This window comes from Nomia melanderi, chromosome 4 (assembly GCF_051020985.1).
Source record: "Nomia melanderi isolate GNS246 chromosome 4, iyNomMela1, whole genome shotgun sequence".
NCBI lineage: Eukaryota > Metazoa > Arthropoda > Insecta > Hymenoptera > Halictidae > Nomia > Nomia melanderi.
The window spans coordinates 17,062,682-17,134,770 of record NC_135002.1 but is presented as its reverse complement, the minus strand read 5'-3'; the positions used below and the strand labels follow the sequence as shown (position 1 = coordinate 17,134,770).

At 34.9% G+C, this 72,089-nt stretch overlaps 2 long non-coding RNA genes across 6 annotated transcripts; one reads left to right on the top strand and one right to left on the bottom strand.

Annotated features, from left to right (window-relative positions):
* Positions 1–36,940: 36,940 nt before the first annotated feature.
* Positions 36,941–38,862, top strand: LOC143174415 (uncharacterized). Of its 2 annotated transcripts, XR_012998318.1 has the most exons (4): positions 36,941–37,313; positions 37,440–37,731; positions 38,458–38,625; positions 38,763–38,862. It is a non-coding gene; the product is annotated as an uncharacterized LOC143174415 (long non-coding RNA). The 2 variants fall into 2 exon arrangements; XR_012998317.1 differs by having other exon boundaries at positions 37,440–38,625.
* A 2,904-nt stretch (positions 38,863–41,766) lies between these two features.
* On the bottom strand, positions 41,767–46,903 carry LOC116425241 (uncharacterized). Of its 4 annotated transcripts, none has more exons than XR_012998312.1 (4): positions 46,799–46,903; positions 44,935–45,455; positions 43,999–44,294; positions 41,767–42,808 (listed from the first exon to the last, which is right to left on the bottom strand). It is a non-coding gene; the product is annotated as an uncharacterized LOC116425241 (long non-coding RNA). The 4 variants fall into 4 exon arrangements; XR_012998313.1 differs by having other exon boundaries at positions 44,935–45,447; positions 46,799–46,902; XR_012998311.1 differs by lacking the exon at positions 46,799–46,903 and having other exon boundaries at positions 44,935–45,786.
* Positions 46,904–72,089: the final 25,186 nt, after the last annotated feature.

Sequence of the window (72,089 nt, the reverse complement as noted above, 5' to 3'; positions counted from 1 at the left end):
CTAACCGCAATATTTTAACATTAGAACAATATTACGATCGAGAAGAAGGAAGGATGGAAAACCTCGAGGGTTGAAACGAGAGTTACCAAGGTAGATCTGAACCCTATCCAGTGGGTATTCGGAATTGACCGCTGGAATACACCATGGTAATATCAGTCTTCGGATTTTATGGGTTGTTTCGTTACTGACAGTGGCTCTCAATAGGTAGGAAGTATTACAGAATCTCTAATGAAGATTAAATATATAACGTACATGTTGCTCTGTAACGAGAAAATAATTATTTAGAATAAAATAATAAATAAAGTAAACTAGATTGAAATTCCTACAATTTAATATTACATACTTGTGTAAACATAACTATACTTTAAATTCACACGATTTTTCTCTAAAAACACTTCAATCAATTCTACTTTTATACAGTGTTGTAATCTTAATCTTCATTAACAAATATTGTTATCAACATTACGTTTAGTCTCTTTATGTAAAATTTGCCAATTATGTTATTTTTCATGAATTATATTCAACTTAATCTTTTAGTTCAATCTATTGAAATTTGTTTTTTATTGAAAAATCATAATTGTTTAAACAGATCATTCAAAACACTTTAGCATAATTTAATAAAGATAGAACCAATCGTTCCTTCGTCATGAGAAATTCTGGTAATCCCTTATAATTTTAGAGTGAAAACATTATCTCTTATAGTACAATTTAATTATTTTAGAACTATTACCTTTTCTACTAACATTGACAATTTCTGGAAACTCCGGCCGACATTTGTTCACCGGATTCCCGCGGTGAAGGAACGCTGGTGATTAAATCGAATAACCCTGCCGCGAAAAACAGGCGGCAATCATATGGTTCATGATTATGCAGGGTGGATAATTGAATTAGAATTTTCTAGGGATTTGGGAGTGCTCCTTCCCATAACTGCGGTGGAAGGAAATAGGGTAGTTTTCCTCCATTATAAAATCAACTAAAACCATACGTGACAAAAAGGAGAGAGTGCCGGCCGCTCTTCTCGGAATTAATTTAATCAGAATGAAACGAGCGCCGCTAGCTGTATCTTTAGCTTCGTAACAATAGCCTAGAATTGAGTGGACCTGAGATAGTATTATGCAAATTCGAGATTTTTCTTCCGACTGAATATTATTTACCCTCGAATCCGATTGTCTATTTATTATGTCAACAAAAGTACGACAATGTTTATTTAATTTTTGTACTAACTCATCAATGTTCAAACATTCAAATATTTATCCCAACAATTTTGTTCGTTTGCTTCCTTTTATTTATGCAGGATATTATTAAATATTTGTTCGTTAAATAATTTTCCTTAATTCTTGGAGATATAGTATTTTAATTCTTGTAGGATTTAAGCTGGAATTATTTATTTATCCGATTTTGTTTACTTATTTGTGGTCATTTCGTTAAAAATATTATAACTTCGTCAATTCTTCGTTTTTCTACACAGTTCCTATTTATTTCATAACATTTATAAAATATCAGTCTATGAAAATATATAAAGAAACCGACTTTCTTCCATTTTCAGGTATTTTACTTTTTAACACTGAAACTACCATGCCCGTCAGTTTTCTCATTTTACAATTACTGATATTTTAGAAGTATTAAATGTTTGAAATGATTTTGAAAATAAATAATGTCACTTGAATACTGCAACGAATGTCTGAAGAAATCGAAAGAAATGTACTGTCACAATCATTACAAAGATTATATATGTACACTTCTAAATCCTCGGCAGTTCTAGCGTTAAGTTTTCAGAGGTTGAAAGTTTGTGTGATTGTTTATGAATGCAAGCGACAGAAGAAATTTAAAGGGGGAATGTTTGTTTTTATATCAGGCACGCCATAAAACAACTGGATCCGATAAGTTTGCAATATCGCGTCCTTAATCTCCACAGATTATCGCGAAGCGCTTCGCGTGACATCGGTCGTTATCGGAGCTGTATGCTAAAATGAATCTCAGACGCGGGACGTGTCTCGAATCACATCTTATCGTGCATCGCTTTTAACCCCCGGACATTCACTTTCCTTGTAACATCGAATTTCTTAATGATAACATTTATTAATCAGAAACTAATTTATTTTGTCCCTTTCAAATTAATTTTCAGAAATAAATGTTTATCTTGCAAGAGCTATCTACCGTGTCTAAAATATGCGAAGGAGCAAACAGCACTTTCCAATAGTAAATCTACATTTCAGTAATTAAAGAGTACTTGTAGAAAAAGTAGTAAGCGCGAAACTTTAAATTTTTTAGAAAGAAGAGGAAAGTTACCTAACGTTACGTTGAATGTTTTATATCGTTATGTCATAATGAAGTCGTCTTTCAGTATTGTCAGTGTTACTGCTGACTACTTACAAAAAGGTATTTTCAAAAAATACTTTCCAATTCTGTTATTCCAGTGTTTTTGAAATTTGTTTGTAGGTGTTCTTTGAAATTAGTGCACACTTCTGAAGTAGTATTTTTTTTTGTTACTACATTCGCTGAAATAATCGCAATTCTCACAATGCATTTTAATTATAAGACGTAATTCATACTATGATCATTATTTTCCTTCGTTCCATTGCATCGTGATTTATTTCAATTATTTGTATGCAAAATTAAAATTTTCTAAACTAATAAGGAAATAAACGTTATCTAGAAACTGATTTCTTCCCATAAGAATTTTAATAATATGAGAACAAAATAAAACCACTTTTAAATTCTTATGTACCTTCCGATACTTTATATTCCATGCACTGATGCTTACCATAAATGCATAAAATCCATTGTTTAGTTATTATCGAGATTTTCAATAACAAAATTGATAACACATTCTTCAATATTGAATATATGAATATTGCGTAATGCTGTTGTTGTATTCAGAGCATGATTCATTGCTTGACGTACCGCAATTATCATGAAATTATATTTTCAATGCATTTCCGAGAAGATACTTCGAAATATAAGAGGGTTAAAGCAATAAGAAGAGAAGATTGTAGTCTATTGATCTCTCTATTTCTCCGTCCGTTCACGAAATAGTGAGAATAGGAGCCCTCTCGAAGTTATTTACGACTGCTGATTTATCAGATGAAAGGAAGCGGCAGCCGAGAGGCTCGTCCCCAGATCCTTAGCGACAATACAAGGAAAACCCTTCGGTCCTCCGCCCCTTTAGGACTGTATGTGTCATTCTTCTTCTTTAGACAAATTATTTTCGATACATTATAACCCTTTTTTGTTTTCTGTGTTCTAAATATCTAACTTAGCATGTTATTTTAATTCTTTAGTAATGTGTCCAGAGAATTTATCGCAATTCGAGGGCGTAGGAAAATGATATAACGAATTCATAACAGTGTGGAATACCTACTATCTCCGACACACATTTTAAATTTATGGTCCATGCAAATTCGATAATGATTTTTATTTTAAAACGGACAAATATGCGACAATTATATAAAAATATAAAAAAATAGAAAAATGAGTATGTATAAATTATCCATCAAAATAAATTTCCAACTATATAATTACATATTCTAATTATATAATTAGTTATGAAGTAAAAAAATTACGTGAGAAAAAGGGAAAGTAATAGAAAATAATGGATAAATTTTTACGTTAAATGTATCAATGCTTTTATCATTATTTTGTAGAATTAAATACTTGCTCCTTAAAAAGTTAATATACGTAATTCCCAAGCAGCATCTAAGTTTGTTTTTATCATTAGACACAATTGTGAAAGATATTTCTATTTCAAATGTCATTTTCCATCTTCCACAGAAACATATCGTTCCTGTTATAGTACATTACCAACGCAATACTATATCATAAGCTAATGTAAAATTGTATATTACACCAAAGAAATGCGTCTCATATAAGTGAACACTCTAAATTTATTCATGATTCATTCCACTAAATGCATAACATAATTTGCTGTGAATACCGAGCGAGCATTATCAGAATAAAATATTCGAATAAGAAGATATCATTCGGATAATTACCTCTCATAAATATTCGAAACAATTTGAATAATGCTCAATAAATTGACAAAAGGTATCTCTTAATTCCCTGAAAATATACGTACAGAGTTCGTTGTGTCATCAGTTACAAAATGCATAAAAATCGTTCACGAACGTGTGTCAGTGTCGTCCAACGATCCAGAGGGCAGATCCATCAACAAAAGTCTGCAGATTGCATAATTCAAGGCCGGTTCCTCGCGAGCGGCCACGCGCTCACACTGACGCGCACGCGCACCGTCGAGCGGGTCCGGCCTTTGACGGCAGGACATAAAAATAATTTCGAAACCGCACCGGCTGATATATGAGTAAGAAAAAAAGGAAAAGGCCCGGGAGATATGAGAGGCGCTCGTAAACTTTTCTGGCTGTGGCAGCCGCGGCCCTTACAACCGCGAACAAACCACCCAACGCGGGGCACCGGCTCTTTTCATTCATGCCTTAAACCTCGCTAATGTACTCCGCGGCTGACCTTAAGGGTTACACGCAAACTGAGTTCAACGTGGCCGAGGTCCCGCGCAGAGATAATAGCTGTCCTCCCGATAGACTCTTTCACGAGTCTTGGATTCACACGACACTTTTGTCGCTGATTCTTTGATTACGAAGAATGAATACACTTTCTCTTTAACACTAGAACTACCAGATGCGTCAAAATGACTCATTCCTAAATTCTTCTTTTACAATTATTGACAAAACAATAGATCCTTCTCTAAGAAATTTCGAAAGAAATGGTTTTAGCAATATGCAAACTAAGTTTTGAGTGATGGAAGTCTTGATAGATGCACTCCTGGTGTTTCTATAGAAAAATTTTGAAAAGTCAACTTGACTGCTTGATAGTTCTAGTGTTAACTTTCTCGAGTTTTAGGCTTGGAAGGATCAGGGACATTGTTGATGAATATTATTTCACGATGAAATATGATGTTAAAGGCAAATGAATTTTTATTGAAATCGAGAACCAAGGGTTGATTCATACAAAAAGGTACGTTTTAAGAAATTATTACAAATGCATGTACGTGGTTATAGTTATAAACAATTTAATAAGTCAATCAGAAAGTAAAATTAATTAGTGACGAGAATAGAGGAAAACAATTGAAAAACTTAATGTTGCAAAAGTGCACTGATAAGTTTCTATCTATTACACTACTAATAGTTTTTCGAAATGATTATGAAATATCAGTGAATAAACTGTAAATATTTATAAATCAATTTGCTGTTACTTTTACTAAAATATATCATTATTGAATATAATATAAAGATACCTTTCCGGTTACGTGGTTTCCGTTGCTTACATATCACTTCTAAAAGATAAATCACCACACTCTTTAAACGTGCGCGTATTTCTCTACAGAAAATTCTTACCAACAAAATTCAACATACAAATACTATTTCACCCAATGTTAACGAAACGTATGGATAATTTTTACAATCGAAAGAGAAGAATCCAGGATACGATCACCGATTCGAGACACATACGGGGTGTTAAAAACTCCAGGTCGCAGGAGATCGTGGCCAGCCCGTAAATTCCTTGATAATGTTTCACAGGCGTCGATCGATAGTCACTGGTCTTGTTGTTTTTCAATCTACCTCCCTTCCCCTCCCATCCTCCCCCTGCCCAACCCTTCCTTAGAGGACGCTCAACATTTCTTCGCGGTGTCGTTTCTACCCACTCGCGATAACTCGGCGCCGTGTTGCGACTCAATCGCGCGGTTCTTTCTTATAAATCTTACCGGTGGTATAAATCAACATGCCTCCAGCAGCGTGATACCCGAAGAGAGCTCGATATATACACGCTGAAGAACCCTTCGATCCGAGAACCGAGGAAGACACACGGCCTTCCCACTTATACCGTTCCTCTCCTCGTAGATCTCGGCAATGCGTCACGTGCACTTCCTCTGCTCTGCGGCGAGCCGTCGTGAGCGCGCTTCTACATCGATTATATTGCTCCCTTTTTCGACGATAGCGAATTAACATGCTCACTATCAGCGTTACGTGTGTATACGCGATGTTTCGATTTCTCATGACGAACCGCATTGACGGCGCACAGTGGGAAAATATCGATGCCTCTGTGGCTCAAAATCAATTTTTCGGAGTTTTAACCCAGTCTTTCTCACCCTTTTTTGTGCCATGCCCAACCTAAACCTTTTTAAAATTCTTATGTCACCCTATATAACATATATATAATTGTTAGTATTATATAATAATATTTTTATTATATTTATTATAATATTTTTGCTTTCTTGTCTACGTGCGAAAATATTGTAAAATATGTGAAGTGATATTTCAAATTTCTAATTGCACCCCTTAAAAGTCAAATTGCCCCCCTGTGTGGCGACGGCCCCACGTTGGGAAACACTGTCTTAACCCGTTGCACTCCAGAAGTTTTTAACCGGAAATACTGAATTTTTGCTAATGAGATGCAGATGACAGTTTCTGAAATTGACTTGACGAAAAATCGTACATACATTGAGGAAGATAACTGATTTCTTTCAAAATGTCATATATCGATGCATTATACAAAGTTGGATATTAAATATCGGATTTCACATTTTCGATGTGTCGAATCAATTGGCGACTGAGAAGCGCCTCTGGAATGTAAAGGGTTGACAGTAGATTTACGGAACGTGCCAAGTTGGCTCATATATTGAATTTTATAAAAATTGTTTGGTAAATGTTTGGGTCGATTTTGAGAGAGTTTTGCAGATACGCATTCTAATTGCGTAGCTTTAAACTTCTAATTTCTAAGATCGAAATGAACGAATATGAATTGTTTTAGGGACGATAGAACGAACTGTACAGTAAATGTCTGTAAATATAATGTTAAAGAAATGAAATGATCTGTTCAATTAAAAGGGAAGTATGTACTAATCATAAATACAATAAGTTTCTTAAAAAAGAATAAATAAATATGTGAACGCATTAATATAAATAATAATAAATATTAAGGGCAAATCGTGTATAATAATAATGTAATTAGAATAACGGGTAATGGTAGTACTTCTCAATTGTTGTGAGTAACCCTATATAAAATAATTATCATTTTTATTTGTAATTACTAAAGAACATTTCGTTATTACTCGAAAACCAGCTTATGTACATGTACTTAAACTTTTGAAAACTTTTCATCAATAAAGCTGTGAACTTGCCCACTGTGCAGTGTGTAACACAGCGTTGCAGTTTTGATTAAAAAATAGTTTCAAATGATGTAATCATTGTATCATATCATCATTGTATATGATGTAACGAACGTTTCTGCACAGTATTGTTTTTCAATTATTACTCTACACGTGAGAAATGACACATAAAAGAAGGTTGAACATTGATAACTGTATGAAACAATGCCCTGTGTTACAAATTTCAGTTGACTTCTTTAGTTAACTTCATGTCGTGTGAATTTCCCATTATTTTCCAATGCGAGTAATTAATAAAGATGTTATTAATAGAATGACAATTTTGTATTTGTACTTGTAAGAAGTAATAAATTACTTTTTAATTATTGTAAAGTGTAACATAAGCCCTCCTTTTAGATACTCTTTCAAATGTTGTACAGGGTTATAAAGGAAAGCTTTCATTTGAATTATGCAGGAGTTTTTGTAGGTAGTTTTAAAATCCAGAAAAAAGTGATTTTATTTTAAACAATTCGGTAATTGATTGAAGTTTATTCAAAAACAAATGTTATATTGAATTGAAATGGAAATGATTCAATTGAATACAGATGGTGTAATCAACAGAGAATTATTGTACATGAAAATACAGGTTAAAAGTGTAGAACAAAATTTTTCCATTTAAAAGCTCGTTTCCGAGAAAATTTAATTTGCAAGTTTGAAAGTTTATCGAGTGTACCTGTATTTGCTTAAATGTCGACTAAACTCTATGGAACTCGATTTTTAAAAAAATGAAATGAACAATTTTATTGTACATTTTTTTCCTTATTTTCGTCTGTAATATAAGCTATTGTTGATTGTACCACCTGCATTTAGTTAAGAGTTAGCCAAGTGCACGTGTGCTTGACAAATATTCATGTTTGGTTTTTTCGAAAACCAGGCTACTAATGAAAACATTTTCTTGTACGTTCTCGATTCCTTTTTTTTTTTATGTAAAATCATGCACTTCCCGATTGAACTAACAGTTACAGAATACTTCGCATTTGAAGGTAGTTAACATAAAAAAAGCAAAGTATAGAAAACTTTATTTTTTTAAATCTCACGGATCTTACTTAAGGTTATATTTCTTAATGCTTTTCCATAACCAATACTTAACAACTTTTATTTTCAAATTGCGCACAGTTATATGACATCACAATCCAGCTGTTAAAGAATGCCAACACTGTTTTACATTTTTTAATTAAATTTAAATTATGAATGATGTTTGACAAAAACATCTACTTCAAATAAACGAGTATGACTTATAATAAATACAATGTTACAAGTTTAACGACTTTAACTATTATTAATTAACTAAGAAACTTATACTAATATTTACAATAAATGTAATTATTTAACAACTAACAAATTAAAGGAGATTTATATCCATAAATTTTCATTATCTGTACACAGATAAATATTGATAATGTCAAAACTTTCTGTGAGAATAACACAAAGACGCTCTAGAAAATTGACTGTGAAATAATTAAAGAAATTAAAAGACTTTAATTTCTTGTTTTAGGATTTCTTTCACAACTATGCTCGATAAAACTACTTTATCGTAAATAATTTAATGAAAAAAGGAGAGAATTTGATCTTTAATCTGTACCTACGTTTACTCTCAATATGAAAGATTAATAATAGACAAGTAATATTTCATTCATATGAAAAATAAATAAATAACATTTGGAATTGTTGAATTCAGTTTAAAATTTTCGTCACGACTTGATATTATAGGAGAAAGGTTTGAGAAAGAGATTTAATAGAATATTTTTCAACGTTCGCTGCATCTGCATGCTTCCGTGGCATTAACAATGATCATGAAGACGCAGCCACAATTGCATCGCCGCGACGAAACGCGAGTAATGAACAGGATGGTCCCTCAGAACTTTGCGGTGCGTTTGCGTAACCGCAATGCGCGGGCCTAAAGACGCCGACAAAGTCTTTTATTAATTGCGATTAAACCGCCGCTCGATAATAAATATCAATTAATACGACGTGGCTGACTGATTTACAATCCGCTGAAGAGGCACGCAATCTGGGCCAGAAACCGTTTCAAAATACGAGATCCTCTCAGTTTCCGCGGGAGGAACGCAGTAACGCGGACTGACGGGATTACAGAAACGGTGGAAACCAGTTACGAACACTGAACGAAGGCACGCACGATCGTTATTACGTCCCTTGTCACGTAGTGCAAGATGAGGTACGATAACCTCGAAGAACAAATACAATACAAGGAGCATTGGTCCGCTGGTACTTACGTGGTTGTAGCGAGGTATACGCAACAAAACCACGTGGATTCGAGACTTGGCCTTCTACGGGGGACAAAAAGCTTAGTCTACAACTGAGTTTGCGTCTACGGTACCGAAACATCGCCATAATTGGTCATGCGCTTAACAAATGTTAACAAGTAAAGTATGTTTTCGGAATGATAACGAATTGTGTTTTATAATAGCCTTAAGTTGTTGGAGCACTATAATTGAGCTGAGTTCAAATCATTCTTAATCACTTGCTATACTATGTAGCTGCCAATTAGAATTACAGGTGTTACTTTTTTGCAAATTATTTGTTAACAAAAGAAAAAATTTCAGGTGAGATTCAGTTGTTTATGATATAGTAGATTCTCGGAAGAACATTTTGAACATTTTATGTAAGTACATTAATCAATGTGATTTCCTAGCTTGTATGTACACAAAATCTGTAGGTATTTAAGTGATAATTCAATTTGAAAATGTTTATATTTATCCTAATAGTGGTTTTGTCTAACTAATGTCAATTAAGAAATATTCCTGTTTATTACATTCAATAAAAATTCTTCACATAAGAGAAGAGATGAATTATTTAATTTGTTGTGAAAAATAACTACTGAAATTGTTATTATTCAGTTGTTATAGTAATAATTTATTCATAATATTTACAATAATGCAAAAAAATTCAATACATTTATGTCATTTCTAATCTTCCATGAACTTGGAAGCTATTTCATGAAAGATATTTTAACCTTGTATTGCATGAATTTTTACGAGTTATATCTGGCTGTTATTTTATTTAAATGTTGGTGTGGTAATGAAATAATTAAGAAAATATTACTAAACAATATTATTCACTGTACTTTATGGTTATTCCCATATGAGAACTTGATACATATACAGGTACGCACTCACAATTTACCTACAAAACATTTTAAATTAAGTTTCCGATCGGGAACGGACTGCAATAGAAGGTTAATTTATCACATTACACGCTTTCAAATGAAATATCACCCATTACTCTTTTTAAAAAGGTGAATATTCCCTGAATCTATCAAAAATTGTTCAAATTCCAAATATTTCCACGCATTATAAAAACAAAGCAGTAAAAATTTATTTTCTCACACATTTTCCGCTCACATACCACTCATTAAAAGAGAAAACGCTCGCTGATAACTTCGCGAGCACCCTGTACAACCGCGTAACATTTCGATGAAAGAAGAAATTGAAATGTCCGGTTGATAGACGTCTTCGATGGTAACAGCGTTCCAACGAGCATCGTTCGCGGGCCCGAGCGAAGGAAAGGGTCTTTTAAAAATTACGGGGCGCGATTAAACGCAAGCAGGTAGATTGCCGCGTGAAAACAAACGGTCTTTAAGCTTGGTCATAATTTTCCCCGTGGCGATTGGTCGCCAAAAATGGTATTAAAAAATTGGCGGTGAGGTCGTCGCGTTTGTCATCTGGGCCCGTGCGAGTCGCCAAGGGGCCCCGGGTGTAAAGTTGCCGTTTCACTTTCGAACGCGCGCGGAGTCGAAGGTGAGAACGGCAGTGCGATCGCGGGTCGGAGGAAAGACGAAGGGGAACATGAAACAGAAACGAAAGAAGGCCGGCCGCGCGGCACCGTGTTGTATTTTATCCTGATGTTCGAACCTGGTGTCCTGGGACACACTCTATAATGAGGAAACTCGGCTACGATGAAGTAATACGGGGTTAGGCGTTGTTTTTCTCCGGCCCGGTTGAAATATCGTCGCATTTAGTTCATCTTGTTGGTTCGTTAGTATCGCCGCGTGTCGACAAATGTCCTCGGTGACCAGCAGTTTCCGGACAGTACAAGCTTCGACCTTTTATGATTCTTTAGCTTGTTAACTACTCGAGCCGCGTAACGCTAAGTTATTTCTGAAATGTTGATCCGTGCGATTGATCTCGGCGGACAAGTCGTTCTATCATTTACAAATCGGAGTAAACTAGCCGTGAGTACTATTAAACGAAAGATATCGCGGCAATTTTTGTAGGATTGATTTCTTGATAGTTTGAATTTATTAATACCAGATTATTATATACCAATTATAGATATTATTTGGTAACTGTTTATGTCGATTTTCATTGATGATGTTACACGAATATGTATCTTAACCCCCCTTCTATGATTTCTTTTATAACTGTGCTCGAAAGAAGGATTTCATCGTTAGTCATTTAGTAAAAAACGGATAGAATTTGATCTTCAATCTCTACCTACGTTTACTCTAAATATGAAAAATCGATAATAGACAAGTAATATTTCATTCATATGAAAAATAAATAAATATCAGTTGGAATTGTTGAATTCAGTTTAAAGTTTTTGTCACGAGTCTGACTTGATATTATAGGAGAAAGTGTTAATTGTTTACCATTGAACCTGTAATGTCTAAGATCTAAATGAACGAACATTGATTTTTCTATGAACTATTCAATAGAATAAACTGAAACTACTCAATAGAAATGCAAAAAAGTCTAATATCTTAAGGCGTCGTAATAAATAGTGAGGTCTTTTAATATAATAGTTCTATACGAAAAGGATACTATCTGCAGTGCAAGCTTCTGCGTATATTACTGAATTAATGAATCATTATAGTATCAACTGACAATTGAATATCCCTAAAACAATTAGTTTACCGATTATGTTAATATTGATAACAAATCTCGTCTTTGTTAACAAGTTCTTAAATACATTTAAATACAAATTAAGTTTACAATATACACAGAGTTTGTTGAATACTATTTATTCTTCAACCACAGGATCCGCTTTTCTTACAATCTGACAAACAATACGAATACCAAGAATTCCAAATATTTCTGAGGCAATACGTTAAGTAACTAAAATCCCACAAGCAAGTCAAATACCTATTACTGCAGCCTAATATCTAAATACAATAACAATTCAATACAAACAAATCATTCGTCTACCAAACAATTATCGAAAAACGCAGATAATCAACAATTAAAGGACGAACAGATGGTGGCGGCGAAGAAGTAAATTCGCATAGCGAGGGGTGGTCGTTCGCGGGTGTCGGCGGAGTGGGAAGAGCGGATGGATCGGCGAAAAGGAACGGACGGGATCTTTATCGCCTTCGGCTCGTTCAATTCGCATAATAAACAATCCTCCGCGGGAGGAACGGGACGAGTAACCGGAACATATCTCGGTTCCTGCGAACCCGGCGACAAATAAACTATTATCGCCGGCGACAAGTTCTCTCACGCCTGTTTCATGGTGGTGGAATGGTCTCGGCGATGTCAGTGTCTGCGCCGAAGTCCGTATAGGTACCGTTGAACGGGTATGGAACACCGTGGACTCACGATGGGACCTTCAAGGGCCCGCCCCACACACCGACAAGCGTGAATCAAACGCGAAACCCGCCCAGGAATGCTTTACGGACATCGAAACATTGCAATGCTTTATGGTGGTCCGTGGTTGAACCTGATTTATATAAGTGCATTACCGTACCGGGGGAAAGTACAGGGGAGAAACGAGCACGGGGAAGGACGATCTATTCGTATTCTATTGGTTCCGTGGACCTTCCAGGTTGCCGCTCGAGATTTCTGATACCTCTGCTGGGCACCGCTCATAGATCACCGACACTTCCTCTGATATTTACGATCACGGCCGCCTCTGAGACGTGTTCGTCGCCATTTACGGTTCATTTGGCTGATGTACATGAAATGGTCAGTAGATTACATTTCAGTGGCTACTTCTTCGTAATTCTTTGGCTTTGAAAAATATGTTTGTGTACATAAAAATTGAAACGCGAAGATTATTTATGTTAATGAGGATAAATTAGTGTTATATACGAATAAGTATATTTCTGGAACGTTACAGGCTTGACTTATTATAACGAGTCAGATTTGTGTAAAAGGTTAATGTTGTTTTAAATTAATCTGAAATATTATGCTTCTGACGTTAATTGAAGGAAATATTATTTGGCAGTTATGAATGCTTAATATTTACTGTAAATTTACTTTTGTAACAAATGTATTATTTCTTGTGTTTCTAGTAATTCCTTTAATCATTGATGTGATTATTTGGCAATTGATACATAAGTATTATTATAAAGATTGCCAATACTGTAACTTCACAATCACCTTTTTAATAATTCATTAAATTGTTCCTGAAATTTTTGACACATTTAGTATTATAAAATTCTCAACTGCTATTCAATAGCAATTAGCCATATCCATGAGAAACTATAAGAAACGAATTGAACAAATTTGTATAGAGACATAAATACCTATCACTGTCACATCTTATGTTCCTACCTGAGAATTTTAACAGTAATTTTTCTAGTACAATTTACTACTTGTAAACAAGCCATACATTAATTTCATTAAAAGAAAAAGTTGGTATTTAACGCTAGAACTACCGAACATTTAATATGATTGATATGTAATCCGTTTAAAAATTGTAACAATAGATTATTTTCAATGAAACTATTTATTTTCAAAATCGTTTTGAATATTCAATGCTTTTATGGTATCAATAATTGCAAAACAAGGAAACCAAAACCATTCATTCTGACAGTATACATATCTATATCTATATCGTTTATTGTGTATGTATGTTAGATTCAACATTTTTCATTAACATATTTTATTTGATCCTCATTTTCACTTCTCTGTAATAATAATAAACGTATAACGAATACGTTATATTGATTAATAGTAATCAAATAGAAATAATAATATACACAAAATTTGTTCATTTAATTTATCATAAATATATATTACCTAAATATATTTATATTACAAACTAGAGGATGTAGTACCTATGTCTTAAAGTTTTCCAATAGATTTTTCTGTATCTCCATAAATGTGAAAAGAAGTAGTCACATTATGTAAACGCAAATCGATAGAATTACTTTAATATTGCAACTAAATATTCATAACATTCAGTGAAATGTAATAACAATATAATTCAATTGCTAAAATACTGAAGTAAATCTCCGTATATTATACTTCTGTAAATGCAAAGGAATCTTCCTTACCTAGGCTCCATCAAAAGGCTAACAATTAACTTTAGAAAATCCCAATCAACTGATTCATAGACAGAAATGGGCGTATGACAAATCATTGCACATAACAGATCATTGGAACTGGTGGCATGTTCCGGATAACGAACCCTAAGAAATACCACGCGATTTCCATCCCCAACAACATTCCTCGGAACATCCGGAAAATGCTATTAACTGCAGACTTATCGGCCAATTTGTCGTCAAAGCTGAGAAGACTGCTTAACATGCCGTGACGAATGGAAGGAACGAAGCAGGAAGATAGGTTAGAACTAGTCCTGTTGGTGGGAACATCGACGAATCGTTAGTCACCGATCCGGGGCTAATAACCGAAGATGCCTTTATCGGTGGCTAAGTAATAGCTACCAATAATCGAAGGCTCGGCTGGCTTATCGGGTCCATTAAAGGATACCCTGTTGTTGTGGTTTTGAAGCATTACCACAATCAGCGTGTATCTCGGCCGTTCATCATTCTCGAACTTCTTTTTGAGCCGATCACGGGTCAAAGAAACCGACTCCGAGTTCCCCGCTTTTCAATAGATTTCTTTCTCATAGGTTTGTACTCTGATCGAGGATTAAAACGTGGCTCCAGAAGATAAATCCTTCTCGATTCTTCTTGAAAACTTTCTTTGAAAACAGGTTTCGGTATAATTACGATGAATGAAGTTTAGATCTGCAATGTTTTTATTTTATATTTTATAGTATGTGAAAGACAGATAAATAGTTGAATTTCTAGTAAAACTCTTTGTTTCAAGTTACTAAACTGTATTAAAGTGAATATTTTATTTTGCACAATTATTACTTCTTTATATTACTTTTACATACTTAAATAACGAATAAAATGAAGCTCTTATTCACAATAATAATTAATCGTCTGACATAAAGTTTACTCATATTTACGTTCATAAATACTAATTTTAAACTTTCTTCTGATTGCTAATGTATATGAAAATAATTCAATTTTTACATTTACTGTTACCGTGTACAAAATATCTAATTGCAAATTTCAAAGAAATTTAATCAAATACATTCAAAAGATTGCTACCTCCTTTCATTCCATTTATTATATCTTGCCTTTTAACTACCTTTAGATTGTCACATACGACTTTCTCAGCCACCAATCCAGCTGAAAGTTTAACCTAAAAATGTTTAACCAAAGATGAAACTTACTTTAGGTTCCAAGTTCGATGTACATGATACATCAATCCATATTCCATAGCCCATCAACGTTCATGAGGCGGTAGGATCGCGGTTATCCGTGGGGTCATTGCCAATTCCTCGACGACCTTCTGATTCTTAGGTTACTTCGCGAGAATCGCCGTCCTCGACCGTGCAGGAGGATGGCTCTCGCACACAGTGTTCCGCGATATCAGCCGCATTATCGCGTACGACATTACCCCGGCTTTGACTAATGTCCTCGAACGAATGCCTACGCTTCGCCGATTTATAATGCCGGTCAACGAGATGTGGACAAACACCGAGTACCAATATATTTCAGATTATGGCTAAGCTTGGTTGGAAGTCCCCCTCGCGGTATACTTCTTCCAGGCTGGACGTGGAACCAGACCAACATCAGAAGTGCATCTACAGTCCTCTCTTTCAAGATCTTTTATGATAATACCGATCGATGGCTTTGGCCACAGACACGCTGAATCCTGGAACTTCTTCCAGTTACTTTTTCATTTTCTCCCTTTCTGCACTTCCTCCTTCCGCCAGCCGTAGCAGCGATGTTAATGATCCCTGGTTTTTTATTTGCACGATAACAGAACGAAGGAACTAACGCGTGTGATAACTTACTATAATCATTTCAAAGGTTTTATTAATCCTATAACGTGAATAAATTATGGACGTTTTATATCTGCTTATTTGATTACTTATTTTGTCGATACCAACTGTTGCTGTTCATTAAGAGACTGCATGTCTGAACAGAAATAAAAGCTCCATATTTTCTGTCGGGGATATTGGTTACTTGAACAGACGGTGAAAGTTTTATTATATATATCAACACAAAGCAACGGAATTCCTGAATATTTGATTGAGTTATTTCTATCAACCAATTGTTGACTCTTCGTCTATGCGGAATTAATAACTTTGATTTCGTTTTAAGTAAATTCGTATTTTTTAGAAAAGAAATTCATACTGAAATCTATCATTGTATTTTTGTAGATCTTATAGAAGGTGTTCTAGAGAAAATAATTCTTAGAAATTACACTTTTTTATACATGTTATTTAAGCTGTAATAATGTGACAACAATGAAATAGTTGTTAGCAAATTAAATTAGTGTACAAAGTAAAACTTTCTTTCATGTTCTGTACAAAGATAGTTGGCCAGAATTTCCTATGTTAATTGGATGATGATGATACATTCGATGATTTACAAATTTTACTATTCACAGGAATTTTTGTAAAATACAGAGCCATTAGCTTAATCCACTGCGCTATCATTTACCTGGGCAAAATCCGGACCATAATTGCAGCGACTGATATCTTACTCGTAATTATGTTAGATCTGAAATTGTGATCACGAGTGACACTCGTCAAAGTAAATAAGGGGATACGTCCAGTTTAAGCCTAATCATGTTCATAAAGCAAGAAATCACCTTGCAATATCTTTATAGGAAATAATAATCCATTAAAGGGACGACATACAATAAAACCTCGATTATTCGATTTCATTGAACATCTAACAGTCCAGATAAATTGAGACTTGAAAAGAAATTCAAACATATTCATACAATTCAGTCGCAAATACTCTGAGATACAATCTATGAATTTGAATGATTCCGAACAAGACTGTACAGAATCTAGATCACATAAAACAGCAACTCGGTCAACATTAACTATACTGGGAACCGGTCAAATGACCGGTTTTAAGATTTGATTTAAAATTCTCCGTTTTACTTCGTTCATTCAATTTTATATCAATTCCTATATCACTCGGTGAATCAGTTTTTCAGTTTTTATCTTGCCCATAATTTTTCAGTTTTTCTACTCCCACTAAGAAAAGATTGCCATCGAACTTCTTTATTTTGTAACCAGTTATTTGACTGGTTATAGTGGGAATAAGTATACACAAAGTATCGGTAAGGTTAGTGTCAATTAAATATATAAAAGTCCTACTGTATCTCCAATCAATCGAAATAACAGAATACAACGAACATCTACAATATACTCTCTATTGAACGATCAACAAAGTCTAAAATACAAAGCTAACGCATTTTTCACTGAAAATAAGTGGGCCATGCTAGCAAGGGGTGAGTATCGGGTTCTCGAAGCGTCTCGGGTCGTCCCGTGAATTCGTAAAGAGAGAATTCGCGGTATCCCCGAGACATTCGGTGAAACGGCAACGAGACGAAGAAGAAGACGACGAAGAAGCAGAAGGAGACGAAGCCGCAGCGGAAAGAAGCAAAAGAGAGTCGAAGGAGGAAGGAGAAGGCATGTGTCCCAAACGACGTATGCACGCCGAGACACGTAAACGATATATCAGGGGGTTAGCCGCTGGGGACGGACGGCCCAGGCCATCTTTCTTCTACTTATACGTGTGATATTCACATGCGCAAACGTGATACAGTCTATAGAGAGATCCACCGGCAAATATCCAGAACTGCCGCTCACGGCAGCACCGAGTGCTCTCGTGAGCTGTAAATGTATTAAGGTTTGACGACCGTGAAGGGACTCTTTGGTTCGAGGGGGGTGCGCAGGGGTTGCCGTGCCCTGCGCCTTACCGGGGCATGAAAATTTCCTTGTTCTAGTCCGGACTGGACCAAGAAATCGTTTCGTTGGGAAAATATAAGACGTTCGTCCGGAACAGGTACACGGGATGTTTGATTTATGCATATCCTAAATCGAAAGACAAGCGGATGTAAGCGGATGCAATGTTCTGCAGTTGATAAGCAGTGTCAATAATTGTAAACCATTAGTTTCCTTCAGGATTTTGAAACGATAATTGTTCAAAATCCCAACAGTGAAATGTGTAGATCTATTTTTAAATTTTGTTCGTTTCTAAAATGGGTGGGTATCATGCGTTAACCCTTGAATAACGTTTTCACCCCTGAGAATTAAGAAATGTATAGAGGAAAATTGTTTGATTTATTTATTTGTGGTATCTTATAAATCCGGAAAGATTCGAAAAAGTCAGGACTTGTTTGTCGTGTTAGTTTTTATTGACGATTACTCAATTAGGGAACGATCAGTAGCTTTTATCGTCAATTGGTTCTGTTACTTGTCATGTAAAGTGACGAGATGTAACATAAAAAATGTTGAGTTTTATCATAATTAAATGTTCATGAAGGTTATGATACACGCTCTGACACTAAATTTAAATCAAGAACTTCCTATAACTATCGGTAAAAACTTGAAATTCTTTACACTTGAATAACCTTCAAAATTATAAAGGAAACACTATTAAAAAATTAGGGAAAACTGAAATACGTCTTATCATCAGATTACACATAAAATTCGCGTTGGAATTTTCAAAAATAAGTTTCTTTTGTAATCAATACTAATGCGTTGTTAGTGGCGCAACGACACGTAGACGCAAGTGAAAGGTGTTACAGGTACAAGGATTCAATTGGAAGCGCGAATTACTTAATTCCACGCCGGCCGAACAACCCGTTGAAGTGGAAATACGTGAGCCGAGACATCAGAACGTCGTTGAAAGTGCTGGTACGCCGGCTCGTTTGTATGCTCGTGCATTATTACGTCCTTATATTATATCGCGAAGGTACAAATGTCTGTACGTATGTAAAATTCCTAGCTCGGCCCGCGTAGAGCCATAATAATATCTGTGCTGATAAATGAGACACATAAACGTACACGTAGGAGATTCCCCTCTCGTCCGCCACCCCTTTTCCCGTTTGCTGCGCCGCTGCCGCACGACCACCACCGCCGACGACGACTCCACCCCCGTATGTCTTGGCTTATTCCACTTTTGCGGCAATGCATTACGAATTTTACATTTTACAAACGACCCCGTTATCTCCTGCGACACGCGATCTTTCCAGTCCCAACGCAATAGACGATCAATTCCCGCGAACCAGAATTACTCGAATTGATTGAACCGTGGGTTTATTAAATGCTCCCGCAGTGCTGGCTTTTTAATTCTTTGTTAATCATTTTCTACTGTCAGCTATTGTTATAAAGCGCAATTTAATATGGTTTCAGAACTCCAAAGACAAATTGTTTTAAATCTTTTGTAAAATTGTTTTTCACCTGAAATACGTTTATTTATATTTTTCCCACAACTTGATAGCAATAATTGTTTTGCATAGTGTAAGACTGTACTGTGAATACGGTACATTTGTTTGTTAAGTTTGTTGATAACGTATAAATGAAATATTGGTACTATTACATCATAACATTATATTATATTATTATATAGTTCACATTAATTAAGTTCAAAGCTATATGCAAGTTCCATTAATAGGATGAAATAAGAAATATTTAAGAAATGCCTGAACAGGAAATTCTGCACAATCCAAAGATTTCTACGAATTTTTAAGTACTTTCGAATATTTAGTGACGTGATATACTGAATTTATTGATCTTCATTATTGGTTTCACCCTTCTTACTTCTCCTGCAGTTAGTATGTAATTGTACTTTAAAATATGCTAACACTAAAACAAAACTTTAAACTATAATCAATGGCTGAAAGTGAAATACAATTATACTACCATTCATATGTATTTGACCACTTGGTAAAATCATATATAGAAATGTTTATCTTTGTTGTAATATAAATGTCTATAAAATATATGTAGGTACTATTCCACTTGAAAAATTAAGAGTTATCTTTATTTCTGTAGAAACATGTTGGACATAAACGATTTATGCGCGCTGTTTTTTATGTTCCATAATAAATACAACAAACGTTTTTGTCTTTCATTTTCCTTGTATACTACATACCGTTGACAAGAAAATATTACTTAGTAATTACTCGAATCTCCAATTTGCAATTATAGGTATCATAACTCATTTAAGAACGGATATTAATTATTTATACATCTGTAAGTCTTATCAATGCATTTAGGTAATTAGCTACGAAATATCAAAGAAAAATATTTCTTATGGCCTGAAAACTCTTTTTCTTAAAAGTGAATTTTTAAGTAGCTTAACTTAATGAACTGATTAAGAGATGACAATACAATTTATCTGACTCATCTATCTTTAGTATCGATTTCATCCTTTCTTTTCATATTAAAAATATACGTTAATATGTCTGCTGTTCCATGAATAATTGTATTACTCAATTATCTGAAAATTATGGATATTAAAACTAGCGAGTACTTAAAATGACTGATATCTTATAAGAGTGAGAAGTGTATAGATTTTTGAACTTGCATGTGTTACGTATTGATAACAACAATGAACGAGTTTACTTTGTAAATAGTTATGCATATAGACAGAAATTGCTACAGTAATTTTAATGTTAACGTATGTGAAATATTGGTAAACGAAATTCACACAATCTGCGACTAGTTGTATGTAAAAGTGCAATGTTTTATTATTTAATAATTGATTATAATATTCTCAACAGAACATATATTAGCACTGCTATTACTAACTCAACAATTATTCCTTTTTAACAAAAAGTTTTACAACTCGATAGGTTTCAATGAAGTCAAAACAAAGTCTAAATGAAGTCCCAATACTTCATTCTTTATATCTTTTATCATTGTTTGTACATATCATATGTATATATTTTTAAACAATTCACAGTGATAAAATATTTGCTTCAAACTATTCTACAAAGTAATCAAACAGAAAAACTTAATAGGTGTACAAAACCGAAAGACAATATTAAATATTACTTTATGATTTCTTTCACAATTATATTCATCAGAATCATATTGCAACTAATAATCTATCAGAAAATAAGAAAATTCCACTTTTTTCTATTAACCTGCTTTATCTCTGACTATTGAATATTAATAACAGAAAAAGGTATAACATTTTGACAGCAAAAGAATGAATAATATTTATGTTCGTTCCACGGAATTCGAAATATGCACTGCGACTCCCGCTCAATAATATAATGGGCCAATAAAAAAGCAAATGGAGCCATAATCGTATCAGCCAATGGATTTCCGTATAGAAAAGTGTTAAAACGCGGCGGCGCCTCACAGATGTCGCGTGACCGGTTCACGGTTTAAAAAAAAGGAACGAAGCAGCGAGATAGAGTTTGATTGAGAAAAAAGAACGAGAATTTCACGTGTAGCCCATCGATTAATCAAAGATCCGGCGGTAGCCGCCATGTATATATAATTAAAAAAAAAGGGGGCCACATTTAAGTAGAACAAGAAATATCTGCTGATCGGATCAGGCGAAAGCTTGTCGCCCGAAGGAATTCCTGCTCGCATTAACATTCTCGTGCTTTTGAGGAAGGGTAATCCGCTCGCGATTCGTGATCAGGATTCGTACGCGGCAGCCTGGGACTCCCGTGCAAGGACAGATTTTCGGATTCACCATTCCCGTTAATGCGATTCGCCGTTTCTAGCGTGGATTAAGGGGAGCTGTCGTAAATAACGAAACGTCAGTCGATGTATCACCGAGGAATTCGGATCCTATTATTATTCTGGCCGCGTTCCGATCTGGTACGGTGACGGTCTTTCACGCGCGCGCGTGAACGCTCTCGCGACCGCCACCGTTGATGCAGCTTTTCGTCGCGCGACTCGGGTGATCGACGATTCCGATCGCCGCGACTGAAAATCTCGAAACACCGGTACAAAATAAAAGTAAAGGAAATTTATTACGTGATATTTGAAAGGCTCACTTACCGAATGGATTAACTACATGTTTTGAATTTTCTCAGATTTTATCGTTAAAACACTTCATTGGCTCTTGACTTTTCGTATTAAAAATGAATTTCCTTGTTATAAGGTATGATGTTACGAAATAATAAATTTTTGCATATTTGTGAATGAATATTTATCATGAATTTTGCATATTCTTTAAATTAAAGATACATCTGTAATAATGAGGTAAAATACGTTCTATAATGATTATTTAATTTTCTATTTAAATGGAAATTTTGAAAATCATTGTATAGCTATTGCATCACTTTTCTCCAGTTTTTGTTTTATGGAGTCAATCGATTTGACAAGTAAGCCATTCATTTTACTCTTGTGTAAGGGGTAATTCATTTTTATTTAGTTATTGTACGCTGAATTACTTTTCGTAAGATCATTGCTTATTGTTATTATTGTGAGAGGTACTAAGGAATGGGGAAAATGAATGAAGAATGAATATATAGGTATACTACTCAGACGACGGTAAAAATTCGTTAGATTTATGACATTTTGTGCTACTGTAAGATTATACTATCGAAAATTATTATAGTTATTAATTAACATTATTGAAGATTATTAGAGTTATAAGTATTCTGTTAAAGTTCAGAATAGGAAGACTAATTCTTCGCGTCTCACGTCGACTATTATATTCATCTTCAGCTAATAAATTTTTTATATGTGGGAGAGTAATACTGAAGTCTATAGAAACTTAAGAAACAATTTCAATTTATTTGTGATTTAAGAAGTGGTAACTGCGATTTAGAAAATGAAAGCCGAAGATAAGATATTTATTGATAAGATTGTTTGGAGAATTTAAGGAGTACATAAATATTATGTAAATTTATCGAGAATCTGGTAAATTAAGGTCTTTGAGAATGAAAAGAAACTTATTTGTATGAAGATTTTGGGAATATATTATCTTTAGGGAATGAATTTATAAATAAATGTTTTTCCTGTAGATATAAATTGAATACTCGAAGAAAATAAAAGTGTAACTATTATATAAGTAGGTATATTATACTAGTAAATATACTTGTTTGAATGTAATACAGGTTTCTGCTTTAACTTCTCGATGATTTTCTTCTTAACTTTAATCATTCTTATTATATCTTTCCTTTTTCCCGATGTAAAAAGATTTGCAAGAATATGCAGTAATATATCGTTAATTTCCTGTAACTACGTCAATGATCTTATACTGCATGATACAAAAACGTATAACAATATAATTATAGCATACTGGGAAATTGAAGGTAATGAAGTTTTATTTTTTGATAGTGTACGAAACAATTATTTCAAAACTATAATACCATTCCCTTCCTTACTTTACTTATGTTGCCAAAATCTATATGAAGTACATTTATAACACAAGATTTATATGTTTAATTGTTTGCTTGAAACAATGACATATATAAAGCATTACTTTATATAAAGCGTATAGCATTTAATGTTTCAAACAGCATTTCAAATCATTTTCCCCTAAATTTTCTCTAATTCTCCCGAGAACGCATTCTACGATAGTATGAATCAGTTTTCGACGCAACGAAGATCGCCTTGTCCGCGCGATGACGCAAAGACAACTTAAAATATCTATGTATATGGGATCGGTGCATTACTTTATCAATAATCATGAGTTTTTTCGTCTTCCGTCTGCTAATGTCAGAGTTCGCCGAGTCATACTGTCAGCCATGTCTTTGAAGTCGGCTGAAATACGAGTCGGTGCACCGGAGGATTGGAATCGTAGGGAGTTCGGCGTGGAAAGATGCTCGAAGAAAGAAGGGGCAAAGGGATTTCAGTCAAAATACACCTCCTTGGTGCGCCGGTGGCCGATAAATTATTATCTCCCGAAGATTAGCTCTGATGTCGCGACCCTCATAAATATCAGTATATTTTTGCCCGGTAAGCCGATTTCCTTTCTGCCGATGCCTTCGAAACGTACCGGCTGCTGCCGAATCGCGCGAAATCCTTTCCACCGTCTCGTTCTTTTACTCGCGACCGATCCTCCCGCCGTGGAACAGTCTTTATAGACCAGGAGATTAAAGGCAGCTTCTCGTGTTTCTTTTTAATTTTACCACTTGTATCCGCGCGCAGGCTATTTTCAGTAGTAAGGGCCGTGTGTCAGCGAACCGTTCGCTCAACCGTGATAATCGCTAGCCTCTTTTTTCGATCTACCGAAAAGCTACCACGACGGAGATCCTCTAACCGGCGCTGATGGTTTATCGGGATTGCGAAACAATGGAAACGATTTTCTCCGGGGAAATGCAAAGTTATTGGAGTCCTTGCCAACCAAGCATAAAATAAGGATATTGAATAGTAAGCACTTATTAACTAACGTGATCTTGTAATCCAGAAATGATTTTTTAGAATTATACTTTGGAATTTGTTTCAACGTGTTGTTTGAAAGCATTTAATGAACGGGTATATGATTGAACTTTTTATATATGTTATTATGTATTTTGAATCTGTTTCACTCTAGTCATCAATAAATCAATGATGATTTTTACGCTGTGAGTATGGCTATAGCTAAGACTGAAGTTATATGTCTGATTGAAAATTTATTGAAGCAAGTAAAGATTAATTGTGATTTGCATTATTGTTCTTTGTATTAACTGATTGAGAAATTGTAATAATGTTATAATTATAGGGACAGCTGTAGAAAATGTATTTATAAAAGGATATTTAAGTGAATTAGTTTTTATATATAGTAAGGTTAGCAGCGTTTTGTAGAAGTAGTAGTTTCTAAGCATTCTAAAGTAGCAGAAATAAAGTAATTATATAGTTTCTCTTCGTTTTATCGATAATTAAAAAATAATGACCAGAATTTAAATAGTATGAATGTTAAATTCAATGTTGATAACAAATGCAGTACATTTATAGAGATCTTTTCGTCTTCATTTTCATTTATTGAAATTGTTCCTTATAATATGTGTACCCAAACTTCATTTAGATGATAAAGATTAGTGTTCGCGACGCTTGTTTTTCTGAAGGGACGAGGGCGGAATTTGCATAATAATTAAACCTTCTCATCAAATGCCATCGAGTTGTCAGATACTTGTAAGCACTAATGTACACAATTAATGAAATTCTAATTTCTCTAACTTCATCGCGTCTTACCCCAAAAATATCGTAAAACACTAAAGAACATCTGTAATAATTATGTTGGAAAAGAAGAATTTTTCTATATTTAACAACAAGCATGAAAGTTAAAAAGGCTCAGCGAATCTCTTATCGATACGTCAAATAATTCAATGTAGCCGCTAATTTTACGTAGAACCTCGAAAACGCATATCGAAACAACTACCAGAAAGAAGGCAATAGTAATAACTCAGCTTCTTAGCGTGTCGGAAATTGGTCGTCCGAAACGCCGTGAGCAGTGTGTTAATTTCCCATAATTCCATTGAAATCGCGTGTCGTCACGAACGGGATCGGAACACCGCGGAACACCAAAAGAATCAGTGTGACCGCGCCGCGTCGGGAGCGGTGCGGCACGGTGGCCGGGTATCAACTTCGGGATCGCAACTAGACCGGCGACATTGTCAACGCAACTCTTTCCCGAGGATTTTTTCGTGTCATCTCGAATTGGTATGCGGTACGGCGTTCTAACAATACGACAATTTATATGGATTTGGAAGAGTCTTCAACGTCTCTTCGGATCTGGTACCTCGAGTTTTACCTTCCGCCGCATTCAATGGATCTCCTCACCCTTCCCCCTTTCTCTGTCTCTGTCCGGCGTTCCCTTTAACCCTGTATATTTTTTCCTTTCTTTTCCGCTTCCCGGTTAGTTCGCCTTCTTTCTCGCACCAGTTGGATCGCTCTGCTGGGCATCAGCGAGGTTTTATCTCGCATTCAGACACTGCATCGTCCCTCATGGATGGATCGGCAATCCTCTTTAACTCTCCCGCCCCCTCCCGACTCACACATACACGCGTGTACTTCCTCTTTCTCTCCCCCCCTTTTTTGCCTTTCCCTCTCTCTCTCTCTCTCTCTCTCTCTTTTGCACATTTTCTCTGTTTGTCTCTCCGTCTCTCTTTACTTACCCCTCAGTGTGTGCGCCTCTGCGTCTCCACCCTTCCCGCCGGTTCTTTTTCCTCTGAGTCTATCCAACCACTCGATGCGAGATTATACCGCGGCTGGATACTCACGAAAAACTCGCGGATCCAACCTGTGCACGTACACGCTACCTTACAACTCGTTCCCTGCGCGATCAAGGTTTTCGAGGATTTTCTGTGATGTAAGAAGTCGCCCGGCTCTCGGTTCCTAGTTCTTATCTAGTTCTTATCTTCTGCCGAGGTGTACACTGCCGGCGGAAAGTTTCCGACTGCTTCCATGCTTGTAATGAATGTATGAATTAGTCAAAATGGAGAGCTGAATCATAAGGAGTCCTGGATAAATGTTTCTAGGGGGATATTGATGCATTTTGTTGTAAGAAACGGTTATACGTTTTATTATATTTATGTAATACAATGAAGGTTATAAACAGTGAAATCGTGAAATCGAGTTACAAGAAACGAAGATTGTTATTCTTGCTAAAGAGTGTCATTTTAGAATATTCGTAAAAATTTAATTGTCGTATCCAATGAAGTTAATTATTTGCTATAATGATATGATAACGTGAATCATGTTGTATGAATGAATGATTTGTTTTATTGTAAGTGGTTCACTCTATTCCCTTGGTTTAGGTGTTATATTTGAGGTCTGTAATGAAGAAAAATTTTGCCGTTTATATCATATTAAGTCATTATCTTATGGTCCTTTTCCTGATTAAACTCAAACGAGTTACTTCGCTGTTACTAACTCTCTAGGAAAAACAGAAATTATGTGTTTATGGTAAGGATAGGTTTAGTGTAGCGTGTAACTGTTCTTAAGTAAGAAATAGTATTTTTTCCACTTAAGGTGGACTACCTATTATAGTATTTATATTTATCTAATTTGATGTAAAGTATTTACTACGAGGTCTGACTCGATTTTATAATACAACAGATTACGTGTATGCTTTTGAAAGCTGTACTAGTAGCTCATTACTTTTCTCCAAATAAAAATTTACTGCTAAAGAAATAGAATCCTATGTTGCCGAATGAAAAATTCATGGTTTTTTCGGGCCTCATAGTACGTTTAACAAGGAGTAAGTCTAAAAAATATTTATACTCAGACACACTTTGAATTTAAATATGGAAATATTTTGAATTTATATTCGGGTCTTATCCTACTAATCCTTTATGGACGATAAAACTAAATATGCATTTTGTGTAAACCATTAATATAGTCAATGAAATCATATATGCACGTGACGATAGTATCGAAGCTGTTTATAAGGATGTATAAGAACTTCATGAATTTTTATTTTATGATTTTGACAGAAACAAAATTCTTTACAACAATCGTAATGAATGAATTGATAACGTTATCAAAATATCAGAATTGGCATCATACAGCGTTAAGCTTTGAATCGTGCTGTCCAAAAAAGTTATAATGGGTTACATGTTAATATACCTGAAACTTTTTTCCAGCACTTAGCAATGGAAAAAGTATGAATTTATTACGGAGTTCTATACAAAACGACTCACTTCAAATTTTTCATTCTACTTTTATTAAAGTCATATAAATTGTTTTCCGAGAAATGACCAAACAAACTTATTTATTCGTAAGAACAAAAACCAAATGACATCTTATAATATATATTCTTGTAATTTTTATAACAAACAAACAACTGTTCGTCTGCATTACTTAGTAGTAATTGATTAATGTTAACTGAGGTTTATATTTATTTTTATAAAATACAGTTGAAAAACCAAAAGAAAGCACAGTTAAATACAAAAAGTGTAACAAAAAGTAACAGAATTCATTTTGAATTAATAATTTACTCAAGGAAGTAAATTTTCTTTTTGGTCATAAATTTACATTAAACATCTATTCTTTATTCATTAACCATTATTATATAGTATTTATGAAAAATATATTATATTGATACTTAAATAGACAGTGTAGGAATAAAAAAGAATCACCACCCAAACATACGTTTGGAAAACTTGATTCTCTGTAATAATAACACTTATCTTTACTTCCTAGCTATATTTAGACGTAAGTTTTGTTTATCATAAATAAATGTTAATAATCAATTAATCCTTCTATATATTTTTCCAACAAAACTCTTTACAATTGAATGTTATAAATCTTCCTCGCAAAAAACAAACATTCTTGAGATACCCTGACCGTGTTTCCTATAGCGACCAAGAGATGGCGCTGTCAGTACCGTTCCGCAAAACAGACTTTGTGAAGTTGGTTCCTTGGTTAAGATTTCATTTCGTGTGTATTTATAAATTTTTAAGAAACATAGTACTTTTTATGTTATTCTGTTTTATATAATATTATTCACAATACTTACTGTACAATTGTGTTAGAATTTAATCCTAAAACATCATCATATTGTCAGTACTCATTAAAATCTTCAGTAATACTCCATATAAATAATAAACATTAAAATGATTCATAAAATAATTTAATGAACGTGTCTTAAAACATTAGATTCTTAATCAAGTAATCAAAGGAGGAAGTAAGTTTTTATGAAATAGAGACATATTCTACAAATGGGAGTCATACTGACAGTAAAATAGAGTTTAACCTTTCAACTTTTTAACATCATAAACTTTCAACGAGAAATATAAATTCCTATTGAACTCCGAATCTATACTTGTCTTACATTACTTCGTAACGAATAAAAGTAAATTGAAAGTATTGAAATCATTGAGAAAATTAAGTTTTCATACAAAAGTTCAACATAATGCTCGTGTGTTTTAATTAATAATTATATTTTTAAAGTATTCTTAAAACGTGATGTATAAATATTCATACCTAAATAATATTAAATGACACTTTTCATCCGTAAATATTTGTAGCAAGCATTTCTTACAATTCTTACCTTACTATTCTGTAATGCTGCAAGTAGAGTAACTAATACACAAGAGTAACTAATACACAAGATCTATCTAGCCCCGTTTCTACAGGGGTGACGCACAAATGACCACCGAAACGTGAGTAAAACGCATGTCTCAGTTCGGTACATCAGAACAAATGCGATATAATGTTACTCCTCGGTGATTCTCCACAATGCCTACATTTTTATCCACGCTCCGGAAGGTTCCTTCTATCGAGATCGTTTGCACCACCTATATTGACGTAACACACGATACGTGGCACAATATCCATTTTACATTCGTGTCTGAGTCGTGAATACTCATTTTACCTCGCGTTTCTTGGGTGGCTAAATCGATTGCGGAAAAGATCGCTTCGATAACTCCATTATAATGGACGTTAACGGTAAGAATCTTTAAATTGTAAAGTAACTTTGAATACATTTGGTTACTTCTTATAAGAATTAAGTGTCTGTGTAATGTTGTTTTCACTCATTAAATCGTTTTTTATTATCTGTACATAAACGTCTGAACTTTATAAGAATTAAATAATTCTGGTTTTCACTCATTAAAGTGTTTCTTGTTATTTGTAAATGTTTAAATGTAGTTAAACTTTCTTTAGTCTTTGTATAATACTTCACGGTTGCAATATCGTGTATTACTTTTATTAAAATATGGATGAAAGAGAATTGATATGAAGCTTACACTTCAAATTAAGGTCGGTTTCAAAATCTGTGAAAAACGTTTCTGATTACATTTATGTTATATTTAGGAGAAAAACAGAATAAAAACGAACATATTATCGATTATTATGCAAAAATACTCTTTATGTAGACATTATGTGAGATAAATATGTACTATTAACCGATGTAATTCAAGAATGTTCCAAATCACTAAGTAGATCGTATTTCTCAGTATTACAACTGTATACAATAAATTGGTATACACCAATAATAAATAGCAAACAACTTAAAAATTCAATATTATATAAAATAAATAATTTCAGTATAACAGATAAAATTAACAATACTGCATAAAACTTAATACTCTAAAAAATATTACAACTAAACAGAAATTCTACGAGAAACTCTTAAAATCCCAATTCTATTAAAACTTTACATCAATCTGTAAACAATAGGGATGACCCTTTTCAGTATTCATGATATCTCATACATAAACCTTAAGCAAGACAGCAAAAAAGAAAGAAAAGGAATGATAACAAACGATTCGCATGTTCCACTAATACAGTAATCGTGACAAAATGATATGAAATCTGTAATTTCGATCCACTCGCTGAGTTGACCGTTAATCCCCGGAATCGCCCAGCCACTCCGGCGTTGAAAATTTTAATGTTCCAGTTGCAACATATTCTCGTCCCCGAGTGATTCTGGCTCGATATCCCATAAGGCGGGTAGATCAATGCCCGCGACCGGCCCTAAATCACTCCTTATGACAAGAACAGATGTACGCGAGGCTGTCCTGTCGCGAATAGTCAGCGCAATAAGGCGGCGGTGCAAGGCGGGAGGACGGCCGCGTGTATCCGGTAGTCTCGTTCGTTCGGCTGCCTACATCGGATCTATGAGAGCGGCGTTATCGTATTGTAGCCTACGAGGCACAAACTCCTCGTGTTATGCCGCAAGAGGTATATATACCGCGGGGCAAGAATAACGCGACGCGTATATAAAGACGATGGTATATCTGTATCAATTGTATGCATATGTGGATCCCTCCTCGTTCTCTCCTCCCCGCCAACGCCACCACCACCCACCCCCTCTCGTATCCTCGGTATAGGTTACTTCACCACCAACCCCTCCCCCCCCTCACCCTAGAACTACCTATGTATATTTGTCGCGTTTAAACCATTATGTGGTTTATCGTTATTGTTCGTCACTGGGAGGAACGATCGCGCGCCCGAAGGAAAAGGGGGTGAAAGGGAAACGCGGGCTAGAGAAAAGGAAGAACGGTAGAGTAACCTCCATTAAAACAGCATACCTTATGCGATCTTCATTTGAATACGGTTATGGATAACGAAAGATACGCAAGAGCTATGCCGCGGCATCAAATTTGATATTCAAATGGACGATACACTCCGTCTTTTGTTCCTACGGCTGCCTGCGAACTACGCTCGATCTGGACCGATCGCAGATGAGACGGTCCGCGAGATCGAACCAAGGCTTCCTCTTCTATTCTGCTTCGCATTATCCGGGTCCCTGGCTGAGGAATAATGTTTCTTCGGTTCGAATTTATCGTGATTCTCTCATTAACACTGTCATAGAAAGATTGTGATATTACTGTTATTATCATCTATTGAGATTTTCTGTTAACGTTTTAAAGATATGGTTTGCGGCTGTCGGTCTAGTTATGGTTTTGAATATTCCGCTTTTATCTTTTATGTTGTGTATAGTGTCAATGTTTAATTAGGAACCATGTACCTTTTAACTGATTTTTTTAAAGACGTGCACGAATGTGAGCGGAAATTGATTATACACGGTATAAATTCTATGTTTGGAAATCATTGTTGGTACTATTGTTATTTTGTTTTGTGGAACATCGTTCAAATAAATGTTAATTGTACTGTAAAACTGCAACACGAAGAATATTTAATTTCGTGTTATAAATAATAGAATGTGAATATTATTGATAATACTCGATGTAATTGACGGTAATTGATGTAATCAGCTTTATTTGTGCCCCAGAAGCATCTAGTGCTGTAAAATATTAATTAAGATGAATTATTACTAAGCATCTGTTTCTTGCGAAGCATAAATTAACGGCAAGTTAGACAATACTGCACAAAAAGCATCGCTAAGCTATTAATATAGTGAAATATGAACACGAAAGGTAAACAATTGCCATATAAGCTCATAGACATACATAAACAAACTTCTGATAGACAGATGAGAAGAAAAAATAGAACAAGTTCCAAAATAAAACACTCTTACAAACATCTAACAATGTTAACATTTTAACTGACAGTATTACCTTAGCGTCACTTCTTTCAGCCAACACTTACTAGTTGCTGTCACATGATTTCATTGATGATTATTTTATTTCATTGATTCCAGACCTATCACACCAACTTAAAATAATCATTCTCAGCAGGTTACAGCTAACCTAAGATAACAATAAAACGAAATAAATTCATTATTCCCAAATTTCCCAGTTAGAATAATAATACTCTCATTAGCGTATCAGTAAAACTGAAAGTTCGATTAAAGATAAAACAAGAACCGTGAACGCAAAAATGACCGCATAAACGTAGCTGCAGATGCCACTGCGACGAAGAAATGCAAAAAATACTTGAAAAATCGAACATAATAGTCAACGGATTTCGTTAACACAGAGTTCGTAATATTTCAACTCTGCATCCCGAACGGAAATACAGCATGATCTTCGTATTCGTGAGTAAGATACGCGATCGGTGACATTTCTATACCAAATATATCGCACAAAGCAGTGCCGCTTCCCTCTGTCATATTAAATATTATTTATGTCCGTTCGCATAAAGAGTCTGGCTGGCTACGAGGCTCCGTTCCACGGACGATCGTGTCCGTGTCCAGCGTGCGGCGCGCGCGTGTGTGTGCACGCGACACGAACACAAGCGGAACGCCGCACCGGGGCATTCCGTGCATACGGTGCAAGCACGCGAACACAAAGAGCCGGCCAATCGAAAAACAATATCGATCCATTGTTTCGGTCAGCCAATAAATATCATAAATATCGGTCCACTGAATTACAGATCCAATCTCGTCTGCAGATCGGCGGAGCCGCGCCGTTACATCGCGAACTCGGCTCTCTTTGCCGGGGCCTAGGCTTGCCCACTGCCGGCGCAGTAGCTGCATATACGCCTTGCATACGGTGCAGCGGAATCCGTTTCGCTGGTTGTCTTCTACAACTCGAACAGATTTCGTTCCCTTGAATGTTAAAAAGCAAGTAACGTCGTGTAGCGTATTCATGCTTGAATACTGATCAATTGTTCGGATGACTCTTGAGTTATTTAAATTTTTACCCGCTATACCTCGAACCACGAATTTTATTGCTTTAGATTAATGTATTTTCATGAGTGGAGGTTGTTGGTAAGAAAATTAATACATTGCGCACGGTTGATGGTTTTTCTATGGTTTTCTGTTGTGTTGCTTGGCAACGATGTGGAGGGATAAATATTTTGGACGATTCGGTAAAATTACAGTGTGACGTTGTATTGTTAGAATATTAATGCATGTGAAATGGAGTATGTTTAAACATTAAAACGTGTTATATTATCAGATTAATCTGAAGGACGTACAAATTAAATGATGTAGTTTTGTATTCAGTTACTGTTATAAATGTCCTCAGCTTTTCAATAAATAATTGCTTAGGCTTCATCGATTTCCTTAAATTCGCAACGAATAAACCAGTAAAACCTCTGGAATATTTACAGAAATTTACAGCAAATATTATCTTCTCAAGTGCTTTTCGAACGTTGTATTGTACTTTTGAACATTCGCCAATTTGATCACCTAACAGTATGTTGCACAAATATTACTGCAACATAAATTTCTGAGTCATATTTAAATCTAAAATGAAACAAGTCCAAGTACAATATGCTATTTAGATTTGAATTTCTTATTGGCTTCATCAATTAATTTCGATACTTTTATTCATTACGATTTTGTTGTTTTTGCATCAATAGTCATTACGTATTCCCAAATTGATTTTTTCCATGGTATCGTATCATTATTTCACCGTTAAAAGGTGTATTTCCAAGAATGTTCACGGATTAATCAAAATAAAATTCAAGTACGCGAAGTATTGCTAAAATACCGATTATATCACCGAACAGTACTTAAAATATATCATAAAAATTCGATGTTATTACCCAATGATTAATTAAAAGCTAAATAACGACAATTGGATTTCAATTTTATTGAAAGCGAAATACCCCGTAAGTAAGCAAACTGTGAAAGTAATCTTCGCTCAGCTCGATGAATTGCTAGCCCCCTCCGAAATCAGTTATAAGGGAACCTGTTAACTGTTCCACGTTATCTCGAGAATATTTCACGTCATATTTCACATAGGAGAACTGGTCCAAGTGTTCCCATAGGTAATGCTGTTGAGATATACGAACGTAGGCTCGTGTATGACGCGCAGGATAACCAGTTCTACATGATTTGTGGCTATTCGTGGCTGATCTGGATACGATAATAAAGTGGCAATGAGGCTTGTTAGCGAGTTAGCTGAACTAGAATCATGGTGTTCTGGACGTGTGGCCATCAACGTCATTGGAAGATTATTTCGAAGCGATCTTCTCCTCTTTTAATGTAAATCCTTGCTTCTCCAAGAAAATTATAGATACTCATGCGTACCGGTGACTAATGCATTACATTTTACAGAATTTAACACTGTAATTCAAATTGGAAACGACTTTCCCATATTCTGTTCATTGTTATTTAAAACTGATGTAATATTTTCGTGAGTATTTGTGATTATTGAGGATTTAATATGCAAAGTAATCGTTGGTTTCGGTACAAACTTTACGGATGTGTTATACATTTGACAATAAGATTGAAATATAATGTAACAGAATGTCCATAAATGCCTATTGCACTTTATAATAATTAATTAGGAAATAATATTATAAATGAGAAAACTGAACAAAATCGCGGTGAAATTTGGTAGTAGTAATAGTAAAGATAAGTACTTCTAACTGTGATCTCGTAATAAAGGATTTATAGATTTTTTGTTAAATAACATTTTAGTGTTGCTTTTAGATAAGCAACACGTAAATATGTTTGCAATATATTTGTAGCAAAAGATTGTAGTACAGATTTCTGGTTATGTATCTTATTCTACTTAATTGTTAGAAGAAAAAACAAACATATAACGCTCACAAAATAACCACAAAATGAAATAGTGAAATACTTGATCCGTTTAAAATTTGACATTCACCAAACTCGTGAATTCAAAAGCATGTCTTGTACATAAACTTCGACAGAAAATGCTCTTTTAAAAAAATCCATGGTCCATGGCTTTTCGCTGGTTGCGCATAAATGACGGTTTATTTTCACTAACGGTTTATTTACTTTTTCAGCGTTGAACCTGGCATAACGTAAAACATGGGCTGCGAACGTAGAACTTAATCCTTGGTCAGAAAGGTAGAAAATTTTTATAATTCATGAGATGTTCATTTAACAAGGCATAACTTAACGAAACCAAACGAATGTTTCTGTAATGTTTTTAATTTTTCAGCTTTAAACACTGTGTACTACAATTTTTTTTTAACTAAAGCGTGAGGGGAACGTATGTATGGTGTAGCACAATTTAATTGAGTTATTTTCATATTAATTATAGGGAATATTGTGTATTCGTGCATAAAGCGTCGTTTTTTCAGGAAAAGTAATTTCAAAATTAATTATGTAACTGATAATGTACGTTTAGTGCATTTGTGACTTTATTATTTATACATAAAAGGTGCAGTTTTCCATTTAAATATATAAATTCATCAGTATGACAAAGTGTTAAGTAAAATATTAGATTAAGATTAATAAAGTTTATTATTGTCATTGTAACGTAAATTGTTAATGTGTAATTGATGTTAAATTATGTTTATTTTTACCATACCGATATATAAAATTCGATATAATAACAATTTCTCTAACTTTTTTGTTTAAAACCAGTGAATAACATGATAATATGCTTTATACGTCCACATGTATTATTTTCAATTTAGTTAATCACTATATTAATATTTTGTATTTATCGTCACTTTTCCACAATGATTTCACCATAATGAATACACATAAACATTGTCGATGTAACATTAAATTTCTATTCACACCATTTTCATTCATTTGAAGATGTTTGGACTTCGTAATGTTTATAATAAATATTTATCAAACAAGAAAATGAATGTTTTGTTATTTACATAAAAAGTTATAAATCGTAACATATAACAATCTAAAGAAAGATTCACTGCTCCAAGTTTCAGTACAAACTACTTTGTCAGGAGGTGGCGCCATCTGCTTACAAATGCATTTATTTATCTCTCAGACAGATGTTCTTACTTGAAACCCGCTCACGATTTAGTTCGAATTCGATTTGTTAAACATTTAACAATCTTCTGATTCACTTTCTATTAGCTAATCAAAATGAAACTAAATATTTATTCGAGTTACGCATAAGCTTCTGCTCCGATTACACCAGTCCATTGTATCAACTAAATGATTGTTGCACTCATTCTTCAAACAATAATATTTATATATCCTATTACTTGTCATACAAGTAGTAATTTCTCTTATTTATACTTTAGACGCCCTTTATACATGCACGTACGACACATAAGATATTTTATAAGCTCCCACATAAACTTTGCCAATATGTTATACATAAAAAAAAATTACTGTAATGTAATATAAAAGTCCATAAACGTTTCACACAAGAAATAATAACTGTATCATTTCAGTATAATTTAATGTGCGGTATAATGACTGCAAAAGAGTATATGAATTTAATAATAATTACTAACATTAATGAAAATGGAGTATGCCATCATAACTGATACCAATTGTAAACATTATTCATTATTCCAGCCACTCCAATTTTTCAATCCGTATCCCTCGAATTACTCGTCGCGTGTTGTATCATTCATTGTTCACGAATTCGTGTCCGAGGATTCAAAACTTCAAACAAATTGCGCGACGCCGGTCTACTGGCGCGAAGTCAAGGTAAAGAGGCCAGAATCGTGTGACTCAGATCCAGCGCTCCCCACCATTTTCATTTGTGACACGCTTACATTTGTCTTGCCGGAAATTATTCCTCCCATTCTATTCACCGTTTCCCTTTTATCGTCCCCGTGATTTCCACACTTCGAGTTCTTTTCGTCTTTCGTATTGTGAAGTTCGGAGTATACATAGTTGCTTTTAATTCTCGGTTGTCTGGCTACTCGTCATGTATCAGTGTCCACGCATGTCGGAGGAAGAGGCTGCATAAGTGAGGCCAGGCCCGCGTGAGTGAGATGCTTGCATTGTTGCAGATCCATTGTTAAGACCCGAGTCAGAAGAGAGGTAGGCCTGGCCACGGTGGTACCGCCTACCAGAATGATCCTGACGAGGAAGAACTTGACCATCCTCGACTTGCCCCACCAGCTACCTAACCGAGACCTAACCGAGACCTATGCTCCTGAACGATGCACGCCATCGCCTTCTATATGGGTACGTCCGTTCTTATTAACACTAAAACTAACGAATAGAAAATCCAATAGTGCATCTATTCAGACTTTAATTGATTTACAATTCAATTTACGTATTGCTTAATAAGTCTCTTTAATAATTTCTCAGATAAACGCCTGTTACTTTTTTCACGATTGTAAAAAGAAGAGATCAGGAATGGGCCAGTTTTGACACATCTGGTAGTTTTAGGATTGGTAGTTTTATGATTGAACGCTTTATTGTGTTATGAATATTGAAATCTTCGACGCCCAAAGTATTCTTGGTTTTACACTTTGAAATTTGCGTGAATGATATTTAATTCAACTGTAGTTTAATGTGACTCTTTAACGATTTATTTAGAAACATTTGGGGAACACTAGAATTGTACTCACTTACGTGTAGTATAATTATGGTATTTTGAGTAAGTATAGTAGAAAATAGTAAAATTCTTAAATATGGGAATACAATTGAAAGTTGAATTCACTTCGACATAGCACGGCAAGGAGTTAATACTTTGTGTATTATTTTTTTGATGCGCGTAGTGAATGTTTTGATTAAATGATAAAGCTAAATGCAAAAATGATCGCCATGTACGTGCAAATCAGAATGAATGTGTCAGTTTATAAAGTACAGAATACGAAAATTGAACAATGATTCGAAGCAGTTACTTTTACGGCAAATCATTGTCATCATCTTTTTCGACCATAGTACTGAAAGCTTAAATTCTTTATCATGTCATTGAAACATTTTTCATAATTTTCCTATACATGCGAACCTTTTGAGTATTTTATAATTATCAACCAGACAAGACCGCTTGTTATTAAGTTAAGTTTCTTTTCCAATATCGTCAAATTTTAGAAATTTTGTTTAAAAATTGTTCAAAGTATGTTTACTCGATTCTTATTTCTTCCACATTATCCGCATTGCATCGATTGTCACCACTTTAAGTATTCTGATTTGCAGCACACTACATTTAATTGAAATTACAAAGTTTGATTTTTATTTTCATAGTATAAACACCATTTAATTATCAATGAATGTTATTCATTTCACACCCATTACAAGAACACATTATTTTCCACCTATAAAGGTTTAACCCTTATAGGAAACTTACTTCTACAATATAATACTATTTCTTCTTATACAGGGAACTTATTAATGTAGTAATTAATAGAAACAGCAATTAAAGTGATGTAATCTATAAATACAATCAAGAAGAAATAAAAAAACAAAGATGTTCATGTATCGGCAGTGAAGTTTCTATAAAAATAAATACCTAGTATCCAAATATCACATAAAATATTACACAATTTCAGTTAAGTTTCTTTATTTCACAGAAGTAAAAACGAAAACACTTGTACACTAATTTTCCTATCTATTTTTGCTTGTTTTCATTTCCTATGCGTTGTACGTTAAAAAATCCCTCAACATTGGAAACTTCTTTATCCTTAGTTCGACAGATTTGAAGGAATCACGATCGCATCATGTCGAATCGCTCATGAACGCGGCGGTATTCTTTATGCGGGAAACGTATACATCTCCCGAGTGGTTGGTCTGTAACGAATAGCCGGCATTAGTTAACAGGATATCAAAAGGATACTCTGAGCCAGGCCACCAAGGCACCAGGACCCCACCCAGTCGATGCCTGGTGTAACATCAGGAACGAAACCCTACCGAACACAATGCCTCGAACCTGAGACTCTATCGCGATATCATCCGGTTATAAATTGGAACACAGCTTCGCCCTGGCATTATGATGTCTCTAATATGTCTTTTTCCTCGCTGGTCACTGACCGACCGATCTCTCTGCCGATCATCTTTTATATTTCGGTTCCTGGAGCATTCATACGGCCAACGGATCGTTACCATTACCATTAAAAGGAGTTTCCTCCTTTGACACTGCGGCTTCAAGGTCACGGTACCATGACCAATTTTACGAAATCGCATGAATGTTTGATTCTTTAAGGAAGAGGGAGAAGGAAGGGTAAGGAGAACTTTATTTTTAACTCTGCTTTCGAGGAAGGAGTCATTTCGAATTTTTATTGGATATGCATATGGATAATTCTTTCATATAAGAGTAATAAGATTGGAATTATCTTTCTGAGACTACTGATTAATAAAATTGACGCATGTCTTTTCTTCCAATATGTCTATTTTATAAGTGTGGATACCTGATGTTAGTGAGGTAGCGTGTGCTTCGATTTCTTTGCAGATAAATTCTGAAGTTGGAAAATAGAAAACATACTTACAAATAATGGTTATGTAGAAATATCAGTGTTTAATATTTTTATTATGGAGAACACTTAATGTAGAATTATAAGAAGTTAATGATGATAGTAACAAAGACGTCTTATGAGGTGCACAAGCACTTAAGAGCGCCGCAAACGGTCAATATTAAAGATTGTAATCATTACTACAGTTTCTGATGTATATATTTTAACAATTACCTCTTGTAATCACATTTTATAGATATATAAATAAAGAACATTATTATGCAAAATTTCTCATGTACGGAAACTTATGTATAATAATAAATATAATAGATATATTAATAATATTTGTTTCTACAACTCTTATTCTCTTATATTGTGCTATTCATTTTCGTTTTTGGAAACTATGTGTCATTTTACAATAGTAATGAAAATATAAAATAATATCGTCTTAATTACGACACCTTTGAGACACAACTTTTTTTACATTTTTTACTTAATTTTTAATACAGAATCATCCCTCTCCAGATTTCATTGCCACTTCAGAGAACTTTAAAGAACCATGTATGCACAATGATACAAAATTCCATAAAGTACGATAACTTTCCACTTACAATACTGAAAGCCAGAAAATGGCAATGCCAGAAAACTAATAACAACAATCTCGAAAATCTGATGCAGTAGCATTTTTCTTTTAATTCGTTGATCTTCGTCGCTCAGACATCAGGTCTATTCACTCGACGATTAATTATATACTACGTATGAATACTCCGGAACAGTAAGAACCTAATATTTATCACTTTATTAAAAAAACGAGAATTTCATTGTGTCAGACGTAGCATCGCTGCACTTAAGAAATGTCTCTCCGAATGAGCGAGGTCCAGTGCGTGAAACGTGTTCGAACAGTTCCCGCAGACTTCAAGGATATTTATGGACAATCCGAAGAGGCCTGGAGCTGCGAGATCCTCGACCTCTTCCGCCAACCAGGAATTATTCAAAATCCTCGCTCGCGCAACTGCTCGAGATAAATAACGTTTGCTTCTTTCTCCTCCTCTTCTTTCCCTTATCCGACTCCTCTCTCACCTTCATCGGATGTTTCGTGTGGGTGAGCTCTCTCAGGGCTCTCCGTTGTTGGATGTTTAACATAACACGGGCAATCATTTATGCGTGGCGCGCTGGACAGCGACCCCATAATTTAGACCAGTGGGCAGAACTAGCTTGCAGCACTACCCTGCGATTGGTCCCATACGGGGTGTACCTGGTAACCTTGTACTTGAACGCCTCTTCGAAGTACATTTTATTTTCTGTTGTGCTCTCAACACTTTTTCGCTAGTTCGTGTTAGCGAGTGGCATTGAGATCGAAGTACGCTTGTTAATTTTCATGTTAATGTGGATAATAAAGTTTCTTGTTAATTGTACTATATAACTATAATGTTGCTATACTCGTAATTATCTTTAAGATAGCGCACAGTTTATATGACAGAAGAAATCAAATACCCAAGAATACTTGTAATTTCAGTTGAAGATCGATTAATTGTTCTTACAATTAAAGTAAACACGTTATGGTTAACTAAAACTTTTCTATAAATTGTTCAGGTAAAATAAACGTTTATGAGAATGTGCGTATAAATTCTGTCGGAAACATTAGTAAGTTATGTTGCTTGTATAGATGCACGAATAACTTTATTATGATGTTATAGTTTTACTTGATTGTGATTTCTAATTATAAAATGTTTATCATTCCTTATAATTGTTTTCGTGAATTTCTGACTTTTTGATCTGTGGTTAGCTTAATATAAAACCGACATTATGCTCCCACTAACTCAATGTGATTTATAAGATGACTTCCATGAGTCATGCGGAAATGCAGTATTTGTGGAACTTTCAAATATACCAGGATTATGAAATGTTAAGAAACGTCTTGAGCTTTGACTTCGTTTCAAAATGTTTTGAAATAAATTGAGTCACTAGCTGTTGCTCCGTGCCAGTGTCGCTAAACCGACAAATCAAAGTTCTAGAAAGTGCACTAATTAGAAGGCGTACAATTGAAGGATCACTAACAAAAGATTCCAAAACTTAGTTTACAGATTTCTGCAGCTTCGTTTATTAGATTCAATTACATTTCATTCATTTTAGTTATACTTTTATTTACATTTATTTGGTAGCTGAAATTGATGATGAATTCGCAGTGCTTATTTATTTTACATTTTTGGTCATCTAAAATCATTATGACACATCTACCCCTCAAAATATGTAAAAATAAGAAGAAACTTCTTTATCATTCAACAACTAATATCTAATTTACTTCTAATTAAATAGCTTTAGTAAGATCAAGAAGACAAAGTGATATAATCATAAAATCCCTTTTAAATTTGCCTCAATTGCTATAATCAGACTCCAGATGTACAAATTTCCAAATTTATAAATAACCTCAGACGAACAAAAACTAAATTAGACTTTCTTTTCTTCATCAATAATTCCAATTAATGAAACTCATTATTACAACCTCCTAAATATCCGCAGTATAATATTCATATTCTAATCAATATTTTTACAATCTTCATTCTTTTACCATAAAACTCAATTCTCATATAATCCATATTTCTAATTTGTCACAAAATACTCCAGTAAAATTCAATTGCTTGTACTCACAGCATCTCGCATACCAATTTTAAAGGCAAGACACTGAAGACATTCTCCAAGATTTTCGACCTCCGCCATTCATCCCAAAGTCATTGACGATTTTGTGGATGTACCATCTGCGAGGAATACTTCCCAAGGGCGACTTTTAAAAAGTCACTGGGTATATCGAGGGGCCCCTATATATACGTATGTAAGCATCGCGAGGCCCCCCACAGTGGGATAAAGGCAGGCTCCACGACAGTAGCCATGTACACCATGGGTTAGACAATGCCGCTCGCATTAATACACTTCATATTAGTCCGTTTTAATGCGTGTTTGCCGGCCATTGTGAATGAGCGACACTGTTTATCACCGACTCCCGTACGGACCCCCCTACCCCCTGGGTCGGGAGGGGGGCGCATTTGTCTCGAGTCTGTTGGTGATCAGGGGGATAACAAATCCGTATACGCCGTATCCAGTTCTTGATGTTCTCTGCTCGCTTATATCTGGTCCAGTTTGAAACATTTCCTGATAATTCGATTGTTGCGAATTCTTTACTCGGAGGATAAGCATTGGGATGTCACAATTGAGAAATGGGAATTTAATTGCGGACTTCTGTTGATTTTCAGTATCTAATAGTGGCAACTTGAGTTATACTAGTAGGAGCTAAATGGAACAAAATAGTGTGTTTTTACTTTTACATTTGAAGAGTATTTGTGGAAAACAAATATCAAATTTTTCAGAAGAAAGAAAGTTAGCTAATATTATGTTAAATTTTATATTGATGGAAAATTACAATTTAAATTGTATATCAAAGGATAACGAAGGAAAATATTTTTTTCCAGTTTTAATACAGTGTTTTCTATAAGAACTCTTTAATTATTTGAAATATGTAAATGCATGTCTAGGGAATTGTTAAATTGATTTGGCTATAAGCAAACTGAAGTATAAGGAAATCGAATTTCCGATAAATAATAAAGTATGTGATAGGTAATTCGTTTACTGGGTAGTTCTAATGTTAGTATTACCGATTGTGGAATTTAATAAATAAAAATAAAACACCATACCAGATAACAAATATTATTGTAATAAATAAATGTAAAAAACACACGGAACATGCGATATAAATGAGAAATTGAAAGGAAATTGAAAAAAAAGTTGATTACTAATTGTAGTCAGGGATTGCAATGCGGATTTCCTGAACGCATAAAAGCAGTTACAAAAACGTCGGCATTATCGCAAAATGTATCGACTATTGTGCACATACGATCCATACAATATTTGCTGCATCGAGTGTGATGCACGCAAGTGTAAAACGATGTATGGTGCATTGAGTAATCGATGAGCTTATTTATTGTGCGATTTTATCTTCTTTTGTTGTTATAGCATATTTATATACACAATAAATTTTAATAAATTTTTTAACACGTTTCTATTTCCATTCACTTGTATCAGTACTACATAAATATTTTTTCTACTTTTATTTTTATTTTATCTTTTATATCTAACTGCTTGCTCGTGTAGATATATTATTCATAATAAAGAAAACGGTTCTGTTTCATTGAATAAAGAAACAAATATTTCAGTTCATTATCTGTATCGTTGTTGCGTGTAAAATCCTTTGTTCCCCGATCGGTTTACGTTTCTGTATTTTTAATAAATGCAAATGATTGATTACAATAATGATAAAAAGTAGTTGTTAGAGTCATTTTAATGTACTTACGTAGTTATTCTCTAATATATACGATCTTCGTTAATGATGAAATAGAATTGTATAAAAAATTCGTTTAATGAAGAAATGTAAAACGATAAATATGGTTCGATTTTAAAGAGATGGCGGGAGCTTAAATGATCACCTCGAATGTACGTTGTATTTCGGGTTTCGTGAGTCACGGAAGATGACGGTATCGTCGTCAGATCGTACACCGTGCTGGGAGTCAATGCCAGAAATAATGTTGGTACACTCGAGACTTGCTAGAGTCGGGGGTGATGTCCTAACATCATCGGTTAACGAATTATATTTATCCAGCGTCGTCGGTGTTCCCTTCTTCCTTTTTTGCTTTCCTCTTGCCTTTCTTCTTTGTCTTCCACTCTTGTTCCAAGCATGCACTTCTCGATACATTATTTTCATCTTTCTTGGCTTAGACTTTTTCTAAAAACAATTCGAAGAACGGTCATCATTTTATAATCATTTTGATTTTATACGATTTTCTTCGTTCTGTGCATGTTTTTTATAGAATTATTTAAATTAATTTATTAGTCTCCCGTTTTACTATTTTACAATTTTGCTCGTTAGGATATGCTAATAAGTTACCGTTAATAATTAACTGCATAAAAAAGGAATTCTACGTTTATCTTCTATCAACGTTTAGTGTACAGCTTACATATTAATGATGAAAGGGAAAATGAATAACATTTGTACTTATCAAATTCAGTTCGAAATTTGTACCACGTAACTGACGCATTATTATAAAACAACAAATTAAGAATTGTTTTGTTCTGTCATACTCTATAATTTCTTTCGCTAGTGCTGTAATCAGTTACTTATTTTTGACGAACAGCAAATAGAAATTCAAGTTAACTACATTCAGGATTTTAGTGTTGATACATATGTTGCCCAAAAAATTGCAAACAGTGATATTGTAAAATTAAAAAAAATGATATAGAATGAGTTAAACTTTAAATTGGTTATTATGAAGTATTGCATATTAATCAAATTTTTCAATTCTTATAAATTAATTTTATATTATAAATGTGTAACTACCAACAAAGATATACGTTACGAAACATACCACAGAGAAATCAATGTCCACAATCCTCTAGATCTGGTATTACCATGTGGAGTCTGCTATTAATGCTTCTGACAAGAATCGACAAACATCTCGTTCCTTTTATCCAGTGACCAAAGATCATTGATATCTTTATATCCGCATTTTCCCCTTTTCCCTCATTTTCGCACGAGTTCATATTTTATCGTAGACGAGGTGCCCGGCCCCACCACCCACCGGCCATGCACTCCCACTCCCCACACGCGAGTACACGACTCACACAGATATCTCGATAGTGGATCAGTCGGTGCAACTTGCACAAAGGTGGCCTTAGGCGAATCAGCTATATTTACGCTTTGTTGTGGATATAAAGAGCCACCGTAGCTGCCCGCCGTGAATACGTTGTCATTGAGGGTATCTCATCGCAACGCGTCTGTGTGTGAAAATCCATTGACTTCGCTCAGTCCATTGTCCCTGTTTATTTTTTAACACTTAATCGATCACCAACACATGAATCCAGGATCCCACTGGTTTTCACTGTAATTCTATTTATTTCTATGTAATAATTCAGATTCATAAATTTCGAATTTCTTACTACATCTTTTAGAAAAGTTATTTATTATTGCTCTCCGATTTTGTTACTAAATTTATTAGAAAATCGTTACTATCTTATTGTTACATTATTATTTGGGTATGTGCATGTCGATCTACAGTCGTAAAGATTAATTTAGGAAATTATTCTAACATATTATCATGGGTACTAAATAACTTTCTTTGTACTGTTCCTCAATGCCTTTGAATAATAATAAGAATGAAAAGTTTGGAGAACGACTTAGAGAATAATAAAATAAGTATATACTTATACAAATACACCAAATGAAAGACACTCTTTAGCACCTATAAAATATAAAAAAAGCGAGACACAATTTCGTCGTATTATGTTGTATTATCACGATGAAGATAAGAACGTGGCACAAAAAATATATATAATTGTATCGTTCATAGCATAGATGCTTTAAGTGATCGCGTATTGTAATTCTAATTTGAAAACATTAATACGTTAGTAAGCTGAGTTAAATTGATATTAATTCATCAAATAAAGACTTTAATGTATATTAACTATTGTCAAATAAATTGGCATATAACGGACATAATTATAATATTGAAATCGAAGGCTATGTAAATAATTACGACAATTAAACTAAATAACTACTGATCGTGAAAAATGAACGGCCCGAAACAACGGCGAAAGAAAAAGGTCACAGACGATAAAAAATGAAAGACCATCATCGACTCCTACGCCCAGTCTTCTTGTAAGGAAAGTCATGCTGAGCATTTGATGAGATTGGAAGCGTATCCTGTATTGTAAGTTGTTGCCAAGTAATTAAACAATTAATTTCAGCAAGTACAATTTATAATTGAAGTAATTAAAACCGGCTATCAAACAAAAACGCACAAAATTAATAAACGAAGATGATGTTGTGTTAAAAACATATCTCTATAACTATGGGTCAGAAATGATTAGACCTTATCTTACATATTACATGACCATCACATCTTTTGAACATTCATATGTTTTATTTGTATTTTCTATTTTATTTCTATTTCAATTTGCTCCTATTTATCACAAAGATGTCGAAAGCAATTTAATAAAGTATATAATTAATGCTTTTAAATCTAGTATTAAAAATGTTCTTTTGCCAACTCAATATGTCTGTTACATAAACGTTTAACCTAAATCTTTAGTATGACATTTTTAATCTATTTTCGTGTTGGGTCACCGTTTCAATTGTGCCACCGATTTTCGATACGTCTCGTTTAGTCGACCAGTTACCAAGATTACAACAGGAAAGTGTATCGTCCTTGCTTATCGCAATAATCGACCTACTCGCGTGTGCCAAAAAACTCTGATACTCGTGGAAAGATTTATAAGACAAAAGGAAGGCCGCCACTGTTACAAGCGATGCGGTGGGACTAAGAGAACCGCTCGAGTACGAGGACTGACTGCCTGCTTCGGGGACGCTGTCAGAATATTAACGCAACCAGATTCGAATCCCCGAAACAAACTGCGTCGCGCTGAAAAACTGTTAGTCAGTCAATTCTCTCCATTGTTTCGTAACAGAACGCGTGTGACACGTGTTCTCGGCTGTGCTCCAGTTTTCGATACCATTCTGTCACTTGATATATCTTGACGTACTGCTCGAAAACGCTAGCTATAATCCTCGTTTCTCTTTTATTTAACTGATTCGTCGAATTGATCGTCGAACTGATCAAATATGCGTTTATTGATATTCGTTTTTCTTTTTTTTGAAAATCTGTATGAAGATATTTTAAAAGTTATCTTCCTGATTTATTGCATTCTATGAATGAACGACTGGAAAATCACTATACCCTTTTATTTATACATATGATACTTGCGTGAACGTATTTAATACATTATTAATAAAGGCAGAGATGAGAATATTTGCAGGTTAAAGGAAGACAAAGATACAAGAAGACTTTCAGTACCTTTTGTAAGCTGTTATTAACATTTTACCTATTCGTAAGCAATTAAAGAGTCACTTAATATAATTACTGCGTACTTTATTGATAATGTTATCACTTTTCACATTGAGAATAGTATGAACTTAATTGGGTATACTATAAATAAATAAAATTCAATCTCCTTATGAAACACTTAAATCGTTGAACTCTCGTGTGGTGCTCGCGTGAATGCAATGAGAAATGCATACCTGTGTTCTGAGACATACGTATTATCAGGGGTGTCTATAATTTAACCAATTAACTGCGTCTGGCGAGTATACACGTCGTCTTAGAACTCGGAATAATACCAATTTTTGTCACGTTGAATTAGTTATTTTAGCAGATAGACATGTAATTCTTCTTCGTTTTACTTTGATTCTTCATTAGAATATATTATAGGTGCATTCGCCCTGCTTTGACGAGTATATATTGTTTGCGCAATGAGAGATTTTTCAAACTAAATTCCACACTTAACAGATTAATTTAAATTAATACCTACAATCTGTATATAAAATAATCAAGTAAAAGTATATGAATCGAGTAGTTAGATGACACAGCATCGGGAGCAATATTATGCTCATTCGTCGTAGATTTATTCGATGGTCAAGGAAATCTCGGCACGGGCACAGCTTAGCAGCTGTTCTTATTACTAATCCACGGCGGAACAATTTAGGTGTTTGCCATTACTAATAACCTGGCGAGCAAACGCAGCATTATTAACAGGTTCGCAAACATGTGCTGTATTAGTGATCTCGTCCCCCTATAACCCACATAGTCTTTCCGCGTGCCAATTTTCCACCATCACCGTCGGCGCAGCGCAACCCTTATTCCGATCTCTTGTACAGATATTTGCCATGTCTACACCGACCAAATTATCTCCGGCGATTTGAAGATAAAGGATTTTCACCGGGCCGGAGATATTCCGCGTGAACTGCTCAGCCTGGGAATCGAGCGCTGATAAGTCTCTCAGTCGTACCTTCAAACATCAGCGATTCTTTCAACGAAAATATACCCAATGGAGAAATATAATTAGCTAATTTGGTTATCAATTATACGACATGAGGGTAAGAGCTATGTATTGTGAACACTATCGTTTAATTTTTAATAAGACTTCAAGAACTTTAATGGCAGATTATTCGAATGTAACATTTGTCGAATACACTTTTCTCTAAAGCTAGTCTGAATTATTTTCTATTAATTTAACTTCTGAGTTGTCTGTGTAAGTTCTTTTATTAGATGTTTCTATTTGATCAATACAAATAATCGCTCTTTAAAAACAGAATATATATCTTTTTATACGATTTTCAGCAATTAAATGCTTTTGGGTGGTTATGTAAAGATGTTTTTTCTTAAATCTTTTGATAAATTTTAAAATAATATTACTTTTTAAACTATTTCATGCTTAAATAAATATGGAAATAATTAAATTTCAATCTTCAAGACGTATTCTCAACGTAATAAATGGAATTCACTTGTTTCGAGCATAACCTGCATAAAAGGTAGAGAAAAAGATAATACAGTTAACTTACTTGAAATTTAACACGTTCATACTCCGAATTTATTATTTCGTATAGCTATTTTTAAAAGTTTTATATTTTACGTATATTTAAGAGCTTTCTCTTAAAAGAAAATAAATATTATTCTTTCACTTTTTTTCGTACTTTAAGTAATTGCCAAATACACACACATCTAAGCAAAACGACGCGCAAGCGTAAGTCCGAACACACAGTGCACGAAACGAAAAAGTTAATTACTCGATTGTACAAATATTGGGTACTCAATTAAAATCTGTTTATAAATTACTTACCACCGTTCCTGTAACAGAAAGAAAAGAAAACACTCCTGAAATAGTATCGAATTTTTTCATAGAAACAATTATAAGTATTAGTATTATGATGTCTAATTATTTGTTATATTTAGTTATTGATTTTAGTTTATTATTTAAAATGTATTATTTTAGACACAAATAGGAATCAATTGCATATCAAGTATAAAGAAAATTAACCTAGATTTTAATAGTCCAGTACCAGCAGGAACATTCAATCGTATTCACCTGTTAACTGTGGAATTTAATTTCAAAAATCTCTCGTTTTGCACGCAATAAAATGAAAAAATGAAGTGTGTACTCGTCAAACGCAGGACGAATGCACCCAGGGTATAAAACCAAAGCAAAACTAAGAAGAATAACATGTTTATCTGAAAAAATCAAGAATTCACCGTTGAAAGAATTACTATCATTTCAAGCTTTAAGATGACGTGTATACTCGTCAAGCGTAATTAACTGGATAAATGCTCGATAGTTCCAGTGTTACATATCAATGCCCGGTCAGGCAAGTTGATGCACGGCAACGTCACTCCTCGCGGAAGACGTCGGCGTCGGCTGCGTTTCGTCTCGTCGACTCGAATATCGCGTTTCTTCGGGGTCGCGTGTCTTCGTATAGGTTATGGCGGTTTCCGCGATCCACGCTACTTAACAAACTTACCCTTTAACCCTTGCCGTCTGGGCCGTGGAGCGACGGCGTGAGGACGCGGAAATTCTTAACGCTGTTAAGATATGTTAATTTTGTTTACCTATAAGCTATTAAAGGGGTCCTAACGTGCTTAAAGCTAAACCGGTTTAGTTTTCGCCGGATGTGTTCACGGCGGATCCACCGGAATACAGCGTGCGCGACCTCGAAAGGGATTTCGCGACGAGTGTGGGTGCGCGGCTTGGGGAGGGGGAGGGCGGCTAAGGGCTTCCGCGACAGAATTTACCGGGACGCGCCTTACGAACTGAACTGCACGGGAAGGAGATCTTATCGGAGCCAACGACGACGTCTCGACAAACACGCGACTGGTTATCGAAATTCGGATGGGATTTGATCCCGCGTCAAAGAAGATTGCGCGATCGTTCGATGTAATTTTGCGGAAAGTTCCTTAATGAAGATGCTCAGTATTCGTTTATCTTCGGACTGTCCGTTGGAATGCGGCATTCCCGGTGGAAGGTATTTTGGTCACCGTGTGTTTTGGGTAAATGGTACTTTTGCAATTAGAGAAAGAAATGAAATAAGAATCAAGTATACCTGAATGAGATATTGATATTTTCAAATATTTTTATATAGACGAGACAAATATAATTAGTTTTTTGTTTTATGATTTCTTTCCCGACTAATTTATCGTTATTGATTAGTATTAGTTACTCATGGTACATTTATGTTTAAATAGGAGGTATTATTTGATTGTGGTTTGAAAGGAAAACGGATATAGATTTATTATTATGTTCTATGTGAAGTCTGTCTGTTGAATGTCCAGTCTGATTCAATTATAAAAATTAGGTATCAACGTGAGAAGTGAGAACATTTCAAGGAATTACCGAAAATTGATAACTGTATCTAACATTTACATTCGTTTCTATTTCTGCTATAGTTTTCTTTAATATGGAAATGTTTGAATATTGTCCGTATAGACCCGATGATTACTTGAAAACGTTGAGTACATGAATTTATAATAGTTACGAATATGGTACGTTGCAACGTCGCTAATCCTATTCATTTTTGTGTGGCTAAGATCTCCACGACTGCTGAAGCTTTAATATTTGAAACATTTCACATAAATCTTCTTTTCGAAAATGTAAATCGACGTAAAAATGTTCAAAAACTGAACTTTGGAAATGGTTTAGCGATGTATTTACAAGAATATACAGAATTCTTAGAAATAAAATGCAAATGAATACCTAAATGCGTGATTGCCTATGCAAAGATTAATTCTCGATCTCGCCCTTCTCATATCGTTTTTCTATCGCGTAAATAGAAATATACGAAAGAAGAACCGTTGTCTTGCAATCTAGTTCTAAATATGAAGAAGATGATTAAGTTAGATACCATGGATATTATCCAAGAATCCACAATCTTTTCACTAAGAAATTTAGATTCGATTGACCGAGGGACTCCAGCGAAAGCGATGGGTCGATAAATGAGCATAGCTCGGTCACGGAAGGGTTGACCGGAAATGTTTCCCACGAAAGGACCTCAATAATGCGTCACGACATTTTCCGTCTATCCGGCAGATCTTCCTCGTGGAATAAATATGTAAATCGGCATTTCTCGTTCTTCCCGTGTTGCGCAGGAAGCTCGCGACAATCTTGACCTCTTCTGTGTGTCTACCGTTTTCCCTTCTCTTTTGATCCCCCTCCCTCTCACAGTTTCTTTCTCTCGCTCTCCCTCTTTCTTGGGTTCTCCACTGATGTCCCGAGAAGACGTCGAACGCTACTGCGTTCTACCTGCGATATCAGAGCCGGTCTCGCTTGAATAATTCAGCGTGCACGTTCCTGCCGATTTGCAAACGACGATGGAAGACCGTCGATACTTGTATCTACGAACACGCCTTGAAATATCGAAGACACTTCGGGATAAATTATATCGATCGAAATCTTCGAATGCTTCCACTTATAATTTCTGGTTGCTCGTGAACATTAGTTCTAAGCAAGGGTTGGAAACAGTTATGATATCGGTTTGCGTACTTGAAACAGTTGTGTTAACAGTTGTAACTGTTATTTTTCGGTTCTGGAAAAAGTGTAGAATCAAAATACAGAACCGACATGCCGAAGCGAAAAATAACAGATATAGAACTGATATAATATTGGTTTTCAGGAACCGGAACCGAAACCGATATAGCACAGAACCGATACACCGAGTAACAGTTATGACTTTGTTTCAGTTTTCCACAACTGTTTTAGTCGAAACCGATATATAACAGTTTCAAATGGTTATATATTTTCGGATCCTTTTCAATCCCTAGTTCTAAGCTTCCGACGATTGTTCTCCAAATTCTAGTAGTCTATAGGTGTACCTCGAAAGGTTGATGACATTTTGGAGTAAATTATATCGATCGAAATTTTCGAATACCCGTACTTATAATCTTTGAATGCTTACAAACGTCCATTCTATACTTTCGGTAGTTGTTATTCAAATTTCGTTAACTTATAGGCGTGTCTCGAAATTTCGAAAATACTTCCGGATAAATTACACATATATCGTTTAATACTATTAGAAAGTGTAAAGATTAGTAACATTAACTTGTTGAATTTTTATTCAGACTATTAGTAATAAATAGTAATCAGTATTTAGATTGGATCACTTTTCTAACTGACTTTACTATAAACTTAACAATGATTGTATAAACATGTTTTTCCTTTACGATAGCTCTAAAGAATTAAATTCCATTTAGTGGTATGCAAAAAGAGTGACGCAACAGATTAAAAGCGGAATAAAATAATGAAATTTTTATTACTAGTTATACATCGATAAAATGAATATAAAATGGAGACTTTTAATATAAGCGTATCATAAAATGTGCAGTAATATAAATTAGATTATATTTGCGTGTGCTACGGTGTAAGCCGTATCGAATTATATTCATTTGACTTGAAGTGTTCGTAAATGAGTGGTCGTATACGGAAAACTACTCAGTGATGGGTGATGCTGTACACCATCAGTATAACAAGAAAATAAATGATGAATAAATACACAGAAAGAAAAAAGAATAAACATTCTATCACAGTAGTCATAATTTTATAAATAATAATCAGAGCTAGTAGTTTTCGTTAATCGAAAACTTCACGATCTTTTTCATTATTTAATGTATTCAGTCCAAAAGTAAAATTAGTTACCGTTTCCTTATTAAGAAGAATGTCTCATTTGATCGCGTATTAGGTGAATAAATTATCAAACATGCTGTCGATCAAACAAATTCAACGATTAATTATCTTCTACGAACTTTCAAAATTTTTGATCGACATTCGATGGTTTTGAATTGCGAGCAGAGGTCGGCCGTGGTCGTAATTAGATTGAAAGTTAATTAATACCGGACAGCTAATTCCGCGTCGATCTCGTCCCTCATATTTTTGTGAACGGTAATAATACCGTGAACGGATGTCGAGTCGTACAGCTGTCAGGTATGCCCACCTGCTGATAGTTGGAATCAAAAATGAAGTGGATAAAAAGGCTGGACCAGTCAGCCGTAGATACCATTGCATCCAAATTTGAATGGAATTATTTCGAGCTCCTTTGATTTCGCAGATAGATCTTCTGAGAAGGACTTCTTCTAAATTTCCGCGTTTTCGTTAAAAAAAATCAAGTTTTCAAATAGATAAAGATTTACAGGAGATGAGAGTGATATCCTTGAGAATCCTTAATCTAATTTAAACTGTGAAAAGAAGCTACGGTATTTGGTTTTTCCCCTCAATTACAGCCATATATAAAAATATCTAGTAGACAAACATTTTTTAATAATTTATTTCTTAAGTTTCTTGTTCAATAAGTCTTTAGTTTAAGTTTCGAAAATAATTTGATTTACTTTGAGGATATTGAATGACAGAAAATGAATTCTAAGAATAAGTGTCAATACGTGAAAATAAAAGAATATTTACATGTTTATGATAAGACTCGCGTGTTACAACTAATATAGAAACTATGTTGATTCCTTCCCCGTTTTTTTATTGCTTTTCATATACATATAATAACATAGTATAATTATAAAAATATTAAGCAATAAAAATAACGTACAAAATAATAATAAAAAATTATAGAATACGTATCTCAATTAGTATATCATTGCAATTTATGAAGGACAATTTATGATTTATGTATCCACATATTATATATATTCAGAACTGTAAATCGTAATAGTAGAGTTCATATCTTAACATTAAATTTGCAAGTAGAAACGAAGAAAACAAAATTCTACTTCTAAAGAATACTTTATTCTATAAAACTTGTATGAAGTATTCTCAAAGAATACTCGATAAGAAAAAGTTATATATACATTCTAGAAGTAAATGTACAATAACGGTTACGTATTCATAAGTAGAAAATATAATTTTCCTTGAATCGATGTGAACGTATGTATTACCTCTATTTACCCAACCAATGTAAAATTTCCACCGCGAGCCAGACTCGACATCATAAGGTAACAGGTTAATAGAAGCGATGCGTAAAAATTCAGTATGCCTAACCCGCAAGAAAATTTGCTGAGGTATTGAAATCCCGGCACAACATAAATTGCACGGGCCGATAGAGGAAAGACGGGAGGAAAAGGTAGAAAGGGTAGAGAAAAGGAAGAGCAAGGGTGGGACCCCCTACGCATCGTCGCTCGGCTATTTTTTGGTTCGATCGTAAAATCTAATGGGCGCATAAACCGTGGAAAAAGAGCTTCGGCATAAAAAAGAGAACCGTCAACGATAGAATCGTTATTAATACTTTATGTTAATTACCGTATCGTTTGGTTCGTCGAACGGCTTTAAATCGAGTTGCTAAAGGGCCACGCCGGATCGTAAATTCGTTGTCCCGGCTTGACGCTCGATTAAAATCTGCTTTCGAGAGATACACACCTCCCCCTTCGCTCCTCTGTCATTTTCACTGCCTTTCCAGTGTTTCGACTGCTCTATCGATGTCGCGATAACGTCGAACCGGGGATCACGGTGCCAATTAACATTACCAAATTATTGTCGCCGCTCGAACTCCTTCGACGTTGGGGAAAGAAACGGCCGAAATCTATCATCTCTTATGGAAACTCGTATACACGCAGTGTTCCATAATACAGGGTGTCCCACGTAACTGGAACTAGGTGTGTCTTTAATGTTACAGACGGGATAAAGATCACAAGCAAAATTAAATGGTTCAGAATGTAGTATATCCTTGAAATTGATTCTCGTGCATTGATACAGCGAAAAATTTAATTGCATATTCTTTTTTATAGAACCATAATTCTATTCTACACGTAAGTTGATATAGTCTTTTACCCTTCGCAAAAACATTGTATTCCTTGAAATTAGTAGCTTAAGAATTATATCAATCAAAAGTGTTTTGAATTGCATCTTTTCAATATAAACAGTTTGAAAAGAGTTTTGATAGAAAAAATTTACAAAATTCAGCTTAATTTTGCAGAAATATTGGTAAGAATAATACTAAACAGATTCTGTAGAGTAAAATCTGGTTCTAAGCACACAAGAAAATACTAATTGTTGATGTAGTTAATGTATATGCAATTGAAGTAATTTTATTATTGTTTATTATACATATATAGAAAGATTTATTTATTTTGATGTATCCATTACTATTTTGAATATCCATTAAGTGTAGGTGAATTTACAAAAAAATATGTATGTGTATTTACATTCATCATATTTTTTCTTGTTTATCATTTCCGAGTTTTTTTTCCAAATAATCCGTAGGAATTCTTATACATAATGTGCGGTTTCCAGCGTAACTCACTGTGCATTCGATATAAGCTTGATTCCGAGTTACAGCCGTTATTGCGTTGTAAAGTAGGACTTCATTCATCCGATTTATCCGAGTTTCGATCCGGTTGGGGAACAAAACGGTTCGAATAATAAAACTGACTCGTTCGGACAATAAAACCCCTCTAATTCTATCTCCCACTATTGTGTACTTGTTCATATAATAAGAGCTGATATTCATATAAATGGATTTCTACTCATACATTTATTTTGATCACATACGCCATCTTTTATTTCCATACATCGGATATAGGACAAAGACATGAATTCATATAAACGGTACGTACCCGTATGACCTGAGTTAAAATAATAAGTGCTCGGCGGTATACACAGTAGATCAGATGCTATGACAAAATTAATTTAATTTTAATATTTTTCATGTGTCTGGTGAAACTTGAATGTCATATGGAACAAATGAAAAATTTCATATTAAATACTTAAAATCGTTTTCTACCAATACATATAACTTAAGTTATTTATATTTAAAAAAAAAATATTTAAAACATTGTGGAAAGTTGTATATTGCGCTATGTGCAATGAAAATTAATTGAATGTATTTAATAAAGTAATTTTGTTACATTTTTATTGATTCTATCTTTCACTATTGTATACATGTTCGTGTAACAGAAGGTGATATTTATATGTACTTATTACTTTTTGTTTTCACATTTATACATAAAAGTAAAAATAGTTACTTATAAACTAATTAATTCGGATTATCAGCTTATTTGTTTAGAAACACAATTACTATAATTCGTTTCTGACGAGTATATTGCATCGTTCACATACAAAAGGATTCTGAGTGTATCTGGCGAACTCTACAAATCAGATTACAAAAATAATTTATTATTTCATAGATTACAAGAACAGATGTTAATAAACATACGGAAGATAATTTATTAAATCTTTTTAACAAATGTTTTCAATTAGACGTGCGATGCTCAACTTGTACAATAATACACATTGATTTACCATATGAGATTTAATATACATACATTGGTGTACGAAAGTATTTATAATACGATATACAATGGAAATAGATACAAAATTTCCAAGATGATAGATATTTCCACCATCTTATTGGTAAATTATATATACATATATTATGTCGATACACACGTGGATTATGCGTACAAATTTCATCGAAATCGAACACATGCATCTGAGGTAGAATGGTTTTAATTAATCATTATATCATTATTATAATAGTTAATGATATCCTCCATATTTCAAATACTTTCATGGATCAGTATATTTGCTTCCACGCATCAATTACTCAAACCATTTAATATCTTCGATACGTGTATTCCCGATCTCTGAAATAACTGGCATCACTGGCGCATTCTAGAGCACCAACAAAAGTCACGGTATAGAGTCCTCCAGCTGAAACAAGAAATACTGGAAGCTGTCAGAACAGAGATCGTCAGAGGTCACACGGGAAGAAGACAAGATCTGAAAGAGAGGATGGGGAAAGCAAGGAGCGGGACGGGCCGGAGGCCGTAAAACATATATTAAAGCTGCCAGCATGAATATGCATGTCGTCGAGTTTTCAATTTCGTGCGAATACTTTCTCGGCTGCCGCTTTCCTTCCTGTCTCTTTCGGAAGTTTTACGAGCCGTAAAGGGAGCAGTGGCCATTCCTGTCCTTGGATTAGCCGCAAGTGGACTCGAGCTTCATGGCTTATTAGTTTCACCTTCCGTGTATTGTGTCTCACTACATACGTTCCCTTGCGTCTTCTTTCTCCTTCATTTTTGGGAACGAGCACTTCGATGTAATTTGAAAGTTCCCGCGAAATGCAATTTTCACACGCCGGCCGCATGGATTATCGGTGAGGAAAGGTGCGCATTCCGCTCGGACTTATTAACGCGTTCGCTACCACCTTTTGTTTCGACGACGGTCTCAATTGCAATATACTATTATATATAAATCCAACAAATCTTTTAAATAAAATATTCTGAAAATGACACTAAAGAAATGTGTCAAATTTTTAAATATAATGTTGTATGTTATAACTTTAAATAACAATACTTAGAGCATTAGTTCCATTTTCTTTATGTAAGATATAGGATTACGATCGTGGTAAAAATCATTACATATCTGTGAAACTATATTGTATTCTTTAAGTAAAAATATACAATACATTTGAAATACATTTCATTATAGAACACATTATTATTATATTAGTTTTGGTGCTAATAATTATTTTTGTGATTTTTTTTTAAATATGTAACGCAGAAAGTTTATACACTTTATATATAAAGTAGAATCTAATAGTCAAATCTATAGGATTCGTTTATTTTTATCATACGAATATATCTACGAATAGAAAGTTAAAAAACTTGGAGTGCATTGGTTAACAGAAAAAAAATTCATCCTGTACATATTATTTTTAGCGTAATGTTAGAAAACTATTCTAAATGCATTTGATTCATAAATAATACTTCACTTTAATTGCACTTCAACTTTGATCCAATTAAATCTACGATTAAATTACCTTCTGTCACAAGCTTAAACACGCATTAGTAGGTGTCAAACACCTGGTTCAACTTTCCAATATTATGTAACTTGCGCCCGAGTTCGTGCAAGGAGCACACCATGGATGTCTTAACCCTTCATGTCATGAATTATTATCCTTTTTTGCACTGTCATCTTCATTTAAAATATTACAAACCTATTTAAATAATACATACCTTAATTGAAGCTTCAAAAATACTTTACAATGGCAAGAGCACCAATTAAAAATAAAAACCCAAACACAATCGCAAACAAAATATTTCAATCAAAATTATAATTGTAGTGATTTGATACTTTAGAGATTGATTCAATACTTAAGAGCACCTTGAAGATATAAGGCGTCGAGCAGGTGTGTTCTCGGTAGTCCCTGCCAATTGAATTCTTCCAACAGACTCTCATCATTTTTCCAACGACCAAAACAATATTCCTAATACGATATCGTGATGTACATTCTGGAATGGAGTGAAACGGTAGGTCTAGGCAGCGTCAGATGGGTCGATTGCGCGGAAGGAGATGACGACAGACTTCTTAGCCACGCGCATTTAACAGTCAATTAGACCGCGTTCCGCGAGTTACCGAATCCCCGGCCGCGATAATATCGACTGGAAAGCATTATTTTGCTGAAATAGCTGCCTTCGAGCGCGCGTTTCAAATTCGGCTCGCGCTATCTCGTTCCAGTCCGATTTCGCCCTTCGTTCGTCCATTCTCCCTGAATTTCAGAGTGGTTCGGCAATGGTTGAAGCCTCCCGCCCCTCCCCAGCACCGCCAGCCACGCTACCACCCCTCGCCCCCCCTTCGTAATTGTTTGATTACTCAGCACGGCGCTGAGCCACGGTTAAACTCAAACTAAGGTCTTCGCCAAGATTGTTCCGGCTTCACGAACGATGGTTAACGTAAGGCTGGTGCGTCGAGCCGGCGTTATCGGATATTACCGTCCTGGGGGAACGTTAATTAGCGATCATTAGTTAATTGATCGGCACCCGTCGCCGGCTTCCTCAGATCCAGACCAGGTGAACTTGCTCCGCTCTGTTACTCGAACTGAATCCCCCTGTGCGTTCATCCGTTAATTCCAGTAATGGACAGACAGGGCTGATTATGTGCACCGCGGACAGCGACTTTGTCGATTAAGCATGATAAAAAATCCCTTGTTTCCTCGTACTTGCCGAAACATCGCGCGGCAGGTGATTTGGTTTTGATTGTGTTTTGTTTATTCTGTAGGCTAGGGTTATTGAAATCTTCGAACCATGAAGTATGCGCGCATAATTTGTGAGGTGGTGAAGTTTGGCATAGTCGCAATAAGTTTTGAATGCGGTTTGAGTTGTTGAGTTTTCAATCACTTTAGTCTTTAGCCTTTCATTCACGAAATAATTCGATAAATCGATGCATAGAATGAAATGATACGATTTTACTTTGAAAAGGAGTGCAATATATTTGCATTCCAACAAAGAGGAAACCGTGTCTCGTTCTTAATTGACTCAGTTATGGTAAGACCTAAAAGCTGAAAGGTACCTACTGATATTTAAGTACAAACTTTATTAACTTTCTATTACTTTAACTATCAAATACCTATTAGTAAAACCAGTATTATATTAACTACAGAGTATCATAATATTTATTCAATATCATTATGAAACTTAGATTATTATACTTAAATTTGATGCGGTTTTATTGAAAACAACAAAATCATATTCGCGCGGTATTAACTGATAACTGTTAATTGAGATCACGTTCATGCAACATCTTCGATGAAAGTGTTAACAGCAGTTGATAGAAGCTCCTTTCCAAGAAACATAGAAACAGATACCTTCTTCGAAGGTGTCGCAAAGCGAGGACGGTCACAAATACCCCGAAGGACTTCTCACGAGATTTTTGACAAAGCGCGATTGTAGAAAGGGACAGTGTGCAAGAAAGTCCCTGACAAAGCGATCCCTCCCGGGTGTATTAATCCCAGATCGAGTCCTCGTAAGATTACTTTCGTAGAAGATTTTTCGTTTATCTGTCCTTTCACGACTGGCTTAACCGGCGATTCTGTGAAATCATATATTGGACATCCACTCCTTTCAGCTTGTATCTGTTCTCGGAGTATAGTGTTTCTCCTTTCAATCCAGTTCTTCGTTGAATGTACACGGTGGTTTATAACGCGTGGAATTCACTTCAACGATGCGTGACGTATAGAAAAACAATAAAGACATTTCATCGAAATGCATGCACCATTTGATTTTATTCCTGGTTATTATTACGAATTTATTCTTGATTTTTTTATTGCGAATTTCTTCATTACGAATTTAAAATAATATCAAATTGCTCCATAAATTCGTATTAACTTTTATAAGCTACAGAATCGGTTTAAAATACATTTTTTCGGTTAATGTCATTTCCGAACATTCCGCATTTGGCTGTAAATAAGAATAAAAATATTATTTGATGTATCGTACTAAATACTGCAAAAGAATACATTTTAATAATTTCATACCATGCGGAATATTTTTATAAAGATGAGTTCTATTAATTATTAAAATAATGTTGCAAAAGTAATTCTAATTTTGGATCTAAATAAAGATTCGCCTATTTTTAATATCGTCTCTTACATACATATATACGAACGCGACTGTTTCCAATAACTTTTAAAAAGAAAGATAACTGCGTGAATAGATGACTAGCTTAGTAAAATGTACTTAATCCGAGAATAAAGTTAAATATAACATGCGTTTGCATGAATTTTCCATTATTTTTATGATTGGCTGCCAATGAAGATACTTGGGTGTCACGAAACGCGTTGTATGCATCACAATGCTCGCATCGTGCTCGATAATTTGACTGCAAGTGTGCGTTCAATTTTCGTCGCAACGTCCTCTATAATAATTTATTTAAATTTTTATGCAGCGAGAGATTGTGAGATTCATTGACAGACAGCGACGATCAAGCGGACAATACCGATGCCGGTATCGCGAGTACCCGGTAATTGTTAATGAATAAATATAAGTCCCGGACAATAGAGATCCATATGAAACCGGACGTGGCCAACAATAGTCCTCCGCCTTCTCCTGATTGTCATCGAGCGACAGGTGATCCTTTCGTTCCCCCTTGGGGAAGTCGTTTAAACCAGTTCGAAAGATTTTCTCCGTCGTACTTTCGGCTGATGCAACGATTTCGAAATTAACAAAGGGCTGAATACGCCCGGGAACCAGATTCACCTCGAAAAATGAACTTTTCGTTTAATTTCGATTTGTTTCAAGTAGAACTAACTTCACTTTGTTTCATCTGGAATGTGAAAGGCACTAATACCTTAATGAAGTAAATACTTTACTTAATAATGGCTCTAATGGAAGAAGGACAATTTTTATTTGATTACTGTCCAAAAATTACGTTTCCAAAAATTGTTTCACAATAGTATGAATTTGTATAAATATTTGTTACGATTGATTTTGTAGGACGTTCAAGTCTTCATGAAATATAATATTTGAGATGTTTGGTGACAATCTTTAGAAATTCCCTTTGGTACCATCTTTATATTTCCAATTTCTCGCCTTCAAATGATGATGGCAGAATAGTATGCTCTAAACATCGATCGCAGCGAGGCACACATTTATTCCCCAAAATCGTCAGCACCGCCGTGGAAAGTCGGTCAAGTGAATCCGGGGTGCAAAAGCGTTCGACAGAAAGATACTTTCCGCTTGACGGGGTCGAAATAAATTTCGATTTTTTATTATCTCGGCACCTCTTCATCTGCTCGATAGAAGAAGAAGAAACCAGGCTCCATGGGTGTTGTGCGTGGGAGACTTGGTCCCATCGAGGCGAATACGGACCAATGAATGGCTTGACAAAGTCATAACAAAAGAACTCGTGTGTGTAACGTATCTTGGTCTCGATAGGGCTTTAGATTCAAAGACATTCACAAACGCGTGATTGCCAATGCAGTATTCTATCAAAAGGGTATGGTACTCCTGTGAACTCGAATTGTCTCGTATGCCTTAACAGAAATGGATCGTGAACTGTACAATTTCGATACGGATGGATCTTCGTAGACTTGCAGCTTTTGGATGCAGTGACACAAATTTAAGGAGCGAAATCACCCTCCAAAGTTTCATCTCTGAAATGTTACTTTAGGAACGGTTACAGGTAAAAAAATTATTTCGATGAAAATTGAATTTTTATAGATATATTTGAAGAGAATTTTAAAATTAATGTAGCATTTTAAAAAATCTTAAGTTATTATTTATATGCATTCAATGTTAAAGTAGAACTGAAGAAACTGTATTGAATTGTTATTTGAAAAGTTACGATTGTTCAGAGAATGAGAAACATTTTTTATTCTGAATTGTTTGCTGTAACAATTAATTATGAAATAGACTTACAATACCTATAACAGTTAGCATAAAAATTCCGATTCATTTATTGTCATTAAGTTCTTCTGCATTTGGTTTTAAAGCCGGGAAAGTTTACAAATTGCAGGAGTATAATATATTTATTAAGTGTAGCAATTGATTCGATACCCTCTTAAATTAATCCTATTATATATTTGTCAAAAAAATATACATCTTTCAATTTTAAATATACTCGTCACTACTATAGATGAAGTTATTCCACTTTCAATGCAAAAATGGAGAATTTCGAAATGGCAGCGCAATATTTTTTAAACGGTATATAATATTAATACAATAATACATATTCAGTATTTTCGCTGATCTGCAAAGGTACAAAGCTTCAAAGCTCCAAACCGAAATCGATTATTCAATTAAACAATAGCGTTATAAATAAAGGTTCAATCTGTAAGAAAGATATTTATCTATTCAGGTACATTCATCAAATCCATATGGAACTACATTATATTTTCCAGTCTCTTTGAAGCTTACGAGTCATACTTTTAACGTGTTAGAATATTAAATTATGCAAAAGAATTTCTCGCTGTCCACTCGTTATATGAAATACCCTTCGCAACCACTCTCGAGTTTTCAAAGCTGTTTTGAATTTAATTTTTTATAATTATATTTTGCGATGAAATAATTACATACCTACTTAGAAGTCCAAGAGCTTTAGGCTATGGAAGATCTTCCCGATGTTCATCGGAGAGAGATGATACGAGTTGGTATCCTAATATTTTGACGTGCCTTAATGAAACAATGCTTCATACCGAACGAAAGGAAGTTAAACGGAGGAGGATCCTCAAAGAAATCAAAGAAACGGCGAAATTGCGGACGAGTTCTACGTCTCCCCGTGAATTATTGCTTGTCCGCGCCGGCGGAAGCAGCTGCGCCGTAAATCTGCATTTTCAACAGGTGTTGCGTCGATTGCGTTACATCGACGACTCCAATGAATACACGTCTTTCATAGTCTCTACGTCTGCCGTGGGAATGACGGAGTTTGACTTTCTTTATGAAACTCTTACCAAAAGAAACTTCGTTAGCCGCACCACCAATCGGTTACTCTTTTGCAGTACTCTCGAAGCCGGAACTGTATCTTGATTGCTCAAAAAGAGAGGAAAGAAGTGATATTTTATTTGTTTACTCTTTGCTTTAGAATTGGCGTACCCTCACTGCAACAGTAATATTCGAATTCAGTTTAAAAAAGAGCGAAATGTTCTAATTACTGTAAAATCTTGTATAGTATTGAATGATGAATCGTTTAATTAACTTTACTTGAATAAAAATAATTTAAAAATGCAAACATTGTATTTTGGGTGTTATTATTGTTAAAATTAATACCAGAAATTGGTGTCATGTTTTAGTGAAAAGAAATAGAAGAGTGTTATCTAAAAATAAATTTAATGAGAATTATATATGACAATCATATTACCACAATAATATTATAAATTCCATAAATATCTAATGACATGAAACTAATTAGCGATAATCACCTAGATTTTTTAAAATATTGTATTATACTGCATGCTATCAATATGTTATTTGAATCTAATCGAAACAATACATACATTTATATCTGAATAATTTCAAAACAATCGTCATTCGTACACGTTTAAATATGGAAATACCACAAGTAAAAGCATTGTTGTAATCTAAAAACAATATTCAAAATATAAAGACTTCAAATAATAAACCTGTTTAAGCGTTTAAATGAATGCAAATAACTTTTTAATCATATCAAATAGGTAAACATCTGCTTCGTCGATGCTGTGCGCTGTTCGAATACAGTTGCGTCCATCTTGAAATGATTGAATTTTGATCGGCCATCGATGCGGCCGAGACTCACGGACAGGTCGATGCATCGTCCTGTAGCGGACCTAATCGGAGACGTTTTTTTCTGTTGTGCGATTGCTCGCCGGTACGGTGGAGTGTAAGGATCGGTGATTGGTCGAGACGGGAGAAGGAGTCCATACGGCCCTTGGGCCCCTATCCGAGATCGACCGTCCTACCGCCACGGGGATACCTTTGACGGGTCCGCAACAAGAACAAGTATGAAATCATCCTCCCGACAGACAACGGACTCTATCAGATGGTAATTATGTGTACGCTGATACAGGCAGATACGACTCGATACACCTATATCCGAAATCTATACTGGGTGTTAAGTATCAAACATAATTATTTGAGCGGTTTATTTTGAAAGTGGCTTAACTCTATTTTTCAAAAACGTCAAGTTAGTGCATTATCTTTTTATTTTTGAATGGTTTTTCTTATGAACTTCAGTCATAGTTAACGGCTCATTTAGTAGATTATTTATTCATTCATTGGGACGTGTGTTACAGCAATTGATTGTTGATATTAATTTTTTGATAATAACTGTTAATTTAAACTGCAAACGAATTTTTATTTATAATCGTATTTTCTATAAAATTTAAGAAATGAATTTAGTGTTAGTAGTTTATGTATATTATAATGTAGTTACTGGTTTACCTTTTTATTTATTACGATTTTAATTTGTGGGTTCGAAACTAGGATCTTTATAAATAAAATAATATCGGGCGTAAATATCTTCGTGCATTAATATATAGCCATTAATATAAGGAATTTTGTAATTACTCATTATACTCAATTTGAGTGTCAACTGTTCTGTATATTTAATCTTTTTGATTTTCTTACACGATCTTGATTATTTGTTTCATCAAATGACTTGAACTCTTAAATGAAAGTTAAGTAACTTTTTCTGTAACAATTTTAAAAATAATTATTCGATGCTGGTGGTATGTTGTTATTATTGGATGTTTATTTTATATGTTTTACATTATTAGACGGTTATTCAATGATAATTAATGGTTTCTAATAGTCTCAATATTTATGTATTTTGTATATTTTTTGTACTTCAGTGTATTAAGTCTCTAGTATTACACACCGATAAAAACATCATTTCTGAAATAAAACCGAGATTAATGATAGATTAATGTTTCACTAGCTAAATCTATCGATGGTTGATACGCAGCTGCTTTCTCTCGTTCCGCATATCACTGTCTCAAGATGATGGAAAAGTTACATTGCACCTTGTTCTCTTCTTATCCAAAAGGTATTAACGTCTGAATTATAGTTTATGAAAAATCACACAAACCTATCTCAAAGTATTGCAACTCTACAATATTTGTATAAATAATTTTTCAGGCGATAAAGATAAATATTCTAACAATGCATGACAAGACTGTCTTAACTCTTCAATAATACATTTTCATGTGCATTAGAGATTCTTAAAAATCTAATTATATTTTAAGGGTAGCTTAATCACCTGCGTGTAAGATAAGATGGTTTTTCAATCTATTTTTAGAGCACCCGGTACGTGAAATACGTTCGAGACGGTACGTTAGCGACTGACATCGTGAGTGACGTACGATATGGAGGAAAGCATTGGGCAGTCTATAATATATAATAAAAATGCATCCACACGCCTCGATGAGTTGATTGTCTGCTTGTCCGGATGCCAAAACGTCCGAACTCGTGCATTTCATATCGTGTTTCATGCATTTACCAAGCGATCTGCTGTTTGTACTCGGGTGGCCGAGTAATCGGCCCACGGCACTTCTTCGTCTTCCTCTGCCCTTGTCCATCCACGACGACGATAGTCCAAACTTCTTTCGCGTAGTCCGCTAAATACATCAACAGTATTACAATGTATCTATACCTCAGTAGAAACCAGTACTGACTCTAGCTAATAAATATGTTCATCTCGCTCTTCACTCGGGTCCATTCGTTGGGGGCTCCTCTAGGCTAGACGCGTCTGTTTACTGCAAACTTTAAAATCTCTTTTGAAAAATTGAGTAAAGATATATGCATGGATTTTAAATATGTGATTTTTTTTGTGTTTAATGCCACAAAAATTCATGCGATTCTTTGCTGTTAGAAGCCTATTGAAGATTTGTAATATAATTTGTACTTTTGTTCATAAGAAATTAATAAATTAATGATGGTATTATTTATTAAGAGTGTGATTAGCATCGAAATTTGTATATCTTCTTAAAGATAATTTGTTGAAATTATAAACATTTAAATATGATTGACTAATGATTTGTGAACGATTTTAAATCAGATATTCAAGCGCTCATTACGTTAATCCTAATGTGTTATTTCAGGAAAGTAGACTTTTTTCTTACTGAAAGAGGTTCTGAAGTGGTTCCTTCTCTTCTCTTTGCGGAATTTTCCAAATTTTCTGGATTTGTTCCAATCGTTATTCTCCTTACTTACATTATTTCTATTATCGACATAAATAATCCATTAAATATTGGCACTGCTGTGTATTTATACGCTACCAATATCCTCCTTAAAGTCTTATAACTTCAATAATTCTGTTAATTATATAAAATCGTTCTGACCTTACATTTCTAACAGTATGGAGATTTAAACAATATGAAAAAAGGAATCAATTTTTATATTTTCTCGATCCAAAAATTCCAATAACTTGTGCATTATTGTTATCCATTTGAAGCTTTTTACAATGAAGATTAATCCATATTATATTCTACATTATTATCATAGTCTACTCAAATTTCCTTAACGCCATATAGCATTCATTTATTTACGGAGATTATTTAAGAAGTCTTCCTTCTTCACGTATTATTTTATATCAGTCAAAATCAAAGAAGAGATTTATTAAGTTGAAAATAAATCCAAATCTCCATTAATAATTACGAAATTTTTCCTATCGCTCTTTACAAGCACATAAAATTACTATACTAACCAACATCAACCCTCAATCGACAAACAGAATTGAGAGTAAATTAATACATTGAATGCCGCACGATTTTATAGAGCAAAATACGCAAAATGGAAAAAAATATAATATTCAATCATTCGATCGAATCGCGTTAGTGTTGTTACATGTTTTGTTGAATATCGACGCATCAGGTGGCATTGCTTATAATATAGAAATGTTTTCAAATAATCGTCGTTTAATTGAGTGAACTATAGTAATTCAAGTTGGTTGGAGGTCACCGATGACCTCCATGGCATTCAACGTGTTAAAAGATCTATGAATAATTATGAAATTTTCGTATCATTCTTTACGAGCACATAAAATCGTCGTCTACTTCAACCAATACCAAGCGTAATCGACCAACAGAATCGAAAGACGCGCGTTATCGCTAACGTCCCCGCACAAAGGTAACTGGCGGCCGTAATACGCGTTGAGTGAGGATAAGACGCGCACAATCGAGTGATTACGAGCGTTCCCTGATTTAACCAAGGAGTTTTGCTGAAACTCATGCCTCCGTAGCTCCAGTTGAACTGCATGCTCGAGTAAATTTGCATACGAGTTCGTATCCCGACGTTACCTGCTGTTGTAGGGAGTCCGGGCACATGTCACATTTCCATTGCCATGTTGTCGTAAAGAGAGACGTGCTAGAGCGAAAGAGACCGACAGAAACAGAGAGAGGCAAAGCGAGGGGTGGGAGGGTGAGAGTGGTGGTAGGGTAAGTACCAGCACTAAGTGCTGTTTTATTTGTGTAAGAACAACCACTTTATTACCATCATGCTCCCTCCCCGCGACGAGAAGATAGATTAGCGGTACACAAACAAGAGATTCACCTAGTCACAATTCGCCAGCGATTCCATAACAGAAGGGTACCAGGGTCGGAGATCAACAAATATGGCTAAACGAAGCCACTTCCGGTCGCATAATTCCGTTGAGACGACAACAACTTGCATCGTCCCGGCCACGAAATCTTGCAAGTGTTGTTAATCCGATTCCAGCGCTTCCCGAATCTTGGCGCGAACCCTCGCCGAATTAACCCCGCAGGGTTATTTCTCGACGATTTTTCAATTAGCTGAGCTGGCCATTCTCTCCAAGATCCACGCGAAACTGGTCCTTCGCTTTGATCTTGATCAACAGCGAAACTTTAGTCCTACCGTTCTCCTGTAGACGTCTGGAAGAAGAGGATAGGGATCATTAATGCATCTGCCAGCTCAAGTTTGGCGGCAGGAAATTATCTGTCGATAGACTCACGCTAGACAGTAAGTCGCGTTGTTTGTTATTAATCGGCATAATGGTGGCTGGCAAGCGGCTCGATCCGGGACAATAGAATTTCCAGGCAACGGGTGCACAGGTAGCGCTTGGCGCGCGGGCAAAAGGAAGACTAGTCGCTCTCTGTGATATCCCGCGTCTGATGTCCAAAGGTGCTGCCCTCACACTCGACGCTGGGATGTGCTTTAGACGTAGCAAATTGTACAATAACAATCTTAGTAGCGGTGCTGGTTGCCATCGTCGTAGCTGCCTCTTGCTCTCCGCCAAGTGTCTTCGTTACAGTACCTAGTGTTGTGTACATTAGCGGATGCTCTGAAGGCAAGACAAACGGAATATTACACAAATACCCGTCTTCGTCGACCTTCCATGGTTCCTTGCCACCCCGTACACTTTCCTCAACTACCAAACGTTCTCTCCCCTTGCATCCCACGCCATCCTCCGACCTCCCTCCTTCTTGCCACTGAACCCTCCCACCGAAAAGACGCTATCTTAACCCGCGAATGTTTCATCTCGGGAGAGACGGAAAGAGGAAACGGCTTGGGAGAGAGAGGCATACACCTCTAAGGGATTTCGCCGGAGTTTAGGAAATTGCAGGATAGGCAAGACTTGTCCTTCCGATTGCTTAGCCTAATTCGGACTGGTAGCAAGCATCAAAGTGGTCTGGTAGCCTCAGTGCTATGCTTGAATGTCTGCCTCTTTATCATTGATTACCGTCTGAGGACTGTTGGTATTGTTTACGTTCAAGGTTATGCACGTATTTCTCGCATGATTTTTCAAAATGTAGAAGAATTAATATTGATAATTCGCAGCTGCACTGAAATTTTAGATGAAGCAACTTTCTGAATTAATGTTTGGAATTTTTGTTTAAAGTGAATATGTATTTACACGTATCTATAAGGCTGTAAAAATATTTTTAAAAGAGTAAATCGTTTATCATTCTCAGATTTGTCTCACACTTTGTAATTCGTTTCTTTTTGTCAGAAATCATTAAATTCCTAAGGGTTTTATTCGTTGTAAATGTAACTATAGTTTGAAACATCTTTTTATAAAACAGTAATATGGATTTAACGCTTTCGTTCCTGAATACGTATTTTTATTGAATATGAATTTTGTGAAATAAACTTACGGTTGCGCACTAATTAATCAAAACATATGTACTTACAGTTGATTAGTACTTAAGCTATCAGCCATAAGCGTTTTCTAACCTTCCGATGATTTAAAATGTTCGTGGTACTTATAGGTACGATTCGGGGCGAAAGGGTTAATGAATTCCGTGCATCGTGAATTCCTTTTAAGTTAATATAAAATATATATTTATTTTATGTCTAGATTAAATATTGATAATAGAAAAATTATAAGAGAATTAGGAATAAACTGTGAATACTCTTTTCTTTTAGAGTTAAAGATAACTAATCTTAATCTAAGGTAACATATTTTCTAAAAAAGTATCTACACAATCCATTGATACATGTTTCTATGGCGCTATATAAACTGGATGAATTAAATGACGAAACCTACATCCAGACTTCGACTCTATTTACAGACACAATTACACGAACCATGTTAGCAACAAATAAAGTAAACTACAAAACCATACAATGTCCATTTTAGCTAGTTAAGGATGGCACGGCGCGTCGCATCGCGCTCCTTATTGATTATACGAGTTTTTAATAACAACCGGAAGATCGTAAACGTTGTTGTGGAATATAATTAATGAATGGAAGTGCCTTTGAAATTCCCCGTTGGCCGCCGAACGCTATTTACAGTCCATAGTCGCGTGAGTTCGCGCCGTGTCGCGGGTGACTAATTAATTCCTACCAATTACAGATCAGCTGCGTACTTATTTTACGAGCAGTTAAGAGCTCGTAACGCTATGTTGCCTGCTCCCCTCAACCGCTTATCGATACACAGTGCCCGGCACGTCGATGAAAAAAAAAAGCATCTCTTTATTGTCACTGACTGAATCTCGCATCTCGTCGGCGAAAGTTTCGTTGGCGTACGGGACGCGATCGCGTTTAACGTTTATCTCGTTACCCCGTCTCAAATATTGAAGCGTCAATTTTTAAAACTTTGATCGGATTTTAATTCGGTTCGGCCGCGCGCGACCGTGTCTCCCCGCTGTCACTCGAGGAGAGAGAACTTTCGTCGAAATTGATGGACGCGATGGAGAAACGAAAGCGCAGGGAAAAGGCAAAAAACGAAACGAAAAAAAATGAGCGAGGACGGCGGGACGAAGCGGGGAGCGGGGGAGGGACGGCGCGCGATGGAAAAGTGGATGCTGCCTCGATACGGGAGCGAGTAATGAGATTTATCGAAGGCAGAGTTTAGAGGAGATAACTTTTGTAGCATCTGGCCAGAGTTAAATGAGCGCTCGGCACGGGCGCAACATCTATCGGAAATAACTCTGCGCACTGGAGCGTGGTGAATGTGCACCTTCAAAATTGAGAGGGAACGCCGTTCCCTCGATGTTATTACACGGCGTTTCCGCGATTTCGATGGAATTCTGGCATTGTTGAGGAAATAACGTTGTTCGGCGTTACCGTTAAACCGCTGACGCCTGCAATACTTCGTAATCCGTTTCGCGGTAACTAAACCGTTGCGCGTGAACATTTGAAAAAGGACCAGTGCAACGTATTCTGTGCAAATGCGCTAAATGCGAGCAAAGAAAATATCATAGTAGTCCTTCCACCTCTGAACTGTGAAAATCACATAGGGAATACAGTTGAATTTTAAATATGAATTTATTTTGTTAATTTTCATGTAAGAAAAGTTGCTAATTTTCATGTAAGAAAAGAGATTTTTGAACATTCGTTTCAGTTTGGTGCGATGATTCATTTTATTTTTATTCTTCTTGAAGACAAATATAATCATAGAAAGATTTCTTTTCTTTGTTTAGAATTTTAGAGGGCACAATTTAAAATTGAAGATTTATTAACTTTCGAAAGGACAAGGAGTCGTGTAGACGATGAATTTTGAATCAGTTTGAATACTTGTACAATTTTATCCTAAATACAATGATGCCCACTTAAATTTCATGAAACTCAGGAGCTGTTGTATTAAACTGGTAAAGTTAGTCTGATTTGTATCTTGTTTGTGCTCGTTTTAATCGGAAAAGTCTCAACTATCCATTGGTGCTATTCCTATAAAAATAGGACTAAAAGTACCAAAAATGAAATTTTCTTCACTGGATGTTTACTTTTTGCAGTTATGGCATTCTATTGGTGCGTGTCTGTTTACTTCGTTTTCATTGTATTCATTCTCTATCCTTGCCTATTGAGATGAGTTGGGAATTTAATCGTACAGATTTTAATGAAATTTAAGCGGGCATCACTGTATATACTTCCGAGAAAATAAAACTGTTCATTTTAGTCATGTATACAATATGTTTATTATATTACTTGCATACAAGGCTTTTACTACAATAAATATGACACTTCAATACCAATTCTAAAGCCGTAAACACAAGACGCAA